Raw genomic sequence first — 72,089 nt, 5'->3', positions numbered from 1 at the left:
AGTTCTGCCCACCCTAACTGTAAGCCAGCTCAATGACAATGTTTTCTTACAGGTGCTTATGCTACAAATTACTGCACGTACACTATTAGAAACCATACCAGTTTGTGGCAGTCATCAATTGTATATTACAGCTTGTTCTGTGGTTGCATGTTTATGTTAGAATGAAAAATGCTAATATAATGAAACAAATTGTAGCTTGATGCCCACACTGAAACATTGATATTCAATAACAGGCCAGTGCATTTTTTACAGATCTTAAACCAAAGAAAGCATTGCCTTAGTTGCGCATAGAGTATGCTATGGGGAACATTAAAAAGAAGTCTTGCTTGCATCGAAAGTGTGCTTTAGCTAACCTATTATCCAACTGAAATGAAAACCAATCCCCAACAAGTCATATCAGTCAGTGAAATTCATAGCAATCCAGGCAACATCTGCAGTTCTCAGAAAGGCAGGTGTTCCCCTTAATATCCATAAAATAAAAGTCTAATTTGTTTTATAAATATAACTTCCTTTTTAAGTATTATGGGCTGAAAGATAAATTTTTTGGGTCTCCGCTAAAAGCGATGGCCCTCTCAATTCTTTTCCTCATATGACCTGCCATTTTTAGTATGCTACAATTGTGTTCCCCCTAGCAGGCACTCAAACTGTATGCATGCGCAGTGCGCTCTCCTCTCCTCTAGCACACAGTTTTAAAGCCTAGGAGGCTCCTAGAGGGAACACAATTGTAGCATCCAGCCTGTCCTGCAAATGTGGGGGGGTGAAGGGGCCAGTGTTTTTTTTTTAGCGGAGGGGTGCCCCACATCTGCATGTGTAATGAGAACAGGTGCAGCACTTAAAAAAGTACTTGAAAAAGCACTTGAAAAAGAGTTCTGGTATGTTATATTCAGGGGATATGGAATTGCCAATGAAGGGCAAGGAAACAGCTTTAATGTAATACATACCACCAAGGACTCATATAAATACCCACTTTACACTTCCCCACAGCTCCACTGAGTTGCGAGGTATTAAAGCCTGGGTTCTACAGAACCTAGGTTGGGAAGCCCTGATGTAGGCTGGCAACCATTAAACCAAGTTGTGGTCCATGCTCTCTGTTATGAAAACATACAATACGAGAAAAAAAAAAAATACAACCAAACTATCAATGACGGGCACTTTGCATTTCTGAAGGAATCTGTTGGAACTGTTAGAGGAAAATTAAAGGTTTTGTTTAATTCAATTAATCTATTAAAGGGCTGCTGAAATAAAAGTGAACATGTATATTTTTCATTATTTTCCCAGTAGAAAGTGTACCGTATATGGCTGCAGATTTTTTACTCCACCCCACCAGAGAAACCACCAGTAATAAAAAAATAAACAAACTACATACTTAAAAAACTTAGAATACCTTCGGCAACCAATATGCAGTGCTCCTAAAAAAAATAAAAGGTTCTTCTTCAATTTTTTTTTTTTTTTTTTAGGCATTTTAGTAGTTTAGATGATTGCACTTTTTCCATTGCCATAATGCTTTGTTCTGTTGTGCATATGGCAAGCAAATATGAAGTTGTAAACCAAGTTGATACTTCCTGCACTTTGAAGAAAGTAAACCCAATTTTACATTGCTTGAAGCCATGTATTGTAATTCACAGAACTGCAAAAATAAAACATTTCTATGCTTACTCAAATGCCACTTTCTCTCTGTGAATTACTAAACACTTTCCAAGCACAGCTTTGATCTTTACCATACATGATTTCATTGCCTAACATTAACTCTGCTATAGTTTATTGCATGGATTCACTTACAAATATCAATGGCATATTAAAACTGCAATAATTATTTTATTTGATTCTCTTATAAAATGCGACCAGTTAGGGTTATGGGTTTGAATACTGGTATTGTACTTATATTCTGTCTTTGTTTATTATGGTCAGGAATAAAAAAACATGTAATTTTTATAAATAGTTTTCTTCTTTTTATAAAATAAAAACAAAATACTGTATATTAATACTACTGTATGTAGAATTCCATGCAGCCAGCAGGTGAAACATTGGTCTTCTTTTCACATTATTTGCATGGGTGCTTTTTAGTAGTGCTTAACTGGTTCCCACCCGGCGTATGACATAACAATGCTTGTTGGAACCTCTCGTTAATCTGGGTGGACATGATATGACATCCTCCTGGATCAAGCCCCATGTGCAGCCGCAGGGCCATGCAGCGGCACAATCTGTCACCGGCTGCGTATACTGGACACAGCCGATGACTGATCACTGTACCGGCCTGCTGCTAGTACCATGTGACCGTTGTAACCAATCACAGCAGGTCATATGGCAGTTGTACACAATGGATGGCTTCCTTTCAAGATTGGATGGCTTCCTTTCAACATTGTACAACTCTGGAGAAGTGATCAGGATATAGCAGTGCATTACATTGCTATGTGCAAGCATTTTACTGAATGAAATTGATTCATTCAGTTTCTTTTGTTGTGATTAGCTCTGATTGGTCAGAGCTAATCACACGGTACAGACAGGCTGTGATTGACCCAGTCTGTACCGTGTGATCACACTGACCAATCAGAGTTAGCAACACAATTGTATACAATGGATGGCTTGAAAGGAACCATATAGATTTCAATTGTGATGATGCATATCAGCATAGGAAGATTACCGCAGCATGCAGGTTCTAATCTGTCACAAGTGTAACTAAGCTCCTCACAGCTTCAGTGTAATAATCAATGTACTCACAGACCTCACCGATCGCCATTCACAATCTCCTGCAGATGGATGGATGAGCAAGCCGCTCCGGATAGTCCCAGTACATACAGCTCTCCTGCAGGTGATATCCTCAGCTGGAGTGCTCGTGTCTGTGCTGATCAGCTGGTATACTCCTGTGCAATCAAAGGTGGCTGGTTTCTCCAATCCAAGTAGGTGGTCAGATGGAATTACTGGCCAGTGCATCAAAAAATCGGGTTAGAGTCCCTGGAATTCATGGTGGCTAGGCCAATAAAGAGGGGTGCATCAGCGTCTACATGGTGGCTAGGCCAATAAAGGGGGGGTGTTTCAGCATCTACATGTTTCGTTCCTATATATCGGAACTTCGTCAGGACACATGGGATATTCAGCTGTCACTCTCTTAAGTATAGGGCCACAACCCACCCCCAATCATTCAAAAATAAAGCCAGGTGCTATTAACCCTTCATATAAAAAACAGTTATAGTGGCAATAATAAAAAGTGTGTCACATAAACGTAGTGTTATCTCCCCCCCCCATATGAGTGGGGCTTGTTAACGGGTGTTTGTATTGGAGAGGGTGGGCTCAGCTCCCTGTAGGGGCTGTGTCCCCCACCCCTCTCTTGTTTACGAGGGGTGGTGAATTTCTATCCCATACAGGGTGAGGTATTAAGGATAACATAGGCGGAGAGGGTGCTGTTGGGAGGTTTTGGGGATTGTGGGGGTTCGTTTATGTGCGAGCAATGTTTTGTATCATTTTGTGATGCAATAAATTAATTAGTTAACTCAGTTGGGTAGAATCCTCTGCTTTTTTGTTTTGTATTTTTGCTTATTATCACCAAACATCCTTTCAATTGATGGAATAAGAAAAGTGTCCAAAATCTCAAAATAAACTTGTGCATTTATTAAAGATTTAATGACTGTCATCCCCCATACCTTTACCTGACATGCAACCCCATATCATCAATGATTGTGGAAATTTGCATGTTTTCTTCAGGCAGTCGTCTTTACACATTTCATTGGAACGGCTCCAAACAAAAGTTCCAGCATCATCACTGACATGCTGCATTTTCCACACTGCACATCTCGGCTGTGGTATGATGTGAACAGGAAGCATAGAAATTGTTTTCTATATACCCTTGCAGTGATCTGCATTGATCAGGTGCAGAAACACCCCGTCTGGTATGAACAAGCCCTTAAATATTTTGAGCAGACACTAACTAACATTGCATAAAAAAGTGGTGGGGTGTGGGAGGTTACAGTTTGGCATCTTTGCTCTGGGCACTGGATGACCTTGTCCTGTTCCTGCTGTCAACTTTTCTACAGTGGTTTCTTATTATCAATACTTGCAACAGATTTGTTTTGATTAATAAAGTTTGGTCAAGGAACTACCCAAACCTGCAAATTATGCAGTGAGGGAAGAATTAAAAAAAATAGTTCAATAAGCAAAGCAATAGTGTCCTGGTTGGCTTAGAGTGCTGATCCTCCCTATATATACCTATAGTTAAGTAATATATGTGTAAATGACTACAAACTGTAGTAAAAGATTTTTAATATGTGCCCAGTGTTTAGCTTTTTTTATAAAAGGGTAAAATTAAGGATTTCATATGCGGGTAGTTATCATTTTTATTTTTTTGATAGACTTTTGAAAAAAATGCTCCAAATGAAAAATATACAATTCCTGTAAAGTTGCCATTGCAAAGTTTAGGCAGTTTTTAGAAAAGGCCCTCATCCTGAGTTTCTCCAGAGGCACACAATATTGATTAATCCATGTCAGGTTGCATTAGTCAAGTAGATGGGACCAAAACATCACGGAATCTGAAACAGCATGGATCATACCACCCGGTGTGATATGTCACATTTAAGCACTTTACAACGTACAAACTATGAAAAATATCAAGTTGAGAAAGTTTTAGCACCAGACAAGGCACAAATTGATGGGAAAGTTTAGAAAACAGTTTATATATACATATGGCCTGTTTATGTTCTTAAATAGTTACTATTAATTCTGTAGATAGCCCAGAAATCTATTTTACTGACTTTCTGACATTTCTTAAAGTTCCCTTGTAATGTGAAAAACATGGAGGCTGGCCTTCTGAAAATGCAAGTTGTTTAATACCTTTAAATCATATATCTCACACTCCTTGTAAAAGTATGTGAGAAATAGTGTATGAAAAAAGTTGTTCCCTATAGCTATAATTGTTCCTTTTCAGTGACCCGATATTAATGCTTACAAACTAAAAATTACCATGGCGGCCAAACAGCTAGTATTTTGCAGGTGAATAAATCAGCAATGCCTGCATTTATGTTTCTCCCATGCAAGTATTTCTTCATTAAGCTACTGCTTAGGACTCAAATGCATTTCCATATTTAGTTAAAGTGGTTGTAAACCCCATTCATAAAATTTGACATATATCTGTAGTGTTTACTCATCTATCTCCAAAGTTCTAAGCGCTGTTTTTCTCTGATGCTCCGTTCCTCTGTTATTAGCATGAGTCACTTCTGACAAGCTCTCCGACATATGAGATAACAGTAGCTTAGAGTGAGATAAGGAGGGAGCTGGTCTGTTCAGACTACAGCTCTGCAAGTTCCTTTATTCCTCTGCCTATGTGGAGGGGGTGTGCCTTTCCTCGAATCAGCTCTCACACAGTGTAAGCCCAGACTCCCCACCCACTGTAGAAAGAGGAAGAAAGATTTCTTTTTTTTTATTCTCTAATTATGTATAAATATATAAAGTAAAATCATCATTACTACATAGCAGAACATTACTAATCCACCTACAAAAACAAACAAAATGTAGACAAATTGCAGATTTAAGTTATATTTAGCTAAACATTAAGAATAACGATAGGGGGAGGACACATATAGAAGAGATGGAAGGAGCTGCACACCCCGAAAATAGGTCATAAAAGGATATTTTCCCCATTGGGGCTTTAAAACAGCAATGTACAGGATCAAGGAAAAAGTTGTTAATAGATATATAGAAAGTAGTTTTTATGAAAAAAATGTCCAATATCATGGTTTGTTAATACGATATATATAATAAAAAATCTGGTACAATAACACAATTTATATTCCACAGTGCAGTAATCAAACATATTTGTACACATCATTACATTACATAGTGTTACATGGTTTGCAAGCCCCGACGCTTTTCGACCTATATGCGGTCTCTTCAGGGGGACAATTGGATCTAAAAAAACATTTTTTAGATCCAATTGTCCCCCTGAAGAGACGGCATATGTGTCGAAATGCGTCGGGGCTTGCAAACCATGTAACACTATGTAATGTAATGATGTGTACAAATATGTGTTTGATTACTGCACTGTGGAATATGAATTGTGTTATTGTACCAGATTTTTTATTATATATATCGTATTTTAATAAACCATGATATTGGACATTTTTTTCATGAGAACTACTTTCTATAAATCTATTAAGAACTTTTTCCTTGATCCTGTACATTGCTGTTTTAACCACTTGCCGACCGCCGCACGACGATGTACGTCGGCAGAATGGCACGGGCAGGCAAAAGGACTTACAGGTACGTCCTTGCCTGCCCGCGGGTGGGGGGTCCGACCGGACCCCCCCCCCGGTGCCAGCAGCGGTCGGATTCAGGTCAGGGTCGATCGAAGGTGAGGGGGAGGCCACTCATTCGTGGCTCCCCCCTCGCGATCGCTCCTGGCCAATGATGGGCTTCCTCGGCTTCTGTGAATGTAAACAGAAGCGGAGGAAGTGATGTCATCTCTCCTCGAGCCGGTCTTTTTGATCCAGGGCCCAGAAGAGAAGACATCCAAGTAAGTGCACCAACACTACACTAACAGTAGAACACGCAGGCACAATTGTCACCCCCCTGTCACCCCCCAGTCACCCCCTGATCACCCCCCTGTACCCCCACACATACTGACACCAATAGCAGGTTTTTTTTTTCTGATTATTGCATTGGTGTCAGTTTGTGTCAGTTATAAGTGTTAGGGCAGTTAGGTTAGCCCCCTTTAGGTCTAGGGTACCCCCCCTTAGGTCCAGGGTACCCCCCTAACCCCCCCTAATAAAGTTTTAACCCCGTGATCACCCCCCGTCGCCAGTGTCACTAAGCGATCGTTTTTCTGATCGCTGTATTAGTGACACAGGTGACGCTAGTTAGGGAGGTAAGTATATAGGTTCGCCGTCAGTGTTTTATAGCGACAGGGACCCCCATATACTACCTTCTAAAGGTTTTAACCCCTTGATTGCCCCCTAGTTAACCCTTTCATCAGTGATCACCATATAATTGTTACGGGTGACGCTGGTTAGTTGGTTTGTTTGTTGTAGTTTTTTATAGTTTATTATAGTTTATTATAGTTTTAGGGCACCCGCCGTTTATTACCTTATAAAGGTTTAACCCCCTAATTGCCCGGCGGTGATATAAGTTACGTTTTTAGGGTCAGATAAGGTCTGCCTCGCCCCAGGCAGCATCAGGTTAGCGCCAGTACCGCTAACACCCACGCACGCAGCATACACCTCCCTTAGTGCTATAGTATCTGAACGGATCGATATCTGATCCGATCAGATCTATACTCCCCAGCAGTTTAGGGTCCCCCAAAAAAACGCAGTGTTAGCGGGATCAGCCCAGATACCTGCTAGCACCTGCGTTTTGCTCCTCGGCCCAGCCCTGCCCAGCCCACCCAAGTGCAGTATCGATCGATAACTGTCACAAAACACTAAACACACATAACTGCAGCATTCGCAGAGTCAGGCCTGATCCCTGCGATCGCTAACAGTTTTTTGGTAGCGTTTTGAATCAGTCGCTGACAGTCAGGAGCTTTTTTGCCTGTGAGTCTCACTAGTGTACCCCTAAATTTAGAGCCCAAAATGGCAAATCGAAGGTACACTAGTGAAGAGGCCTACACGTTTCTGAGCATGACAGATAGTGAAGAGGAAGTCACTCATCTGTCAAGTTCAGGCTCAGAATACGATCCTGTAGAGGACAGCGGCTCCATGACAGATAGCTCTGACGACGGAGTTGTGGTCCCTGCTAGGGTCAGGCGTACCAGACCCCGAACTTCTTCTTCTGTCCTTGAAGTGCAAGAACCACAGGTCCCTCGTATGGAGCAGAGCAGTAATAGTGCCGTTATTCCTTCTGGTGAACTGGCAAGCACCAGCGGCCTAGTACACCCTGGTCGTACATCCAGCACTGCAGTATCACGTGGTGACGTGGCGAGTCCCATAAGTGCAGTTCAAGCTGGTGAGGTGGCAAGCACTAGTAGGGTCCCGCTGCCACCAAGAAGACAAACACAGGCCCGTCGTGCCCATAGTGCCCTTCCTGCTGCATTCGCCAATCCGAATTGGGTACCCACCACTTCTGCAGCACCCGTATTGCCCCCATTCACTGGCCAACCCGGAATTCAGGTGGAAACAGTTGATTTTACGCCACTGGATTTTTATTCATTGTTTTTCACCGAAGATCTCTATAGATCTATTGCGGACCAAAGCAATTTATACGCTGGTCAACACATCGCCACTATTCCCCAGTCCTCCCTTGCCAGAGATTGGAGACCAATTACGGTCTCCGAATTTAAGATCTTTCTGGGCCTTTCCCTCAACATGGGCATAACCAAAAAGAGTGAGTTGCGGTCATATTGGTCCACTGACCCAATTCACCATATGCCCGTGTTCTCTGCTTCCATGGCCAGGGCACGATACGAGCAGATTTTGCGGTTCATGCACTTCAACGACAATGAACTCTGTCGTCCTCGTGGAGACCCTGAATACGATCGGCTCTACAAAATTCGGCCCCTCGTAAACCACTTCAACCAATGTTTTGCAGACTTGTTTACTCTCCATCAAGTTGTCTGCGTTGATGAGTCCCTGATTAAATTTTCTGGCCTCTTGTCATTCAAACAGTACCTTCCCAGCAAGCGTGCCAGATACGGGGTCAAGATGTATAAGCTCTGTGACAGGGCCACAGGCTATACATGTAGATTTATGGTTTACGAGGGCAAAGATAGTCACGTAGAGCCGACAAACTGCCCTGACTACATAGGAAGCGCTGGCAAGATAGTGTGGGACTTGGTGTCACCCTTATTCGGAAAGGGGTACCACTTGTACGTGGACAATTATTACACAAGCGTGCCACTTTTTAGTCACCTTTTTGATCATCAAATTGGAGCATGTGGCACCGTGCGACCTAATCGCCGGGGCTTTCCTCAACGGCTTGTAGATTCCCGTCTTAGGCTGGGGGAGAGAGCCTGCTTGCAGTGTAATAACTTGCTCGCTATGAAGTGGAGGGACAATAAGAATGTTTTCGTTCTTACCTCCCTTCATGCAGACACGATGACCCAAATTACTACGGCGACTGGTGTTGTGGAGAAACCCCTCTGTGTCCACGAATATAACCAAAATATGGGAGGGGTGGACCTCAACGACCAGTTGTTGGCGCCGTACCTAATTGCCCGTAAGGCCAGACGCTGGTACAAAAAAGTGTCTGTATACTAGAGCTTCAGGACGGACTGGATCCTTCCTTAAATTCCAGGAAGAGATGCTCCACCTCACCTTCCCCAACCAAATGCAGTAGGCCGGCTGCATGAGAGGCATTTTCCTTATGTCCTCCAGAGCACCCCTACCCAACGAGCCCCCCAAAGAAAATGTCGTGTCTGCAGCAAGCGCGGATTTAGGCATGACACCTGGTATTATTGTCCCTCCTGTCCTGGCAATCCTGGTCTTTGCATTGGTGAATGTTTTGAACGCTACCATACACTAGTTGAGTTTTAGCGTAGGGTACAGCACTGCACAGACTAGGACTTTCACAGGGTCTCCCAAGATGCCATCGCATTTTGAGAGACCCAAACCTGGAACCGTTACAGTTTTAAAAGTTACAGTTATAAAAAAAAAATGTAAAAAAAAAAAAAAGTAAAAAAAAAAAAAAAAATACACAAAAAAATATAAAATAAAAAAAATAAAAATAGTTGTCGTTTTATTGTTCTCTCTCTCTCTATTTTCTCTCTATTGTTCTGCTCTTTTTTACTATATTCTATTCTGCAATGTTTTATTGTTATGTTTTATCATGTTTGCTTTTCAGGTATGTAATTTTTTTATAGTTTAATGTGTTTTAACCATTTTTTTGTTTTCAGGTACGCCATTCAGCTGCAGCGCGGATTTATTTATCTTGACAGCAACAGCGTTTGCTCCCACGATACATAAAGCCGTGACTCCAGCGCTGTCGGAGGTGATTTCACCACCACAGTTACATACTTCAGCATATATGCCGAAGCGTGGGGGCAGCAGTGGGTGGAGGAGCGATTTGCTCCTGCCTTTTGTGGGAGGATGCCCCCATGCTTCGGCATATATATATTTTAGGTAGGCACAGGTTGCGTTAAATGTTTTATTTTTTACTATGTTTTTTTTTTGTATTTGCTTTGCAGGTATGGTAAGTATTACTGTTATACTGTAATGTTACTTTGTTTTTTGTTAACCATCATTTGCTTAGCAGGTACGCCATTCAGTTGCAGCGCGGATTTATTTATCTTGACAGCAACAGCGTTTGCTCCCACGATACATAAAGCCGTGACTCCAGCGCTGTCGGAGGTGATTTCACCACCACAGTTACATACTTCAGCATATATGCCGAAGCGTGGGGGCAGCAGTGGGTGGAGGAGCGATTTGCTCCTGCCTTTTGTGGGAGGATGCCCCCATGCTTCGGCATATATATATTTTAGGTAGGCACAGGTTGCGTTAAATGTTTTATTTTTTACTATGTTTTTTTTTTGTATTTGCTTTGCAGGTATGGTAAGTATTACTGTTATACTGTAATGTTACTTTGTTTACCATCATTTGCTTAGTAGGTACGCCATTCAGTTGCAGCGCGGATTTATTTATCTTGACAGCAACAGCGTTTGCTCCCACGATACATAAAGCCGTGACTCCAGCGCTGTCGGAGGTGATTTCACCACCACAGTTACATACTTCAGCATATATGCCGAAGCGTGGGGGCAGCAGTGGGTGGAGGAGCGATTTGCTCCTGCCTTTTGTGGGAGGATTCCTCCATGCTTCGGCATATATAAAACGGTGCATGTATGCCCATCATTAGAAGTGGGTGGATGAAGGGAGGTATTCTAATGGTGGGCATACCCACCGATCAAGATCTTTTTTTCATGCAGCCCACAGGCTGCATGAAAAAAAAGTTTACAATGTATGCCCAACAAGGACCAGCAATGTACTGGTATGTTGCTGGACTTTGAGTGGTTATACCAGAATGATGCCTGCAGGTTTAGGTATCATCTTGGTATCATTCTTTTCAGCCAGCGGTCGGCTTTCATGTAAAAGCAATCCTAGCGGCTAATTAGCCTTTAGACTGCTTTTACAAGCAGTGGGAGGGAATGACCCCCCCCACCGTCTTCCATGTTTTTCTCTGGCTCTCCTGTCCCAACAGGGAACCTGAGAATGCAGCCGGTGATTCAGCCAGCTGACCATAGAGCTGATCAGAGACCAGAATGGCTCCAAACATCTCTATGGCCTAAGAAACCAGAAGCTACGAGCATTTCATGACTTAGATTTCGCCGGATGTAAACAGCGCCATTGGGAAATTGGGAAAGCATTTTATCACACCGATCTTGGTGTGGTCAGATGCTTTGAGGGCAAAAAAGAGTACCTGTCACTACCTATTGCTATCATAGGGGATATTTACATTCCCTGAGATAACAATAAAAATGATTAAAAAAAAAAAAAATGAAAGGAACAGTTTAAAAATAAGATAAAAAAGCAAAAAAATAATAAGGAAAATAAAAAAAAAAAAAAAAAAAAAAGCACCCCTGTCCCCCCCTGCTCTCGCACAAAGGCGAAAGCAAGCGTCAGTCTGGCGTCAAATGTAAACAGCAATTGCACCATGCATGTGAGGTATCACCGCGAACGTCAGATCGAGGGCAGTAATTTTAGCAGTAGACCTCCTCTGTAAATCTAAAGTGGTAACCTGTAAAGGCTTTTAAAGACTTTTAAAAATGTATTTAGTTTGTCGCCACTGCACGTTTGTGCGCAATTTTAAAGCATGTCATGTTTGGTATCCATGTACTTGGCCTAAGATCATCTTTTTTATTTCATCAAACATTTGGGCAATATAGTGTGTTTTAGTGCATTAAAATGTTAAAAAGTGTGTTTTTTCCCCAAAAAATGCGTTTGAAAAATCGCTGCGCAAATACTGTGTGAAAAAAAAAAATGAAACACCCACCATTTTAATCTGTAGGGCATTTGCTTTAAAAAAATATATAATGTTTGGGGGTTCAAAGTAATTTTCTTGCAAAAAAAAATAATCTTTTCATGTAAACAAAAAGTGTCAGAAAGGGCTTTGTCTTCAAGTGGTTAGAAGAGTGGGTGATGTGTGACATAAGCTTCTAAATGTTGTGCATAAAATGCCAGGACAGTTCAAAACCCCCCCAAATGACCCCATTTTGGAAAGTAGACACCCCAAGCTATTTGCTGAGAGGCATGTCGAGTCCATGGAATATTTTATATTGTGACACAAGTTGCGGGAAAAAGACAATTTTTTTTTTTTTTTTGCACAAAGTTGTCACTTAATGATATATTGCTCAAACATGCCATGGGAATATGTGAAATTACACCCCAAAATACATTCTGTTGCTTCTCCTGAATACGGGGATACCCCATGTGTGAGACTTTTTGGGAGCCTAGCCGCGTACGGGACCCCGAAAACCAAGCACCGCCTTCAGGCTTTAATTTTTGATTTCACTCTTCACTGCCTATCACAGTTTCGGAGGCCATGGAATGCCCAGATGGCACAAACCCCCCCAAATGACCCCATTTTGGAAAATAGACACCCAAAGCTATTTGCTGAGAGGTATAGTGAGTATTTTGCAGATCTCACTTTTTGTCACAAACTTTTGAAAATTGAAAAAAGAAAAAAAAAATATGTTTTTCTTGTCTTTCTTCATTTTCAAAAACAAATGAGAGCTGCAAAATACTCGCCATGCCTCTCAGCAAATAGCTTGGGGTGTCTACTTTCCAAAATGGGGTAATTTTGGGGGGTTTTGTGCTATTTTGGCATTTTATGGCCTTCGAAACTGTGATGGGTAGTGAGGAGTGAAATCAAAAATTAACGCCCTTAGAAATCCTGAAGGCGATGATTGGATTTCGGGGCCCCGTATGAAGCTAGGCTCCCAAAAAGTGCCACTCGTGTGGTATCCCCATACTCAGGAGCAGCAGCAGAATGTATTTTGGGGTGTAATTCCACATATGCCCATGGCCTGTGTGAGCAATATATCATTTAGTGACAACTTTGTGCAAAAAAAAAAAAAAAAAATTGTCACTTTCTCGCAACTTGTGTCAAAATATAAAATATTCCATGGACTCAACATGCCTCTCAGCAAATAGCTTGGGGTGTCTACTTTCCAAAATGGGGTCATTTGGGGGGGTTTTGTGCCATCTTGGCATTTTATGGCCTTCAAAACTGTGATAGGTAGTGAGGAGTGAAATAAAAAATTTATGCCCTTAGAAATCCTGAAGGCGGTGCTTGGTTTTCGGGGCCCCGTACGCGGCTAGGCTCCCAAAAAGTCCCACACATGTGGTATCCCCATACTCAGGAGAAGCAGCTAAATTTATTTTGGGGTGCAATTCCATATATGCCCATGGCCTGTGTGAGCAATATATCATTTAGTGACAACTTTGTGCAAAAAAAAAAAAATTGTCACTTTCCCGCAACTTGTGTCAAAAAATAAAATATTCCATGGACTCAACATGCCTCTCAGCAAATAGCTTGGGGTGTCTATTTTCCAAAATGGGGTCATTTGGGGGGGTTTTGTGCCATCTTGGCATTTTATGGCCTTCAAAACTGTGATAGGTAGTGAGGAGTGAAATCAAAAATTTATGCCCTTAGAAATCCTGAAGGCGGTGCTTGGTTTTCGGGGCCCCGTACGCGGCTAGGCTCCCAAAAAGTCCCACACATGTGGTATCCCTGTACTCAGGAGAAGCAGCAGAATGTATTTTGGGGTGTAATTCCACATATGCCCATGGCATGTTTGAGCAATATATCATTTAGTGACAACTTTGTGCAAAAAAAAAAAAAATTGTCACTTTCCCGCAACTTGTGTCAAAAAATAAAATATTCCATGGACTCAACATGCCTCTCAGCAAATAGCTTGGGGTGTCTACTTTCCAAAATGGGGTCATTTGGGGGGGTTTTGTGCCATCTTGGCATTTTATGGCCTTCAAAACTGTGATAGGTAGTGAGGAGTGAAATCAAAAATTTATGCCCTTAGAAATCCTGAAGGCGGTGCTTGGTTTTCGGGGCCCCGTACGCGGCTAGGCTCCCAAAAAGTCCCACACATGTGGTATCCCCATACTCAGGAGAAGCAGCTAAATGTATTTTGGGGTGCAATTCCATATATGCCCATGGCCTGTGTGAACAATATATCATTTAGTGACAACTTTGTGCAAAAAAAAAAAAATTTGTCACATTCCCGCAACTTATGTCAAAAAATAAACTATTCCATGGACTCAACATGCCTCTCAGCAAATAGCTTGGGGTGTCTACTTTCCAAAATGGGGTCATTTGGGGGGGGGGTTTGTGCCATCTTGGCATTTTATGGCCTTCAAAACTGTGATAGGTAGTGAGGAGTGAAATCAAAAATTTACGCCCTTTGAAATCCTGAAGGCGGTGCTTGGTTTTCGGGGCCCCGTACGCGGCTAGGCTCCCAAAAAGTCCCACACATGTGGTATCCCCATACTCAGGAGAAGCAGCTGAATGTATTTTGGGGTGCAATTCCACATATGCCCATGGCTTGTGTGAGCAATATATCATTTAGTGACAACTTTTTGTAATTTTTTTTTTTTTTTATTTATTTATTTTTTTTTTGTCATTATTCAATCACTTGGGACAAAAAAAATAAATATTCAATGAGTTCAACATGCCTCTCAGCAATTTCCTTGGGGTGTCTACTTTCCAAAATGGGGTCATTTGGGGGGGTTTTGTACTGCCCTGCCATTTTAGCACCTCATGAAATGACATAGGCAGTCATAAACTAAAAGCTGTGTAAATTCCAGAAAATGTACCCTAGTTTGTAGACGCTATAACTTTTGCGCAAACCAATAAATATACGCTTATTGACATTTTTTTTACCAAAGACATGTGGCCGAATACATTTTGGCCTAAATGTATGACTAAAATTGAGTTTATTGGATTTTTTTTATAACAAAAAGTAGAAAATATCATTTTTTTTCAAAATTTTCGGTCTTTTTCCGTTTATAGCGCAAAAAATAAAAACAGCAGAGGTGATCAAATACCATTAAAAGAAAGCTCTATTTGTGGGAAGAAAAGGACGCAAATTTCGTTTGGGTACAGCATTGCATGACCGCGCAATTAGCAGTTAAAGCGACGCAGTGCCAAATTGTAAAAAGTGCTCTGGTCAGGAAGGGGGTAAATCCTTCCGGGGCTGAAGTGGTTAAAGCCCCAATGGGGAAAATATCCTTTTATAACATTAAGAATAATATCTCATGCAACTCTATTATATAGCGTAATGTCTAACTATTATTCTCCTCAACTGCTGTATCCTAAAATTTCAAACCATGCCACAATAAGAGTACGCATTTCTTATTCTATTTTCTCTATCTCTCTCTTTAAAAATGAAAAAAAAAACCTACACCCAAAAAATAAAAAAAATAAATAGATAAATAAAACTACAAAAAAAAAAAAAAAAGAGGGAACTGATCCTTATACAAACAGTATGGATTCCAAGTTTTCCAATATTTTTTGTCCTGCTCTTTCATTGACATTGTGAGATTTTTCATTTCCTGTATTTCCTTAATTCTACCCATCCATTGAGATTTAGTCGGCACAACAGTACTCTTCCAAAGTGCAGTTATACATGCTTTTGCAGCCTTTAAAAGGTGTTCTAACAGTGAGTTTTCATAACGTTTAGTGGATAAGGGTGTATCATGGAGTAAAAATGCTACAGGCTTCCTCTCAAGAGACAAACCCGTTAGCTCTTTAACCGCCTGTTTAACCATGTCCCAAAAGTCACTCAACTTCGGACACTCCCAAAAAGTATGAAATAGAGTACCCCCCAACTCCCAACAGTGCCAACAGCATCTGGGGTCTGAGGAAAGCTATGATGCAGTACTGATGGAGTTTGGTGCCATCTTGTAAGGGGTTTATATCCTCCCTCTTGAAATCTGCTCGCCACCGAGGCTTTATGAGCAAATAATAAAATTCTATCTTTTTGAGTTTGCATTAAGTTAAGTTGTAGATCTCTTTCCCATCGTTGAAGAAAAGGAAGATCATGTGGAGCATTGGCCATTATCAACAAGGGGTACAGATATCATAGTGAATGTCTAATTGGCTTCCCTGCAAGGCAGGTCTGTTTGAATGTGGTCAGGTCTCTTATCTCAGAACACTCCTCAAATACAGTACGGAGATATGCACTCAGCTAAGCACAATGGAGGAAGTCCAAACTGTGGGAAAATTTACTACCAATTTCATAGTTTGTCCTGAGCCAATTATCTTGACAAAAATGCAACAGACGGGAGGAGCCCTGCTGAATAAGTATATCAAATTGGATATCATTCAGTCCAGGTTGAAAAGATGGATTACCCAAAATTGGAATTAGGATAGGAGAAGGCGAAAGGTCAGTATGTTTAAAAATTGATTTATATATAAAAGATCCTGTGAGCCTCCTCTGGTTATAAATTGCCTAAATGGCACTGTGAAACAGCTGCAAGCATTAAACACGTCTCATAAAAACATGCAGATAAAAGCAGAAATAAATATATATGCTGTGATTTTCAAATATACTCTTCGCATTATATATATGTGATAACCAAAGTGCAAATATGCGTGTGAATCACACACTGTAATACATCCAGTAACTAGTAACAATAGAAAGTGACAATAGTGCAACAAATAGTTATAAATACTTAAATATGAACATATAAATGAAATAGATAATCACACTAGTAAAAGTGCTATAACATGCACCCACGGTGATTGGTTGTATCAAAATTATTGTTCATAAAATCATATAGTGTTCATAAAATATATAGTGGACTCAACCCACTAAAACATATAGATGAATAAAAAGTGCTTCTATGTGCATATGTGTCATCCAATTATTTCAATTCAAAAGTGCTTCTAAAGTCCATGCGATTTGGAAACTGCTGTGTAGATAATCCAAAACAAACCACAGTGATCCATGCGATTTGGAAACTGCTGTGTAGATAATCCAAAGCAAGCCACAGTAATCACACTCAGGTGCTCCCCCCTAGGTATTAAATGCTCACCTCTGAGCGTCTGACTTTGCACTTAAGTTTAGTCAATACACGCCAGTGAACCACCTCTGGCGCTCTGCAATTTTAACCAGACTCCTGGACCCGTCAGCACTATACCTCGCTTGAGTGAAAAAGGACTGGGTAGTGTAATAAAGTTTTAACAGTTTATTAATCACATAAAACCCCCCTACGGCGGTACTCACATAGTATAGGCGCGTCAGTGCGCCAATCTGCATCAGGCAAACAGCATGTTAAGATACCGGATAGATATTGGGATGGTATGGGGTTCTTTCCTGACAGGTCACCTGCTGAACATCCGTCCTGTCCCCTCCTCAATGCGTATCGATACAGGGAACTTCCATATCTACTTTAGGGGGATGCCACCTTAAGGGTGGTTCCCACCAAGGGGTGTTGAATGGCCTCTATTGGAATGACATCCCCTAAAATCGATGGGAGTCCACCTAACGGTATGCCCACGGTCACCTGTTCTAAATGCACCCATTGTTTTTTTTTTCCTGTTGGGCGCACCAGTGGAGTATTCTAGATAAAAGTACTGCCTCATGGTATTTTATTGGGTCTGGAAAACCAATACCACCTTTTGGCTTTGGAAGTGTCGAAATAGATCTACCACCCTCGCTGGTTTACCTGACCATCTGAACTTCAAAAACGCAAGTCCTTTAAGAAGACCTGGGGTAGTTTAATTGGTAGTGACTGCAACAAATAGATCAATCAGGGGAATAACATTAATTTTAATAATGTTAGTCCGCCCAAACCAGGTAAACAATTCCTTATCCCATTTATGGAGATCTAATTTAAGTGTGCGGATTAGTGGGGAAAAATTAGGTTCAAAAACTTTACGCAAATAGAAATATTAGTACCTAGGTAATAGATATGTGAATCCATCCATTTAAAATTAAATTGATAGCCTATATGATGTTTTGCTATTGTGTCTATGCTCAATCCCATCGCCTCTGATTTTAAATAATTTACTTTAAAGTTCGAGAGGGCACTATATCTACGCAGTTCTACCAAAGCAAGGGTAAAGAAATCAGTGGGTAAGTCAAAAAGAAAATCAAGTCGTCTGCGTATGCGGCTAATTTATGTACCATCCCCTCGTCTGAATACTATTTATATCCTGATTGGTCCTAACCATGCATTAAAATGGTTCCAGGGTAAGTATAAAAATAAGAGGAGACAACGGGCAACCTTGTGGGGTGCCATTCCATATTGAAAACACTTCTGATATGGCATCATTGTTCAACAATCTAGCCGAGGGAACCAAATAGAGTGCCGAGATCCAACTATACATCCCATCATCGCCAAGACCTATATGTTCTAAAGTTACCATTATAAATGTCCAATCTACCCCATCAAATGCTTTTTCAGTGTCGGCAGATAAAAGCACTAGGGGTAGTGTTTGGCTAATGGAATGATAAATTGCATTGATCACTCGTTGTACATATTCCCTACCTTCCCTCCCTGGAACAAACCCTACCTGATCTGGATGGATTAAAGATGTTATATGCTCTGTTATTCTTGCTGCCAGGATCTTAGTAAAAATTTTCAGGTCGGTATTTTCTTTTCAAAATATTTATTGGATTTTTCAAAAAAGAAGTCATATATCGTACATTCGCTGAATCATAAATGCACATTGGTCATATCACATACAGTTAGACCCCTGTGGGGTAGGTATTACAAAAAGAAGAAGTATCACAATCGAAACACAGACAATAAAAGAAAAGAAATAATAAGTGTGAAGGGTTAGGTTCCGGCCTGTGGTTTTAACAGATAATCTAAAGGAACAATACCATTTACCTTAGGAAAGGAGCTAAAGAGAGGATAAATCTCTGGGCTAACCAAGGGGCGGCTGTAGGCGGCCACGGGGGTTCCGACGGCACCCCAAAAGGGAACTCACTGTGACCGGCGAAACCTCCATTAGCCCCCCCCCCGACGCCCTGTAAACATTGCTGAAAAATAAACAACCAGCTAGAGAACAACATTATAGTATTAGAGCCCCTTATAGCCGGAACCAACAGGGAATAAGAGTGATACTAAGACCATCTGACTGTCTTATTCCAACAGGGAATAAGAGTGATATTAAGACCATCGGACTGTCTGTGGTTCGGAACTTTACGACAGCTGAAAAGCGAGAAAGAAAAGAGTGTAGAAAAGAGAGGGGAGGGAGGGAGAAAGAAGAGAGGAAAGGGAGCCAGCCCGCGGGGAGGCGCCCCGCAACCCCGTAGCAATCAGCTGAGTTGTGGTTGCACACCCGGAATCAGGGAGATGCCAACGAAACTTGCCCAGGGTTCCCAAGTAGCCTCAAACCGGTCCACTGAGTTGTCTAGAATGCTAGCCAGCTTCTCTTGGGCCATGATCCAGGAAATTTTCCGGATCGTCGCCTTAAGGGATACTTTGGGTTTCTTCCAAGCCTTGGCTATGGTGAGCTTAGCGCCCAGGAAAATAAAATGTATGAGTTTGCTGGCAAGCTTCGGGACCCTGGGCAAATTGTCATTTAGGAGAGCCATCGAAGGTGTTTTCGGGATATGGACCTTGGTGATTTTCTTTATCAGGAGGAAGATCTTGTTCCAGAATGTCCTCAATCTTGGGCACTCCCAGAATATATGGACCAGTGTGCCCCTAAGTAAACATCCTCTAAAACAACCAGGGTCAGCCGAAGGGAACATCTTGGCTAATCTGTCAGGAGGTAGATACCACCTGGTAAAAACCTTAAGACTAGACTCTATCATGGAAATGTTCTTAATGCCCCTGTATGCCCTGAAAAAGTTGGTCCTCCATTTATCAAGATCCCACTGCATAGACAGGTCTGCTTCCCACGCGAGCATATATGGGGTCTTGGTTGACTGATTGGCGAGTGACTGATATATGACGGAGATGCCTCCCCTCTGCTCAGAAGACCCGCCGCACCAGAGTTCGTAAGGCGTGAATGAGTGGGGGGCCAATTTTGCCTCCCCGTTGTGGGCAAGGAAGTGGCGGATTTGGTGAAATCTGAATCTCTCCGAGGTAGGCATCTCCAATTTGCTCACACAAAAGGCCAGGGTAAGAGGGCCTAAACTCGTATAGAAGTGTCCGATCCGGTACAACCCCTTATCCAACCACCAACGGAATGCTTTGATGTCTAGACCTGGAACGAAGTCCGGGTTATTAAATATGTGAGCAAGTGGGTGGCAACTGGAGATCAAGCTCCGATTGTTTCTTAGAGAATCCCATAATTTAAAGGAATGAGAAAGAGTTGGTGAGAGAATCGGGGGGCGTTTTCTAGGAGGGACCCACATTAGGAAGTCTAGGGTGTATGATGGTACAGCCTGTCTCTCTATTTGGATCCAATCTGGTTTTTCTGTCTTCCCATACACTATTGAAAGCTGGGCAAGTCTAGCCGCTTGATAGTACCAGAAAAGTTGAGGGAGACCTAAGCCCCCCTGAGATCTAGACAAGTATAAGGTATTTTGTTGGAGTCTGTGCCCCTTGTCTCCCCAGATAAACTTGATGATTTTCCTTTGGAATGTAGTAAGATGGTCTTTTACAATGCTTATCGGGAGGGCCCTGAAAAGGTAGAGGAGTCTAGGTAGTAAGGTCATTTTAATTGCATGAACTCTACCTAGCCAAGAGATCCCTCCCTTAGCCCAATTGCCTAGGTCTGACTCCAGTTTGCGGTAAATGTGAGGGAAGTTGGCCGAATAGAGTAGCTCTGTTTTCGCGGTGAGCCTGATCCCTAAATAGTCAATAAAAGTGTCGCTCCATCTAAACTCAAAGGCATTCTGGAGGGAGGAGACCACATGTGGTTTGAGGGAAATGTTCAGTGCGGATGATTTGGAGTAGTTTACCTGTAGGCCCGATATCCGTGAGAACTCCTTTAGGAGTTTGCACAGATTTGGTAGGGAAGTGATTGGTGATGTAATGAATAAGAGCATATCATCGGCGAAGAGCCCGCATTTGTGGATTTGTTCGCCACATTTCACCCCAGAAATATTGGGATCCGATCTGACTGCGATTGCAAGGGTTTCAATCGCAATGGCGAAAATTAAGGGGGATAGAGGGCAGCCCTGTCTAGTCCCTCTTGCTATAGATAGAGGTTTGGAGTAATGGCCTTGTAAGCGGATTATTGCTCTTGGGGTGGAGTATAAGGCTTTTAGTGTCCCAAGAAACCTAGGGCCGAATCCCCATTTCTCCAGTAAGGAGAAAAGATAAGGCCACTCGATAGAATCAAAGGCCTTATGGAGGTCCAAGGAGAGGAGGAAGCCTTCCTGTTTCGGTCTCCCTTCCCAATTCGATTGGAGGATGGAAACAATGTCTATTGCTCTTCTAATTTGGTCTGGTCCCTGTCTCCCTGGTATGAAACCAACCTGGTCCTTGTGTATAAAGAGATTAATAAAAGATGAGAGGCGGTTGGCCAGGATTTTGGTGAGGATTTTGAGGTCATTATTAATCAGGGAGATCGGCCTGTAATTTTCAACTTCCTCGTGATTTTTGTTGGGTTTGGGGATGACCGAGATAAATGCAGTGTTCAGTTGTGTGTCGAGGGGATTACCTGTTTTAATGGAATTGAAAAATTTAGCCAGGTACGGAGCTAGGATTTCTCCATATTGTTTGTAGTAAGGTACTGAGAGGCCATCTGGCCCTGGGGCCGATCCGGGCTTTAAGCCTTTTATAACCGTCCTTACCTCCTCTACTGAAAAGGCTCCTTCCATTAGGTCTCTGCAATCTGTGGAGATCGAAGGGATCTGCAGATTGTCTAGAAAGGCCGTGGTTAAAGGGCCCTTCCCTGACTGTGGGGATTTGTAGAGATTTTCATAGAAATCATGGAAGGCTGACATTATTTTACTGGGGTTCGCCGTTGGAGGATGACCTGCGATTCTAAGTTTAGGGAAAGAAGAGGATCGGAATCTCGGGGTGAGTTTGGAGGCTAGCATTGAGCCGAATCTGTCCCTTTGGCAATAAAATTTGGCTCCACTCCACCTGATGTTTTTCTCTGCTTTGGCCGTTAAGGTGAGGTTCAGCTCAAGTCTAGTCGCATCTAACCTTTCTAAAAGGACCCTGTTCGGGTGTTTTTTGTGTTCAGCTTTTAATGTGAGGAATGTTTTTTCAAGTCGTTGAATATCTATTAAGCGCTCCTTTTTGTATTGAGTCGCGATCCTGATTAGGGTGCCTCTGATGGTTGCCTTGTGGGCAACCCACAGGGTCTCTGGGGAGATATTGTCTATGTCATTAAGGGTAAAGTATTCTTTAATGGAGTCTGCTATCTCCTTACAGTAGCGGGGGTCAGAGAGCAGGGATTCGTTTAGTCGCCAGTAGGAGCCACCTCGTCCCGAGATGACGTTTCTCAGGGTAAGGAGGACCAAAGAATGGTCCGACCAGGCTGTGTCCAATATTGTGGCTTTTTTGGAGAGGGGAATTAATGAGGAAGGAATCAGTATGTGGTCAATCCTGGCGTAAGATTGGTGGGGGGCGGAGAAGTGAGTGTAGTCCCTACTTCTGGGGTTTAGTTCCCTCCAGATGTCTATAAGACCATGAGTATGTAGCAGTTTAGCTATTTTAGTGCTTAATTTCGTGGGGCGCGTGAGCTGGTCCTTGGGGGGTCTAGTTTTGTCCAATCTCTGGTCAAACGCCACATTAGAGTCTCCTCCCATAATGACCTTCCCTTCCAGAAGGGGTTCTATTGTACCGAGGAGTCCCTGGAAGAAGGATGCTTGACCCTTATTCGGGGCGTAGTATGAGATGATTGTGTATAGAACTCCTTCCAGGGTCCCCTTCACCACTAGAAATCTTCCCTCCGGATCCTTATAATCTGAAATATAGGAGAATTTGCTATTCTTGGAAAATAGGATTGCCACCCCCTTAGTCTTGTTAGGGGCATTCGCTAGGAAGAAGGATGGATAGTACCAGTGGAGGAACTTTGGGGTGTACCGGATGGGAAAGTGAGTCTCTTGAAGAAGAACTACATCGAGTCTTAAGGATTTATAGTGATCCAAGGCCAGTCTCCTTTTTCCAGGTGAATTTAGTCCCTGGACATTGTGAGAGGCCACCTTGAGATCAGTTCCTAGAGTAAGTGCGTCAGACATCTGAGCAGAGGGGAGGGGGACTCAAGATCAAGCAGTCACTCACCAATGGAAGTCTTCCATGCATTTCGGGGCAAGATACGTATTGGGCGTCTTCTGTGTTTATCTCTGGGGGGCGCGAGGCTCCTACCCGCAGGACGGCTGGAAAAAAGAAGGGGGGTGAGAGGAAATAAAGAAAAGAAAAGGACAAACAGACACATAAGAGCAATAATAGTAACAACATGGGTCTCAAAATATGACCCTTGGGATCTTGTGGAAAATTTCCCACAACAAACCCAAAACAAATCTTCAGTCCAGCTGGGAGGCCGACTGAAGTCCCAAGTCCAAAGGACACTTAGGTTCTTTAGAAATGGGAGGAGGCACATGGTATCCACCCCGGACCCTATCTTTATCACTGTAAAACATGGAAACATACACACTAACGTTAAAGTGCAACTGAAATAAAATTCAAACAGCCCTTAACTCATGGCACTACTTGCCAGGTTAAGTGGTACTATACCTTAATATTTAAATGAAAAAGGAGAACACCCCACCCGCCTCAGCACTTCCACCCCCCTCCCGACCCCAAATATGAGATGTCAGGGATCCTGGATGACCCTGGTTCTACTTTGTAGAGGGAGAAAAAAAAAAAAAAAAATGTACTTTGGGTCATCATTAGCTAGACATATGAGTAATCTTGCCCTGAACTAGAGCGGGGCTAGGAACCAAAATCCCATTATTACTCAAACCAATCTACAGTCCGCTTATGCCTAAAGTCCCGGCAATCCGAACTTCTTCCGGGGAGCGTCTGAGTCCGCTGGACAGTTCCGCTGAAGGGAAGAATGTAGAAAATCTGGTGATGGCCGGGTACTTTCTATTCCCTGTGGGGGGGTTTTCGTTGTGGAAAAATAGTGCTATGAAGTGCATTGAGGGGTGTAGTTCTGAAGATGGGCTTATCAAGCCTTTGAGCCGTGGTGGGGTGTGGAGCTCCAGCTCCGGCAACTGTGTGGACCAGCACCCCGAACAAAAGTCCCTGCTGGGACATAGAAAGGAGAAGAGGCCAGCCTGGCCTTATGATGGTTTTCCCTCCTTGCTCCTCTTGGACGTATTCTTATTCCATAAGGGGGAGACAGGACTGCCTGGTGGGGGGCGTTTTGTCGAGCCTGAAGAGGATGCAGAAAAGTCCATTGGGGCTTCCTGTGAGATGAGTTTAAGGGAAAGAAGCAGTTTTTCACCTTCTGGGAAGCTGGAAAAGGAGTGGGTTTTACCCTGCAGCGTGAATTTGACTGCGAAAGGGAAGGTCCAGCGATATTTAACGTCCCTTTGTGATAGGTTCAAGAGAAGAGGTTTCAGGGTTCTGCGTCTCTGGATAGTGGAGGGTGCTAAATCCGCGAAAATCTGGATCTGATGGCCCCGGTGTTGCAGTTTGGGGTTCTGACGGGATTGTCGCATGACTTCCTCCTTGGTCGCAAAAAAGTGTGGTTTCACAATTATGTCTCTGGGTGAGCCGTCCTGTCTGGGGGGACCGAGGGATCTGTGAGCCCTGTCTAATTTGAGACGCTGGGAGGGGATATTAGGAATGATTTCAGAGATAATGTCCTGAACCGTGGAGGGAATATCCGTGAAGGTTTCAGGGAGGCCTCTAATTCTGAAATTATATCTCCTGGACCTGTTCTCGAGTTCGTCTATCCTGGAAAGGGCCACATCTAGTTGTTCCTGAACAGACTGAAGGTGGGCTGCATTTTGGTTCGTTTTGGAGACCGTGCACTCCACTTTTTCCTCTATTGCTTCTATTCTCGAGCCTATATTTGATAGGTCAGCTTTGATAGTGTTAGTGATCTGGTGTGCTGTGGTGGCCAGACCTTTCTCCAGCAATGAGGAGAATTTAAGAAACATTTCTTCTTGCATTTGGGTTAAGTCATTTAATGAAAAGCCTGAGGGCTGATGAGCTACCCCTGGGAGCTGGGCCTGTATGGGGAGGGCCTGGGGAGACATCTCCTGGAGCGCCATGTTTGTGGAGCCTGTGGAGGCCTTTGCAGCGGCCTGAGGTTTCTGGGAGCTCTGATAGGGAGTCTGAAGGGCAGGTGAGGGCCCCTGTGTAGCCTGGGCATAAGTGAGAGTCGGTGGGGTAAGTACTGGCCTGTGTTCCGGAGCCTTGGGGTGCTGAGCCGCGTGTGGCTGTGTGGATTCCGTGCTGGCGGCCATCTTGGGAATCCCGTCCGCTCCCGCCGTATCGAAAAGCGGGCCGAGATCTCTCCTCACCGGGGGGCCGGACATCTCCGCTGGCTCCTCGGAGGGTCCCTGACACGGGAGAGTTAGCTGGAAGCGTCGGGGAGGGCTGTATTCGCCGTAGTGCGGCTCTGCGGTCCAGGGTGGAGCGGAGCTCCTGGCTCAAGCAGCCATATTGGAACTCCCGCGCATGCGCGCCCTCCCTTCAGGTCGGTATTTAATAACGATATGGGCTGGTAGCTTGAACAGACTGCTGGATCCTTCTCCTCCTTTGGTGTAATTGTTATGTTCGCCTGTACAATGTCTCCAGGCAGTGTTTGACCTACTTTAAGAGAAATATATGCTTGTACAAATCGGCATGCCAATTTGTCTGCAAAAGACCTATAGTAGAGCAAAGTATATCAGTCTATTCCCAGGGCTTTCCCTGTCTTCATCACATCTAATGCTCTTGTGAATTCTTCCTCTGCAATTGGTGTATTTAATTTTCTCGATAGCTACTTTAGGTAGCATTGGCATCCCTGAGTATTTTATATATGCCACCGTATGTTTATCTTCCTGTCTGTAAGTAGTATTATGCTCTTCCAGATTATAAAGGGACTCATAATATTTTTTGAACTCATATGCGATTTCCTTGGCTGATTTCACCAGGGTATCCTCACCCATTTTCATTTGCGTGATGTGATTTCTAACCCTCTTGGTTCACATGGTGTTCGCTAACATCCTACTTCCCTTATTCATAAAACATGCTTCGACGGTGAGGAAGTTTTGCTTTTGCTTTCCCATTTAACAGGGAATTTAACAGGGAATTTAATTTACCTCTGAATTGTTGCAGTTGGTCAGCTACCTTTTGTACTTGGGATTTCTTATGTATTGTTTCTAACTCTTGAATTTCTGTTAACAAAGAGTCAATTTGTAAGGTAAGGAGTTTTCTGCGATGATATCCAAGCTTAATTAGGGTACCCCTAATGACGCATTAATGTGCCTCCCATAAAAAGATAGGGGAGACATGCGTAGTATTATTATTCACAAAGAACAAATCAATGTGTTGTGCTAGCTGACTTTTTTATGTCAGTTCTTGCAGAACTGTCTCATTTAATCTCCACCGCCATTCTGGTGACAAGTTTTCATCTAAATCCAGCGAACACGAGGTCGGAGCATGATCAGATAGAGTAAATGATCCAATGGAGGCAGTGGAGAGATAAAGGAGAGCATTCTGCGATACAAAAAGTCTATTCTAACATGATCTGCACTTTCCAAATAGTGTAGAAAGGGTAAGACAACAGCTATACAAGTAGAACTTATGTAGGGAGATTTGTTTCATCTCTGTGTATCATCTGAGGCTAGTCACTTCACTAGCTATATGTGAGGGTTTACATCCACTGTAAGAACTCTAAATTATTCACTTTCTTTACTTCCATAATGCAGATTCTTCATATCTGGTGTTTGGTCTTAGCATACACTCGATTATTTGTTCACTTTCTGGAGAAACACATGATTGAAGACTAGAGGTGTTTGGGCATTGTCCACCAAGGCTTACAGATTAGATAGCACCTGTGGCAGGGATGCATAACTCAGGGAGGTAAAATGCAGGCCAACTATTAGAAACAAAAAGAAAAACAAGACTAGATGAAAAATCTAAGAACATTATAAGAAGAACAAGAGTGATAATGCAGGGAAAAAATGAGTAAATGGGAAGAAGGTGACAACATGTCCAGCATGTCAGAACAGATAGCAATAACATTTAAAGCTGTAACCAAGAGAATTCTTTTTCCAAGAAAAGAATAGAAGAGAAAATACCCAAAGATCACATTACACCATATTCACTAAGCTAGGAGAAAATTAATCTGAATAGTAAAAATTCCCTTGCAAAGTGAATAACCTTTTTGCCTGTAGTAAATCAGCCCAAATGAATCATAGAAATGCTGGTTTGTATCTGGACAGAAATTGGAGGTTGGTTGCTTTCTGCAGGGTTTATATACAATCCATGGTCTGAGTGTTTAAAAATTCCTAACACTTAAAAATGCATATCATTTTAACTTCTCATAGCATTATCCAAATAATGTGGTACAGACATAAACACATGCTAGAACCTAAAATTATGCTCACCTGTTAGGAGCAATTTGGTCATGAAAAAAGTTGTTCTGGAAGCCCAGTATAATTTCTAGCCATGTACTTAGACTACCTTATTTTTATTGCTGTTTTGAACAGTTGGTGCGGATATTACTAGACATAGTTCAGCAATCAGCATATTGCTAAATGATACGCAGTCTAACAAGTAATAAAAAACAACTTATGCTGTGTTCATGGTGATACATATATAAAGTACATTTTTTTTAGAATTAATCTCTAATGTGTTTAACTCAATATATGAAATGAGATTAAATGTTACAAAGTTTGAACTTTCAAACTTTCAATATGTGTTGACTTATGTGAGTGGTTATACTTAACTCAGCAGGCATACTCTACATTTGTAAAGTATTGCTAAATGTGACCTTTATAATCTTAAGGATATCCTGGTATTGCTGCTGTTCAAAAACAAAAAGTTGATTACTATTAATCTAAATATTGAGGAAAATGGCAATAGAGATTTTTCTTTAATATATATTAATTGACAATAAATAGTTGTATGTCATGTTATGTCAAGACAAACTATTACCATCCACAACATTACATATATGGAAAGGTAGTTCTCAACATCAAACTGCATTTCTTAACCTGAGTCATTTTAACCTAAGCGTTACAGCAAATATATGAAAACATAGAAACATAGAAGGGTGATGTCAGAAAAAAGACCAAGTGGTTCATCAAGGCTGATTTATATACAGTATATATATATATATATATATATATATATATATATATACACACACACACATCCTCCTTTCCCTCACCACACACCTTATCAGCATTTATTTTTAATTTTAAATTACCCCTATAAATTGCTTAAATCCAGAATTCTTCTGGGTGGCCCTGCAACATCTCTAGGTTTTAATAAGTCAGAGAGCAGTAGAGAAGTGCAGCAGGACAAAAGTGTACAGTTTGAACAGCAGTAGCTGGATACAGTAAGTTTAAATTATTTCTAATTTCTTTCAAGTTTGAATGGAGGAGAAGATTTGGATGCCGCACACCGGATGTAGTCAAAAAACTTCACTTTATTGAAAAAATGGGATCATCAAAATAACAAGACTGTCATGCAGAAAGTACAGGTAAGCTGACGCGTTTCGCACTCAGGACTGAGTGCTTACTCATAGCTATGAGTACTCAGTGCTATGAGTAAGCACTCAGTCCTGAGTGCGAAACGCGTCAGCTTACCTGTACTTTCTGCATGACAGTCTTGTTATTTTGATGATCCCATTTTTTCAATAAAGTGAAGTTTTTTGACTACATCCGGTGTGCGGCATCCAAATCTTCTCCTCCATTCAAGCCTGCCTTGTCTAGCATTCAGCCAGCACCTGGAGCTCTTCTGCTCTGAAACTTCCACTTACACCTGGGTCAGTGTCAGCCTGAGCGGTGGAAACACTTTCTTTGCTTGTCTGCATCCAAGGATACATAATTTCTTTCAAGTACCGGTACTTCTAATTGCATTTCTTAAATTGTTTCCTTTTTAAACTTGGTATTTTGGCTGTGTTGCTATTGTTGATAGTACTAGCGTAAATGTTATTGTGCTGCTTTGTTTTTCATGGTACTTGGGACAAACATTGATCTATACACTAGAAAAAAAAGTTTACAAAAAAAAAAAAGAAGAAACAAAAAAAACTAAGAAAAACCAACAAAACAAAAAATATACATGTAAAAAAAAACCAGCAAAACAAAAACAGGCAGACTCGATGGACTACTTGTTTTTTTTTTTTTTTTTTTTGCTGCCACTTTACTTTACAATGATGAAAATAATTTCATCATAGTTTTCATCAGCTGCACGTTTTCAGTGACAAAAACTAAACAAAAATAAAGTTTGAATTAAGTCAATTGACAAAATCTATGAATAAAATCAATTCCAATGTTCGTCAATCGTCACTGAATGAAAACAGAACAAATATGTGAGGGAGGGATGTTTACTCACCCGAACTTCTGCTTTCCTTGGATCTCTACCTGTCTGTTAAAGCCCCAGCCTCCTAAATCTATTGGCAAGCTGTATAGGTTGAGAGACGTAGGCTCCCATCAATCTTTTGCCCTCTCCTATGCAGTTCCACACATTACACTCATTCACACCATCTATCTATGGCGCCCTCTGCACTATTGCACTACCACATAAGAATAAGTATGGGGCATCTACTAAACAAAAAATAAATAAATAAGAAAAAGTATTTTCTTATTTTTTTTCTTAATATTTAATGTTGCTAATATATTCAGGTAATATGTGTAATCATGGCATTATAGCCAATAGAGTTTATAGTTTTTTTGGGTTTTTTGTAATTTAAAGTTGTACTTCTGCTTGTCAAAAAACAATATTATTATTTGTTTATGAAACTTGGTTTTATTTATAAAGACGATGTATATTACAATGGCTAAATCTGTGTTTGTAGAGCATGTTCAAACCTTATTACCATAAATAATAACATGTTTTTAAATTTTCAATCCAGGAGTATATAATGAGTGTAGCAATTCTAGAGAAATGCTTAAAAAATGCATTACAACTCAACCAAATGGCTGCAGCGTGGTCGTCCAGTTCCCGTATTGCTCTTTGAACGCTGTGTCCTTAGGACACAATTGATCACAGATCGGGGTAAAGAGCCAATCACAGCAGTTCTTTACCACTTGATGAACTGTGTCCAGTGCTGCCTATCAGTGCCAATCAGTGCTGCCTATCAGTGCCCTTTAGTGCTGCCTTTAGTGCACTTCAGTGCTGATTATCAGTGCCCTTTAATGCTGCTTTTGCAAAAAGAGGGGGTTTTTGTGGGACTTTATTGAGGCAGAGACCTGGTAGGGTCTCATGCCTCCATCCCTATCTATATGAGAAACAAAAGAAGAGGAAGGTGGGACTTTAAATGAAGCTCTCAGTCATGTAAAGAGTCAAAAAAGTGGGTGTATATATGTCTCAGAATAAAAATAGTAATACATGGTAATGATTATCGCAATAATTAATCTATATACATACATAAATACATAATGACACATGTCAATGTAGAAAGATTAAGGGGACAACACCTCTTGATTTCCCATCAATTGTAGAAATGAATACCATAATTTACAAAAAATTCATATATAATTACAAAAGATACATTATTCTGATAAAAGATGATGATAAACACATGATCGATATAAACATGGTAAGTACAAAAGCTTGACATGTTTCATGGAATTTTATCCACTCTTCAGGAGCAAACTTGTGTACATGTAATAAAATGTAAACATTCTTAAATAACTATCTTTTGGAAGAGAAAGCCAAAAGGGGGGAAATACCCATTAGATATAGAGTACTCACAAAATCGCTGTGTACAGTATAGAGAGTGCGGCACTGAGAACTGAAAGCCCCCCTGAAAGGGCATCATGTCCGGGAGCTGTGGCTGTGTGCATCGCATGCATATACTGTGTAAAGCAACATCCTGGGATCCAGATATCCCTGTAAGGGCAATTTCCCGCGTGTGACTGGAGGTGTTTCCCATAAATGTCTTGAGGGACTTCTATAAAATATGTGAATATGTATATTAGCATGTATAACAAAGGTCATTTACTCAATTTGAGAGCAGGATACATGAAAATATAAGTGAAGCCCAAACAAGAAGGACTGGGGAGTAGGGAAATGTAGTAACAACTGGCCAAAAAAACGTCAAAAACAAACATCAGAATGGGAACCCAAATGGAACCAAAGTAAATGTGCAAAATGGGGCTAAGGGTGAATGATGAGATACCTGGTGCTGGAACCAGGGGAACTATGATTGAAAGTGGTGAGGCTTGTCTGGATGGATGGATCAGCCACCCCAGGTGGAACCTATAAGGACGCACACGCTACACCCCCAATGCCACGCTAAGCATGCAAAGGGAGGGGGAGGCGCCCAAATCCGAGCGACCAAGTCACTTGGCGTTTGGCGCCAAATCTCCTCACACGTGCTGTGGGTGGAAAACACTGTCATTGATGCACAGCACGGAGGTGCCCATCAATGCTGCCTATCAGTGCCCATCAGTACCTCATCAGTGCCCACCAGTGCCCATCAGTGCTACCTATCAGTGCCCACCAGTGCTGCATATCAGTGCAGCCTCATCAGTACCTCCTCATCAGTGCCCACCAGTGCCGTCTCATCAGTGCCCATCAGTGCATCCTATCAGTGCCCATCAGTGCCGCCTAATCAGTGCAACCTATCAGTGCCCATTAGTGTTGTCTATTAGTGCCCATCAGTGCAGCCTCATCAGCGCACTTTAGTGAAGGACAAAAATTACCTGTTTGCAAAATTTTATAACAGAAATTACGAAAACTTTTTTTTTTGGTCTTTTTTGTTTGTTTAGCAAAAAATAAAAAATAAACCCAGTGGTGATTAAATACCCCCAAAAGAAAGCTCTATTTGTGTGGAAAAAAAATGATAAAAAATTTCATATGGGTACAGTGCTGAATGACTGTGCATGACTAAAATACAACTAAAATGGCAATTTGGTCAAAAGCCTGTTACTAAAACGAAATGGAAATTTGATGTAAAAATTAACAGTGGTGTAAGAAAAAGATTATCATTATAAATGAATGTTAGTCAACATCAGTAATTATGAGAACAGATTTAGAAATCTCAATTTTCAGCAATATAAGTGGTTGTATCTCTAAGGAGGTAATTGTTGCATTAAAAGCATAAATATAATAAAGCTACATGATAGTAATGGTGAACAAAAATAACATTTACTAGTCAACTTCTCTCTCATAGCAAAGCTATTGCCAAACTATGTTATGATACATTTAAGGTTATCAGTCATGGTTAAATTCAATTTTCCAATGCGTTGTTCTTGTATGATATGCTATCATTCTGTCCATTACACATTGCATTCTCACACAATGTGCAATGACAGACATTTTACTGCATTGTAGAATGCCTGTTATCGCAAGGACACACAAGAAACTATATTTTTCTACTGTATGTGTCCCATTCACACTGCAACACAGCCTAAGGCTGCATTGCAGCATGTTGCAATAAAATTTTATTGCAGTGGCTCGTACAGAACCGCATGGCACTGTATGGCAGCGCAGCGTACCACGCTGCTGTACAGCTCCATGAATGAAGTGTATGTTTTGTACACTTCAAATAAAGTTTGTACAAAACAAAGGAAAAAGGGGACCTCGTGATGCGCTGAATCGCGCACCACACTGCCCCCTACCACAGCCGGGAATGGACAGCTGCCAGAGCGGTAAATCGACAGCTGTGCGTTCCAATGTGAACTCAGCTTAAAGTGTTACTAAACCCACAACAGTAAAATCAGTGTGTATATGCAGTAAAGCATGCTTGTTATACTAACTGTGGAATCTAAGGGGTTAATCCTCTGTTTGATCCTGTATGCACAGATCCTCCCCTTCTTGCATTGCCCCCAAAACATGTCCGGAAGATAGAGTTAGTGGAATCACTTGGCACATGCTCAGTTTGGTGTGTATTGCTAGAGAGTGTTCTATTTTTTTGGGGAGAATGCATGTGATCAGTACAGGGCCAATCAGGACTGTCCATAAAGAGGGCCAGGGGTCCTGCATCCTGATAGGACAGCCCATGCAGTATGAAAATCTAGTCTATGGAGTCATGCTGCATATGCTCAGTTTGGTGCGTATTGCTAGAGTTTTTTTTTTTTTTCTTGGGAGGATGCATGTGATCAGCACAGGGCCAATCAGCACTGTCCAGACAGAGGGTCCAGGGTCTTGCAGTCTCATAGGTCAGTCAGAAAACTCATCCTACAAACTTTAACCAGTGCTTGACTGGACCCTGATGGAAGTGACAAGACTGCTCTAACTGCTGATGAGAAAGGGTATTTAGTCATTTATATTTATTAAAATAATTGCATTTCCATGTTTTTTGTACTGTGGGAGGCCAGATATAGTGAATGCAGGGTCCTAGGTTTAGTGACACTTTAAGCTTCTGGACAATCAATGTTTTCAATCATTTTAAAAACTAAAGCTCTGCTTTAAGTTAAACTTTTTTTGACAGCTGACTTTTTCTGGATGATTCCAGAGTTAACCAGCCAATTAAATTACTTATTATATATATACTTATAATTACGCATTATTATGTATATTAATATCACCCTACTAATAAAGATATTTCTAGATTTGCGTTCTCATATCCACTTTCATTAGAGATCTTTACAAGATTAGGCTTCATTGAAGCTTTTATGCTGGACCATGCAAAGCACATAATTGTTGCAGGTGAAACAGGGTTTTAAGTCAAAAATAGAATGCTTTCATTCCAATCTTTTGTCCCCCGTAAAGTGACTAAACAGCTGGAAGAACATTAAGGGGACAACGGGGAACATAACTAATCAAGAGCAATGGCCAGTGGTGAAGCTGCGATCCAATTTTGCCTCTTGCTCTGAAACCAAGAAACCTTTCATCTAATTCATACTAATGTATTAAAAAATATAAAAGTGTCCAGCTTTCTTAGCAATGCATACACTATCAATAACTGATAATGTACTGCGAGTCAGTAGGAATAAAAAGTATTTGAGAAATGCATATGGTTACACTTCCCCTGTAAGTAATTAGGAGCAGTGGTAGTGAATAACACTCATGTGTCATGATGTCACCAAGACATTGAGCTTATTAAAATGTGTTATAATACAGGAATACATTATATAAGTAAAATGTGAATGTCACATAATAAACCCGAAAATGCTAGTTAATTCAAAATAAATTCACAGAGATATTCTTACCCTTTTGGTAATCAAACGTTGAAAATCTAATGATAATGAAACATTAAGTCAGATTAACTCCATTATAAATTTCCCCCTATAGTGTACAGTTACAGCCAATTCAACATCCTGCTCCAAAGCAGTGATTCAATGATGTGTGTGCCCTTGTTAGAAATATTGCCAGTGAAGTGTAATGCAGTGGAACCTTGGTTTACGAGTAAAGCGGTTAACGAGCGTTTTGGAAGACGAGCAACTTTTTTTTTTTAAATCCTGACTCAGTTTGCGAGTGTTGTCCTGCAAAACAAGCAGGATTCACGCCAATGGGGTGTGCAGTACCGCATTTGGCCAGAGGTGCGGGGGACCAGTAACACTCGGAATGGTTTGGAGCCGTTCGGAAATACTCAGAATCACTCTGAAATACTCGGAGACACTCGGAAATACTCTGTTCCCTAGTGTTTTCTTTTTTTTTTTTTTTTTTTCCTTGTCAAAAGAAGTTTATTGAGTATACAATGTTATAAAGATACATAAAGTAAGTTTACAAGGATCTATAAAGTAAGCTCATTGTTTTACAGTAGGGTTTATATAGGTAAATATCATGAAATTTCAAATATTAAATATTGGGTTCACGTAAACCTAAATTAAAGATATATATCATTTCCTTAGTTACTTTTGTAGGTATTTAAATGATTTATACCTACTATACATATTGTTTACAAGTAGAGTGTATATAGGTCAAATAAATTCTGATAATGAGCTTTAATCGTAAGGTGGAGAAAAGGAAAGAGAAAGAAGAAAAAGGGTTGAAAGGTAGAGGTATGGTCCACAAGGTTGTCCCGCTCGTCAGTTTATTATTCTTTTTAGTTCTCTTTGAAGCCTTAGAATGGGTGTCTCTGTAAGTCATTTAATCTGTTACCATGGCAACAGGACGGAGTCGTTTTATCCAAGGATGCCAAAGTTTTTCAAATTTTGGAATTTGATTTTGATCGATGGCTACCATCTTAGCATGGGACATTGTATTATTCATTCTGTGAATTGTTTCTGCTAGTACCAATGTAGGAGATTTCCATGCCTTGGCCACTGTTTGTTTTGCAGCCGTTATTAGTTGGATCATAAGTTTGAATTGAGAGAGTGTTAACCATTCCGGTTTTAGATTAAGTAAAGTTAAATATGGATCTGGTTGTATTATTTTTTTAAATATTTTAGATGCAATCACGAAGACTTCCTTCCAGAAGGTTTGGATTACTGGGCACGTCCACCATATGTGTAAATATGTGCCTATTTCTGGGCATCCTCGAAAACAAAGAGCTGAGGTATTAGGTGAATATTTTGCCACTCTAGCGGGTACAAGGTACCAGCGAGTTAGGACTTTATAATTTGTCTCCAGTGCTAAGATGTTGGGTGAAGATGACTTAGATGTGAGCCATATGTTAGACCAGTCCGTGTCTTCTAAAGTTCGTCCCAGGTCCTCCTCCCACCTCTGAACGTAAGAGGGTCTATTAAGATTTGCTACTCCATATAATTGATTATAAAGTGATGAAATTGTACCTTTAGCAAATGGATCTTTTGTACAGATTGATTCAAAAATGGATAATTGGGATAATGGTGTATCCCCCTTAAGGAATGGTGTATAGAAATTTTTGATTTGGAGATATCTAAATATCTCAGAGTTTGGTAGATCATATTTTTCTCTAAGCGATGGGAATGAAAGGAATGATTTAGATGCTATGAAGTCATTTAGTGTCTGAATGCCTGATGTTGTCCAAGATTTAAAAGAATTTGGGTAGATCCATGCCGGATAAAAGGCCGGATTTCTGATAAAAGAAAGGAGAGGATTGTGTGGAGATTGTAACTGATATTTGGTTTTTAGTTTATCCCAGAGAGATAAGAAGTGTTTAGTTATGGGATTATGAATTTTAAAGCGGTCTTTAGGATCAAGCCATAATACATTTGATATTAATAGAGGGTCATTTTCTGAAGCCTCTATAAATACCCATAATGGGATTACCTGTTTTGCATGGTATTTGGACAGACTGGCCAAATGTGCTGCTCTGTAGTAGTTAGTAAAATTAGGGTATCCCAGGCCTCCTTTATTTTTGGGAAGATGTAGTGTGTGTATAGGTATACGTGGTTTAGAAGAGCCCCATATAAACGAAGTTGCTCTTTTTTGTACTATTCTCAAAAAATAGGAAGGAATTGGAATAGGGAGGACTCTGAATAGATAAAGCAATTTGGGTAGAATAGTCATTTTGATTGCATTAATCTTCCCTATCCAGGATAAAGGAAGTTGCGACCATTGTTTTATTAGGTTTGTGATCTGTCTTAATACAGGAGGATAATTGGTTGAGAATAAGTCAGAATGAGATGCTGTTAAATGAATTCCAAGATATGGGATTGATTTTTCTGCCCATGTGAATGGGAGTGCAGCCCTAGCCGGGATCAATTCCATGTTTGTGAGTGAAATATTAAGCACTAGGCATTTCTTAGGATTAATCATAAGGCCGGATAGGGCTGCAAATCCATCAAGAGCTGGTATTAAGTTAGGACCAGAGACCTGTGGTGATGATAGAAAAAGTAATATATCGTCTGCAAATATACATAATTTGTGTGTAATACCTCCTACTTCAATGCCAGTTATAGTTTGGTTTGTTCTGATGTATTGGGCCATGGGTTCGAGTATAAGGGCAAATAATAAGGGAGATAATGGGCAACCCTGTCGGGTACCTCTTTCGATATTAAAGGCATCAGATTTGTATCCAGCATATTTTATATAGGCTTTGGGTTTATTATATAATGCTTTGATCCATGTTAAAAAGTGGGGTCCAAAACCCCATTTTTGTAATGAATATTGCATATATTGCCAGGATACTGTGTCAAATGCCCTCTTAATATCGAGAGATAGAAAACATAAAGGGATTTTCCGTTTTTTAGCAATATGTGCCAATAACACTGCCCTGCGTATATTATCGCCTGCCTGTCTATTTGGCATGAAGCCTACTTGATCTCTATGTATTAATTTTCCTATAATGCTATTGAGGCGTTTTTCTATTATTTTTGCTAATAATTTAATATCGAGGTTTAATAGAGAGATAGGCCGATAATTCACACAGGAAGTATCATCAGAAAGGAATGTCCATCTAGAAGTTTGTTAAAAGTTTCAGTGAGAATGGGAGAGAGTATTTCTGAGAATGTTTTATAGTATAAAGCCGAGTAGCCGTCTGGGCCTGGTCTTTTGTTAAGTTTTAGGTCTTTTATGGCGTTAGCAACTTCATCTATAGTTATAGGCTCATCCAAACTGCTTTTTTGATTCTGAGATAACTCAGGTAAGGTTATTTTTGAGAAGAAGGATTCAGCCTCTGTAGGATTAAATTCATTGTTTGTCTTGTATAAAGTTGCGAGATGTGAGTGAAATTTATGGACTATTTTAACTGGATTACAAGTGTAAACATTTTTTGATAATTTCAAACGTATTGGTTTGAAAGATTTGTTAGTTGAATTTAATGCCCGAGCCAAATATGTACCTGGTTTGTTTGTATTCATGTAGAAATTGTGTTTGGAGCGTTTGAGGGATTTATCAACTGACTCAGTGAGAAATAGATCGTATTCCAATCTAGATTTTTCCAGATGAGATTTTGTACTCTGAGATGGATTATCTTGAAATGATATGTAGGCTGCATTAAAATTGAGTTCTAGTTTTTTTGCTAGATTTTTGCGTTCCCGTTTAGATAGTGCCATTTGTCTTTGTATTGTACCACGCAAGACAGGCTTATGAGCTTCCCACAGTGTTATTGGGGAGATGTCTGTTGTATTATTAATTGATATGTATTCCTTTAAAGCTTGTTCAATGGCCATCTGATGTAGTGGGTGTTTGAGCATTATGTCTGGTAAGTACCACGTTGGGTCATGTGCTTTTGGTATGGCTGAGGCTATAGTAGTGTATACTGCATTATGGTCAGACCACGGAATCGGAATTATATCTGATGCAATAATTTCTGGTATCATTCCTATTGTTAGAAAAATATGATCTATTCTGGTGAAGGTTTGATGAGGGTGCGAGAAATAAGTGAATTTCTTTTTCATTGGGTTACTTTCTCTCCATGAATCTACCAGATTGTATTTGGAAAGAAGTTGAGAAAAAGGTAATCTAGAGGTTATTTTGGATGGTGTAAAAGGTGATTTATTTAGAAATGGGAGGAGGACCTGGTTCGAATCCCCACACATTATCACTGTTCCTATTTTGTGTGTATTAATCACTTGTAATATATGTGAGAGGAATGGTGTAGGTTGTTTGTAGGGATGAGCTTCGAGTTCGAGTCGAACTCATGTTCGACTCGAACATTGGCTGTTCGCAAGTTCACCGAACAGCGAACAATTTGGGGTGTTCGCGGCAAATTCGCGGAACACCCTTTAAAAGTCTATGGGAGAAATCAAAAGTGCTAATTTTAAAGGCTAATATGCAAGTTATTGTCATAAAAAGTGTTTGGGGACCTGGGTCCTGCCCCAGGGGACATGGATCAATGCAAAAAAAAGTTTTAAAAACGGCCGTTTTTTCAGGAGCAGTGATTTTAATAATGCTTAAAGTCAATCAATAAAAGTGTAATATCCCTTTAAATTTCGTACCTGGGGGGTGTCTATAGTGTGCCTGTAAAGGGGCGCATGTTTCCTGTGTTTAGAACAGTCTGACAGCAAAATGACATTTTGAAGGAAAAAACTCATTTAAAACTACCCGCGGCTATTGCATTGCCGACAATACACATAGAAGTTCATTGATAAAAACGGCATGGGAATTCCCCAAAGGGGAACCCCGAACCAAAATTAAAAAAAAAAAATGACGTGGGGGTCCCCCTAAATTCCATACCAGGCCCTTCAGGTCTGGTATGGATATTAAGGGGAACCCCGGCCAAAATTAAAAAAAAAAAATGACGTGGGGTTCCCCCTAAATTCCATACCAGACCCTTCAGGTCTGGTATGGATTTTAAGGGGAACCCCGCGCCAAAAAAAAAAAAAAACACGGCGTGGGGTCCCCCCAAAAATCCATACCAGACCCTTATCCGAGCACGCAACCTGGCAGGCCGCAGGAAAAGAGGGGGGGACGAGAGTGCGGCCCCCCCTCCCTCCTGAACCGTACCAGGCCACATGCCCTCAACATTGGGAGGGTGCTTTGGGGTAGCCCCCCAAAACACCTTGTCCCCATGTTGATGAGGACAAGGGCCTCATCCCCACAACCCTGGACGGTGGTTGTCTGCGGGCGGGGGGCTTATCGGAATCTGGAAGCCCCCTTTAACAAGGTGACCCCCAGATCCCGGCCCCCCCCCTGTGTGAAATGGTAAGGGGGTACATAAGTACCCCTACCATTTCACGAAAAAAGTGTCAAAAATGTTAAAAATGACAAGAGACAGTTTTTGACAATTCCTTTATTTAAATGCTTCTTCTATCTTCCTTCATCTTCTGGTTCTTCTGGTTCTTCTGGCTCTTCTGGCTCTTCTGGTTCTTCCTCCGGCGTTCTCGTCCAGCATCTCCTCCGCGGCGTCTTCTATCTTCTTCTCCTCGGGCCGCTCCGCACCCATGGCATGGGGGGGAGGCTCCCGCTCTTCTCTTCTTCTCTTCTTCTCTTCTTCATTTTCTTCTCCGGGCCGCTCCGCAATCCATGCTGGCATGGAGGGAGGCTCCCGCTGTGTGACGGCGCTCCTCGTCTGACAGTTCTTAAATAACAGGGGGCGGGGCCACCCGGTGACCCCGCCCCCCTCTGACGCACGGTGACTTGACGGGACTTCCCTGTGACGTAACGGGGAATGCCACAGGGAAGTCCCATCAAGTCACCGTGCGTCAGAGGGGGGCGGGGTCACCGGGTGCCCCCCCCCGTTATTTAAGAACTGTCAGACGAGGAGCGCCGTCACACAGCGGGAGCCTCCCTCCATGCCAGCATGGATTGCGGAGCGGCCCGGAGAAGAAAATGAAGAAGAGAAGAAGAGAAGAAGAGAAGAAGAGAAGAAGAGAAGAGCGGGAGCCTCCCCCCCATGCCATGGGTGCGGAGCGGCCCGAGGAGAAGAAGACAGAAGACACCGCGGAGGAGATGCTGGACGAGAACGCCGGAGGAAGAACCAGAAGAACCAGAAGAGCCAGAAGAACCAGAAGATGAAGGAAGATAGAAGAAAGAAGAAGCATTTAAATAAAGGAATTGTCAAAAACTGTCTCTTGTCATTTTTAACATTTTTGACACTTTTTTCGTGAAATGGTAGGGGTACTTATGTACCCCCTTACCATTTCACACAGGGGGGGGCCGGGATCTGGGGGTCACCTTGTTAAAGGGGGCTTCCAGATTCCGATAAGCCCCCCACCCGCAGACCCCCACAACCACTGGCCAGGGTTGTGGGGATGAGGCCCTTGTCCTCATCAACATGGGGACAAGGTGTTTTGGGGGGCTACCCCAAAGCACCCTCCCAATGTTGAGGGCATGTGGCCTGGTACGGTTCAGGAGGGAGGGGGGGCCGCACTCTCGTCCCCCCCTCTTTTCCTGCGGCCTGCCAGGTTGCGTGCTCGGATAAGGGTCTGGTATGGATTTTTGGGGGGACCCCACGCCGTTTTTTTTTTTTTTTTGGCGCGGGGTTCCCCTTAAAATCCATACCAGACCTGAAGGGTCTGGTATGGAATTTAGGGGGAACCCCACGTCATTTTTTTTTTTTATTTTGGCCGGGGTTCCCCTTAATATCCATACCAGACCTGAAGGGCCTGGTATGGAATTTAGGAGGACTCCCACGTCATTTTTTTTTTTAAATTTTGGTTCGGGGTTCCCCTTTGGGGAATTCCCATGCCGTTTTTATCAATGAACTTCTATGTGTATTGTCGGCAATGCAATAGCCGCGGGTAGTTTTAAATGAGTTTTTTCCTTCAAAATGTCATTTTGCTGTCAGACTGTTCTAAACACAGGAAACATGCGCCCCTTTACAGGCATACTATAGACACCCCCCAGGTACGAAATTTAAAGGGATATTACACTTTTATTGTTTGACTTTAAGCATTATTAAAATCACTGCTCCTGAAAAAACGGCCGTTTTTAAAACTTTTTTTTGCATTGATCCATGTCCCCTGGGGCAGGACCCAGGTCCCCAAACATTTTTTATGACAATAACTTGCATATAAGCCTTTAAAATTAGCACTTTTGATTATTCATGTTCGTGTCCCATAGACTTTAACGGTGTTCGCATGTTCGAACGAACTTTTTTCCTGTTCGCATGTTCTGGTGCGAACCGAACAGGGGGGTGTTCGGCTCATCCCTAGTTGTTTGTTAGGAGCGTAGTAGGAAATCACCGTGATTGCTGTATCCATTATATAACCCATGAGTATCAGGTATCTACCTTCTGGGTCTTTAATTTCTGTTGATAAGGTGAATGGTGTGGATCGGTGAAATGCAATTAGAGTTCCCCTTTGCTTGGTACAGGCAGAAGCCGTGTAAATTTGTTGATAAAAAGGAGAAATATATTTTGGAGTAGAATCTTTGGTGAAGTGTGTTTCTTGGAGGCATACTATGTGAGCCTTCTTGTTATGGAAAGTATGGAAGGCTTTGGTCCTTTTTTGAGGGACATTTATTCCCTGAACATTCAGGGAAAGTATATTCAGTGGTGCCATGGCAATAGATCAAATAGTTTTGACTTACTTTTTGTTATGCAGAGCTGACTGCGCAGATCAACCTGTGTGGACTGAAGAGATGAATAGATAGAAAAGAAACCAGTGAATTCTGGAGTAAAGAGTAAACAAAAAACATATGAGATTAGATGATACATTGTATAAATTATTTTTTGCAAGTAATCACAATTTACCCGTGAAAGAGAATAAATATCTCTCTCAGGGGAATAAGTGCCTTCGTCACACTCCCACATAATATGGTTGGGAGAATGAGGAGGGCTAATGGGGGTACACGGATCTTCCGCTTACAGGAGAGAAGTGCTATGTCAAAAGACATCAAAATGATGTTTCATTAATTGGAGTGCAGAATATAGTTTTTGTTGAAATTATTTATTCCAGGGTGGTTGTATATGGTTAGTCTTGCCCTAGGCTAAATAATTCAGTTAGAAAGGTACTGTTAATAACTTTGGTATTGATGAAGATAGTTTGAATTATTTTGGGATTTTAACCCTTTTAGAGTAAACAATTACATATTTTATTCATATGTAACTGTTTAGATATGTTAACTCATAAAATTGAGGTTGTATTGCTTCAGATTAGAATAAACAAAAACATAATTCTAGGAACTAGTTAGGTAATAATATATTTGTTTTAAGAAAAGAAAGAAAAAGCTTCCATTACTTCTGGATTATTGAACATATTTGTCCTAAAAAGTAATAAATCTATTGTTATTACCTGATAATATATAACTGAACAAGAATTTCCTTATTTCACTTATATATTCTAAGGCTATATGAATCAGAAGTAATAAGAAATATAACTGGAATGTAACATGATCCCACACAGTGTGTGACTATCAGAATGCAGTTACATTCAGTTATAAATATAGGTTTTTTATAGAGAACCATCTCTTAGTATAATAAATGAAGAGATATCAGGAATTAGGATGTCAGTCCATTGAATCTTCTTGGTCCATGGATGATGTGGCATAACGGCCTCTTTTGTGAGAATGATGATTCCCATTTTGTTCTGAAATTTTCTGGGTGCTGCCTGAAGGTGAAGATGATGCCATTCTTCTGCGTGTGGGAGTGTTGCTGCTTGTGGGTTCTGACAGATTTAATTTTAAAAGGGTTTGTTGTAGTTCATCTGCTGATCTGCTTCTGTAAATTGTACCTTGGTAGTTAAATCTGACTGAAAAGGGGAAGCCCCATTGATACATAATGTTGTGGCGTTGCAGTTCCATTAGTTGGGGTTTCATGGATCATCTTTTAGTAATAGTAAGTTGGGATAGGTCAGCAAAAATTTGATAATTGTGTCCTTGAAAATTAAGTTCCTTTTTTTCTCTTGCAGCAATTAGTATTTGTTCTTTCGTTCTGTAATAATGAAATTTTGTGATTATATCACGTGGGGGTCCATCTTTCTTTTTGGCTGTGAGGGCTCTGTGTACTCTGTCCAGTTCTAAACGTTCAATAGGGATATCTGGCTTTAGTTCTTGTAATAGAGCAAAAGAAGTTCCCCTAGCGGACTTTAAAGGCACATTTTTTAAGAAAATATTTTAAAAAAAGGTATGTAAAGTAGATAACAGTTTATTAGTTACAAAAAATAATCAAGTGAATCACATAGTTATAAAGTTAAAAACAAGGAATGCATTTCCATAAATATAGAAGTTGATACCAATACATGTGCACCCGACGCGTTTCGGAGTTACTTATGCCTCCTTCTTCAGGGGTGATTGTAGGGTTTGCAACAAGAATTTTCTATATGGGAAATAATATGTATAACATAGACATGATGAGTGCACAATAAAGGAACGTAAATACAAAATCTATAGTTGTATGAGTCTGTATACATACACATTCATTTCTCTGTTTACACTTACATTGGTATCTACGGATATAGGTTGTGCATTCCAGGACGAATTAAAAGAAACATAGATATGTTGACGTACTGCCCATCGGACACGCTCCCTGGTCGTGGTGTGTAGAACTTTAGTGAAGTATAACAGGAGTATTCACATAGCCACTGTCAAGGTGGAAGTAGAGACGTATAAATATATAGGGTGGTTTTATTCTTCCTTCCAGTAGGAAGAAAGGCCCAAGATTAGCGGGCATATGACAGTTTAGATCTGAGGTCACACTGGGGCCAAATGTGTATCCTGTAAATCATGAAGATATATATATATGTAAGGATGTGCATACATATGGATAATTAAAGTAGTACATGGAGAATCCAAAAGCTGTATCCTACCTGGTCCGCCTACAATAATGGGGGGCAGTAACTGGTGGTAAATATGGATCAGATGTAGTTCAGAAAGCTGGAGAATCAACATAGAAATGGGAAGTATATTAAAACCCTGGTTGGTGAGAGGGAGGGGGGGAGGGGGGAGGGGGGGGAAGAGAAAAGGGGGGGGGCAGGGGAGGGGGGGAAGGGAAGGGGGGGGGGGGGAAGAGAAAAGGGGGGGGGGGAAGAGGAGGGGGAGGGGGAGGAAGAGAAAGGAAAGGAAAAGGAAGGAAGGCAAGGAACAGAAAGTAGAAGAGGGGGAGGGGGTGGGGGGGGGGGGGGCAGTTCGGAAAGGAGGGGGAGGGGAAAGAAGAAAGAGGGGGGAGGAAAGCAAGAGGAGGGAGGGGAAAGGGAAAAAGAGAGAGAGAAAATATAGTGGGTGAGAAAGCAGAAAAGAAAGATGTATGACATCTAGATAGCATAAATGACTAGTGATTTCAATGAGGAAGGATGGATCACCAAGCATATCATAGGAGAAGGGAAAGCCCCAGAACATAGTAGATAGCGGGTGAAGCAAATATAGTATGATAGGCAACAGACAGGGTTTACAACCAGTGACTTCAACATAGGGATCCATGTCAATAGGTAGGGGATAAGTTACTAACCAAGTGTCACAGCACCTCGCACCAAGAGCGTCCTGTCTGCAGCAGATGACGCCTGGTGTGGGCTGGAGCCGAATATATAAAGCCCTCCCCACCTATCAGCTGTTGATGGAGGAGATACAACAGCTGATTGTGGTGAGGGAGGGACGGATACACTAGGACTGGCCCCCCGGGTGGAGCGCGCGCCGCCAGGCATCCACAGCGCATGCGGACGCAGACGTCGTGAGGCGTGGCCGCGCCCACTGCACCCGCCGGCACGTCTGGCTTCCCCAACGGACTGCGCATGTCCGTTGGGGTCGCAAGATGGAGGACAGATGATTCTGTACCTCACACAGCGCCACCATGAGTCCAAACTTCGCTCAGGCGGCTCTTTTCGTGCCGGGCGGATCACAGATCATAATGTGAAGCTAATAAGTAATAAGTCAAAGCATAAATTAATGCAACTGAACAGGGGAAAAATAGTATCACATCTTTTGCTATCACAGGGAAGCAGGGCCGATAGGCAGTGCGATACGGGTTAGGAGTGAAACCCGATGGAGGAAAACATTTCAAACATGACAAAGTAGTAATTATGTACAGATATTAAAAGTACAATTCGAGGGCAAGTTATACAGATAGAGTGATATCAGGTTATATGCATATAGTCCAGAAATCAATAACCTAGAGTATCATACAATATACATAATAGAAAACAACATTACAATACATGACCTAGAGTGGCATACTGTATAATATAGAGACTGTATGTCCCATAGTATAATTAGGATTGCCCCTATATGCGGGTCAAGGGGGGGGCCCCAATATGTAATAGTCGGGCTCGATTACTGTAACGAATGTTGGGTATGGGGTCTTTTTTCTTTTTTTCTATTAGTGGGTATGGAAAGCAGATATATGGGGGGGTATCTCAAAACATATGGGGGGGCCCCATAGCCAATAATAGGGTCCCCTATGTTTGAGGGCAGTGATAGATGGAATAGATGTAGTCGGCTGGTCTCTAAAGTCACCCCAAGCATATAGTTGTCTGTGGGGTGGTCCTCCCTATTGTTCTCTGCCGCCGGAGGAAAAGCCTTCGAGGAAGGGTTTAAACCAAATGGTTTCGTTTAGGCCTGGGGGTTCAGTAGCCCTTAGGTTATATATCCATCGAGACTCTAATTGCAGCAATGTCTTCTTCCAGTCCCCTCCCCTTGACTCTGGATGTACCCGATCCAAGATGAGAAATTTGATTTTTGGGCATATGCCATTATGTACTGTTAGGGTGTGTCTCCCCAGTGGGAGGTCCGGATCCCCAGTTTCCATGCTTACTAGATGTCTATATGCCCTCTTCCAAAATTCTGTCTTGGTTTTTCCTACATAAAAGCAGGTACATTCACACAGGAGTAAGTAGACAACCCCAAAAGTCCTGCAATTGGCAAAATGTTTGGGGTGGAAAAATTGACCATTTGGAAGGGTCGGGTTTCTAGTTGTAAGCATGTATTTACAGTATCTACATTTGCCACACATAAATGTCCCCTTATATTTACAGTGTATCTTATTATTCTCTGCCTTGAATTCACTGGCTGTGATTTTGTCTCCCAGGGAGGTGGTTCTTTTAAATGTAAAGAGGGGTCTCTGTGGGACCAGTGGTCCTAAGGTTGGATCGCATTGTAGCATGTGCCAATACTTTGTCACAATGTTCCTCACCTGTCTGTGTTGATTATTGAATTTGGTAATGATTCTAAGAGTACCAATATCATTCTTGTCAGACTTGTTGGCTTTTTGAGAATATAGTAATTCCTCTCTTGGCTGCAGGAGGGCTTTTTTGAAAGAGCGTTTCAAAGACGCATGGGAATACCCCCTTAGTAATAGCCTATCGCGTAGCCTATTCGCCTCCAGTTTGAAGGTGTCACTATCTGAGCAGTTTCGTTTTGCTCTCAGGTACTGGCTGTATGGAATAGAGTTGAGGAGGGGTTTAGGGTGGAAACTGCTTGCATGTAATATGGCATTGCTTGCGGTTGATTTCCTATACAGTTTGCTAATGACACTACCTTCCTCACCTCTGCAGACCTCTACATCAAGAAACGTGATACACTGTTTATCAAATGACATAGTGAAGTTTAGGTTGAAATCATTGCGGTTCATCCTCAATAGACACTCCCTGAGGAGGTCGATCGACCCGTCCCAGACGATGAAGAGGTCGTCGATGTACCGGTACCAACATAATATGTGGTCCGTGTACATCGACAAGCCCTCATCACCTAGGAACATGGCCTCCCACTCCCCCAGGTACAGGTTGGCATACGATGGGGCACAACATGTCCCCATCGCAACCCCCTGCACCTGGAGGTAGTGGGAGCCGTTGAAGGTGAATACATTATGGCTGAGGATATGTTCCAAAAGTGAAGTAATGAATTCACTATATGTGGGGTCCAGATCTTGTGTTGTGCGTAGAACATGTTTTATGGCTGCTACGCCCTTCTCATGGGGGATAGAGCTATAGAGAGATTCAACGTCAATTGTGACAAACATGGCATGTTCGGGGATTTTTAGTTGGTCAATAATTTGTAGAAAGTGTACTGTGTCCTTTACAAAAGAGGGGAGAGCATGAACAAATGGTTTAAGTACTTCATCTATCAGCCTGCTCGCATTTTCACTAATGGCCCCTATGCCGGAGATGATCGGTCTGCCGGGGGGATTTTTAATGTCTTTATGGACTTTGGGCAGTGCATAGAATACTGGTGTACGTGGGAAGTCATTTCTGATAAACTGCCATAAGGATTTGTTGATAGTAGAATTAGAGTATGCCATATCTATCAGTGTGTAGAAATCTTTATTATATTTCTTAACCAGACTCGCTGGTATGGGACGGTACCACTCTCGATTATCCAGTATTCTATTGCACATTTTGATGTAATCCTTATTGTCAAATACTACAATGTTCCCACCCTTATCTGCATTTTTAATCGTAATATTGTCATTTTTTGACAATGATTTGAGCGCTGCCTTCTCATTTTTAGTGAGATTTTCAGGGAATTTGTTGTAAATTCTCATTTTGTCTAGTTCTTTGCCAACTAGCCTTAAAAAGGCTGCTGCGTTTGGATGAGTACTTGGCGCGGGGCAGAAGTCAGACTTCTTTTTGAGTGTGGGGATATTTCCCCTCGGGGGTTCATTTGATTTTTCGATGGACTCTAGAATTTGAGATAAATTAATTTCATCTATAAGATCAGTTGGATTATTATCATCCAGAAGGGATACTAAGTGCTCTAGTGCTTGGTGTTCCTGTGGCGTCAAGTTGGTGGGTCCTTCCTGTTTGTGATAAAGTTTTTTTAATATAAGTTTGCGTATAAACAGTTGGAGGTCCTTATAGATCTCGAACTTGTCCAGATTTTGGTTAGGACAAAAATTTAGGCCTTTTTGCAGGACATTAGTTTCATCATGGGAAAGTATGTGCGATGAGAGATTAATAACATTGAGACTGTTGAGTCTCGATTCTTGATCAATATCAGGGATAGTTAAAGTGCTATTTGAGTGTACGTATTGGGGTTGGATTGCGTGGGTTGTACGCCCATCAGGATTTTCTCTAAAAAAGATGGATCATTTGAGATTGTGTCCAATGTTGTGACTGTCGAGGGGTTTGATTGGGAATTCATATCCCTTATTGGAGTGTGTGTATTGCTCTGTGCGTATGTTTTAGAGGTTGGTTCCTGTGTTGCTGTGGGGGGATGCGTTTTTTTTAGGGATATCAAGAGTTAGTTTCTTCGCTTGTTCCCCTCATTGGGGTCACCCCGAAATGTGCGTTTGGTGCTGTGTCCCGTGTTGGGTTTCTGGAGTGTTTGGGTGTGAGTTTGGGGTGGATTAGGGGTGGTTTGTGAAGGATTGGTTTGGTATCCCTGGTATTGATAGTTTCTATTCTGATTAGTCCTATTTTGAGTCCATCTATAGGCCCTTCCATCTTTAAACGCATTCCTATCACGGATGAGTTTCTGTCTTTTTTTAATGAGTACATCTTTATTGAATGTTTCTAGGTGCGTTTTCAGTCTATCTTCTTTGTTAGTAAGTGGTCTCTGCATTTTTAATTGCTGTAACTTGTTGCAGAGGATTACAATGTCTGAGTCTAGGATATTAGATCTCTTTTTATATTCCTCGATAAGAATTTCCATTAGCCTTTGCGAGCATGCCCGCAATGCATGTTCCCATTTGCTTTTGAACTCCGAGTCCAGACCTTCTAATGTCGGGAAGATCTGGACTCGCAGTCCTGCAGGGTTGATGTCCTCTTTAATGTAGTCCTGAAATGATTTGACATGCCAGTAGAAAAGAGATTTTTTCTCCAGAGTTTTGGATAGTCTGGAGAAGAGGGAAGATATTTCGGAGTCAACAGATTCCTTATCTCCAAAATCTTTTAAGTAGCCCTCCATCAATGTTTCCCATCCGTCACCCGTAAAGCTAGTCATTTTTGTCTCTTCGTAAATAACCCAATATTTAAGAAAAAGTGTTTGATATTATTTTTATTACTAAGTTAAAAAAGATAAAGAGTGGGAGCAAAAAGAGTAGATTATTGGCGGTCCAGAATACTCAGCCAGAGTTCTGGACGGCCATATGAAGATAATTGTCGATCTGATGCGGGGAGCGGTATCTACTACCAGTAAACTAGGAACAAAATATTTGATCGATCAATTATCTACTTGTTGTGCCACATCCTAAATTCGAGTTTAGAGCAAAAGAAGTTCCCCTAGCGGACTTTAAAGGCACATTTTTTAAGAAAATATTTTAAAAAAAGGTATGTAAAGTAGATAACAGTTTATTAGTTACAAAAAATAATCAAGTGAATCATGGAGGGATTGATGGAGGGCTACTTAAAAGATTTTGGAGATAAGGAATCTGTTGACTCCGAAATATCTTCCCTCTTCTCCAGACTATCCAAAACTCTGGAGAAAAAATCTCTTTTCTACTGGCATGTCAAATCATTTCAGGACTACATTAAAGAGGACATCAACCCTGCAGGACTGCGAGTCCAGATCTTCCCGACATTAGAAGGTCTGGACTCGGAGTTCAAAAGCAAATGGGAACATGCATTGCGGGCATGCTCGCAAAGGCTAATGGAAATTCTTATCGAGGAATATAAAAAGAGATCTAATATCCTAGACTCAGACATTGTAATCCTCTGCAACAAGTTACAGCAATTAAAAATGCAGAGACCACTTACTAACAAAGAAGATAGACTGAAAACGCACCTAGAAACATTCAATAAAGATGTACTCATTAAAAAAAGACAGAAACTCATCCGTGATAGGAATGCGTTTAAAGATGGAAGGGCCTATAGATGGACTCAAAATAGGACTAATCAGAATAGAAACTATCAATACCAGGGATACCAAACCAATCCTTCACAAACCACCCCTAATCCACCCCAAACTCACACCCAAACACTCCAGAAACCCAACACGGGACACAGCACCAAACGCACATTTCGGGGTGACCCCAATGAGGGGCAACAAGCGAAGAAACTAACTCTTGATATCCCTAAAAAAACGCATCCCCCCACAGCAACACAGGAACCAACCTCTAAAACATACGCACAGAGCAATACACACACTCCAATAAGGGATATGAATTCCCAATCAAACCCCTCGACAGTCACAACATTGGACACAATCTCAAATGATCCATCTTTTTTAGAGAAAATCCTGATGGGCGTACAACCCACGCAATCCAACCCCAATACGTACACTCAAATAGCACTTTAACTATCCCTGATATTGATCAAGAATCGAGACTCAACAGTCTCAATGTTATTAATCTCTCATCGCACATACTTTCCCATGATGAAACTAATGTCCTGCAAAAAGGCCTAAATTTTTGTCCTAACCAAAATCTGGACAAGTTCGAGATCTATAAGGACCTCCAACTGTTTATACGCAAACTTATATTAAAAAAACTTTATCACAAACAGGAAGGACCCACCAACTTGACGCCACAGGAACACCAAGCACTAGAGCACTTAGTATCCCTTCTGGATGATAATAATCCAACTGATCTTATAGATGAAATTAATTTATCTCAAATTCTAGAGTCCATCGAAAAATCAAATGAACCCCCGAGGGGAAATATCCCCACACTCAAAAAGAAGTCTGACTTCTGCCCCGCGCCAAGTACTCATCCAAACGCAGCAGCCTTTTTAAGGCTAGTTGGCAAAGAACTAGACAAAATGAGAATTTACAACAAATTCCCTGAAAATCTCACTAAAAATGAGAAGGCAGCGCTCAAATCATTGTCAAAAAATGACAATATTACGATTAAAAATGCAGATAAGGGTGGGAACATTGTAGTATTTGACAATAAGGATTACATCAAAATGTGCAATAGAATACTGGATAATCGAGAGTGGTACCGTCCCATACCAGCGAGTCTGGTTAAGAAATATAATAAAGATTTCTACACACTGATAGATATGGCATACTCTAATTCTACTATCAACAAATCCTTATGGCAGTTTATCAGAAATGACTTCCCACGTACACCAGTATTCTATGCACTGCCCAAAGTCCATAAAGACATTAAAAATCCCCCCGGCAGACCGATCATCTCCGGCATAGGGGCCATTAGTGAAAATGCGAGCAGGCTGATAGATGAAGTACTTAAACCATTTGTTCATGCTCTCCCCTCTTTTGTAAAGGACACAGTACACTTTCTACAAATTATTGACCAACTAAAAATCCCCGAACATGCCATGTTTGTCACAATTGACGTTGAATCTCTCTATAGCTCTATCCCCCATGAGAAGGGCGTAGCAGCCATAAAACATGTTCTACGCACAACACAAGATCTGGACCCCACATATAGTGAATTCATTACTTCACTTTTGGAACATATCCTCAGCCATAATGTATTCACCTTCAACGGCTCCCACTACCTCCAGGTGCAGGGGGTTGCGATGGGGACATGTTGTGCCCCATCGTATGCCAACCTGTACCTGGGGGAGTGGGAGGCCATGTTCCTAGGTGATGAGGGCTTGTCGATGTACACGGACCACATATTATGTTGGTACCGGTACATCGACGACCTCTTCATCGTCTGGGACGGGTCGATCGACCTCCTCAGGGAGTGTCTATTGAGGATGAACCGCAATGATTTCAACCTAAACTTCACTATGTCATTTGATAAACAGTGTATCACGTTTCTTGATGTAGAGGTCTGCAGAGGTGAGGAAGGTAGTGTCATTAGCAAACTGTATAGGAAATCAACCGCAAGCAATGCCATATTACATGCAAGCAGTTTCCACCCTAAACCCCTCCTCAACTCTATTCCATACAGCCAGTACCTGAGAGCAAAACGAAACTGCTCAGATAGTGACACCTTCAAACTGGAGGCGAATAGGCTACGCGATAGGCTATTACTAAGGGGGTATTCCCATGCGTCTTTGAAACGCTCTTTCAAAAAAGCCCTCCTGCAGCCAAGAGAGGAATTACTATATTCTCAAAAAGCCAACAAGTCTGACAAGAATGATATTGGTACTCTTAGAATCATTACCAAATTCAATAATCAACACAGACAGGTGAGGAACATTGTGACAAAGTATTGGCACATGCTACAATGCGATCCAACCTTAGGACCACTGGTCCCACAGAGACCCCTCTTTACATTTAAAAGAACCACCTCCCTGGGAGACAAAATCACAGCCAGTGAATTCAAGGCAGAGAATAATAAGATACACTGTAAATATAAGGGGACATTTATGTGTGGCAAATGTAGATACTGTAAATACATGCTTACAACTAGAAACCCGACCCTTCCAAATGGTCAATTTTTCCACCCCAAACATTTTGCCAATTGCAGGACTTTTGGGGTTGTCTACTTACTCCTGTGTGAATGTACCTGCTTTTATGTAGGAAAAACCAAGACAGAATTTTGGAAGAGGGCATATAGACATCTAGTAAGCATGGAAACTGGGGATCCGGACCTCCCACTGGGGAGACACACCCTAACAGTACATAATGGCATATGCCCAAAAATCAAATTTCTCATCTTGGATCGGGTACATCCAGAGTCAAGGGGAGGGGACTGGAACAAGACATTGCTGCAATTAGAGTCTCGATGGATATATAACCTAAGGGCTACTGAACCCCCAGGCCTAAACGAAACCATTTGGTTTAAACCCTTCCTCGAAGGCTTTTCCTCCGGCGGCAGAGAACAATAGGGAGGACCACCCCACAGACAACTATATGCTTGGGGTGACTTTAGAGACCAGCCGACTACATCTATTCCATCTATCACTGCCCTCAAACATAGGGGACCCTATTATTGGCTATGGGGCCCCCCCATATGTTTTGAGATACCCCCCCATATATCTGCTTTCCATACCCACTAATAGAAAAAAAGAAAAAAGACCCCATACCCAACATTCGTTACAGTAATCGAGCCCGACTATTACATATTGGGGCCCCCCCCTTGACCCGCATATAGGGGCAATCCTAATTATACTATGGGACATACAGTCTCTATATTATACAGTATGCCACTCTAGGTCATGTATTGTAATGTTGTTTTCTATTATGTATATTGTATGATACTCTAGGTTATTGATTTCTGGACTATATGCATATAACCTGATATCACTCTATCTGTATAACTTGCCCTCGAATTGTACTTTTAATATCTGTACATAATTACTACTTTGTCATGTTTGAAATGTTTTCCTCCATCGGGTTTCACTCCTAACCCGTATCGCACTGCCTATCGGCCCTGCTTCCCTGTGATAGCAAAAGATGTGATACTATTTTTCCCCTGTTCAGTTGCATTAATTTATGCTTTGACTTATTACTTATTAGCTTCACATTATGATCTGTGATCCGCCCGGCACGAAAAGAGCCGCCTGAGCGAAGTTTGGACTCATGGTGGCGCTGTGTGAGGTACAGAATCATCTGTCCTCCATCTTGCGACCCCAACGGACATGCGCAGTCCGTTGGGGAAGCCAGACGTGCCGGCGGGTGCAGTGGGCGCGGCCACGCCTCACGACGTCTGCGTCCGCATGCGCTGTGGATGCCTGGCGGCGCGCGCTCCACCCGGGGGGCCAGTCCTAGTGTATCCGTCCCTCCCTCACCACAATCAGCTGTTGTATCTCCTCCATCAACAGCTGATAGGTGGGGAGGGCTTTATATATTCGGCTCCAGCCCACACCAGGCGTCATCTGCTGCAGACAGGACGCTCTTGGTGCGAGGTGCTGTGACACTTGGTTAGTAACTTATCCCCTACCTATTGACATGGATCCCTATGTTGAAGTCACTGGTTGTAAACCCTGTCTGTTGCCTATCATACTATATTTGCTTCACCCGCTATCTACTATGTTCTGGGGCTTTCCCTTCTCCTATGATATGCTTGGTGATCCATCCTTCCTCATTGAAATCACTAGTCATTTATGCTATCTAGATGTCATACATCTTTCTTTTCTGCTTTCTCACCCACTATATTTTCTCTCTCTCTTTTTCCCTTTCCCCTCCCTCCTCTTGCTTTCCTCCCCCCTCTTTCTTCTTTCCCCTCCCCCTCCTTTCCGAACTGCCCCACCCCCCCCCCCACCCCCTCCCCCTCTTCTACTTTCTGTTCCTTGCCTTCCTTCCTTTTCCTTTCCTTTCTCTTCCTCCCCCTCCCCCTCCTCTTCCCCCCCCCCCTTTTCTCTTCCCCCCCCCCCCCTTCCCTTCCCCCCCTCCCCTGCCCCCCCCCTTTTCTCTTCCCCCCCTCCCCCCTCCCCCCCTCCCTCTCACCAACCAGGGTTTTAATATACTTCCCATTTCTATGTTGATTCTCCAGCTTTCTGAACTACATCTGATCCATATTTACCACCAGTTACTGCCCCCCATTATTGTAGGCGGACCAGGTAGGATACAGCTTTTGGATTCTCCATGTACTACTTTAATTATCCATATGTATGCACATCCTTACATATATATATATCTTCATGATTTACAGGATACACATTTGGCCCCAGTGTGACCTCAGATCTAAACTGTCATATGCCCGCTAATCTTGGGCCTTTCTTCCTACTGGAAGGAAGAATAAAACCACCCTATATATTTATACGTCTCTACTTCCACCTTGACAGTGGCTATGTGAATACTCCTGTTATACTTCACTAAAGTTCTACACACCACGACCAGGGAGCGTGTCCGATGGGCAGTACGTCAACATATCTATGTTTCTTTTAATTCGTCCTGGAATGCACAACCTATATCCGTAGATACCAATGTAAGTGTAAACAGAGAAATGAATGTGTATGTATACAGACTCATACAACTATAGATTTTGTATTTACGTTCCTTTATTGTGCACTCATCATGTCTATGTTATACATATTATTTCCCATATAGAAAATTCTTGTTGCAAACCCTACAATCACCCCTGAAGAAGGAGGCATAAGTAACTCCGAAACGCGTCGGGTGCACATGTATTGGTATCAACTTCTATATTTATGGAAATGCATTCCTTGTTTTTAACTTTATAACTATGTGATTCACTTGATTATTTTTTGTAACTAATAAACTGTTATCTACTTTACATACCTTTTTTTAAAATATTTTCTTAAAAAATGTGCCTTTAAAGTCCGCTAGGGGAACTTCTTTTGCTCTAAACTCGAATTTAGGATGTGGCACAACAAGTAGATAATTGATCGATCAAATATTTTGTTCTTAGTTCTTGTAATAGAGCAGTAATAGTAGATTGCAGGTCTGTCACAGTTTCAGGTATTCCCCTTATGCGCAAGTTTGAACGTCTGGCTCTATTTTCGTAATCTTCAAGCTTAGTTTGAAGTATTAAATTCTCTTTTTTTAATTGTTCCAATTCTGTTATATTTTCTTGGGTTGTAATTTCAATTTCATCCATTTTTATTTCTAAGGCTGCGGTGCGGTTTCCCAGCTCTCTTATTTCTTTGGTTAGGCTTTTTGTTATTTGGTCTGAGGTTTGTTTTAAAGCCTTATGAAGCATCTTTTCAAATTGTAATAATATTACTGGGGATACTGAGGAGGCTTGTGGAGAAGTTTGTGAGAGGATTTGTTCTGTATCTGACTCAAATGGAGAGTCTTGCTGTGACATTTTCTGTCTGTGAGAGCGCCCTGATGCTGTATCTTGTGAGGTGACTGGAGCTGCTTCAGCTGCAGTGAGTGCCAGTGAGCTCTTTGTGAGGTGATTTTTATTTCTGCCACGGTTTCCTCCCAGTACCATATTTCCTGCCTAAACTTTCACAGTTTGTTCCCTGGGGCAAAAAGGTTCAAATGGATACCTTTTGAGCCTGCAGGCTCCGCTTTGTCCTTCTCTTCTCTCCTCAGCGGTGCGGAGCTCTAACAATGCATGTCTGCTCCGCTAGGCTCCGCCTCCTGCCCTCTTCGTTCCCTAGTGTTTTCAAGCCTTTACGAGGATTCCCGAGTTCAGCCGAGCTGTTCCCGAGTATTTCCGAGGCTTGCTCTAGAAGTCAATGCGGAACAAATTATCTTTGTTTCCACTGACTTCTATGGGGAAACTCGCTTTGATATACTGTACGAGTGCTTTGGATTACAAGCATTCTCCTGGAACGGATTATGCTCGTAATCCAAGGTTCCACTGTACTCTGATAATCCTGAATGGTTTCAAATTGGGGATCCCTTTAAATCACATAAGTTTCTAATCTACAATGCAAACTCTTTGCCTCCTTCTTCTAAAAATCCAGTATGGTTCAATGTTTGTACTTCCACCCCCAACTGGAAATTACAGTCCACATTTACTGTCACAGAAAATTAAAGATGTACATTTTATAAGTATGGACACCATAAACGCTGTCTATTCCAGACCAATGTTTGAGCTGATGTTACGTTATCTGTTCAAGGGAGCTATTCACGCAAGAAATCCTATAAATTGATAAGATGCAATAGTTTTGTAAGGCTATATAGTATTATATATTTATATATATATATATATATATATATATATATATATATATATATATATATATATATATATGTATATGTATATATATACTATCATAGTGACTCTTAACCATTGTGCAAGTTTGATCAATAGATAAACAACACGTTTGGAGTGGAGGCATAATGCTGCTATAATCATTTCTACTAGTTTACTAAGACACAACTTTTTATGCCCCGTACACACAGTCGGATTTTCCAATGGACAATGTCCGATCGGAGCGTGTTGTCGGAAATTCCGACCGTGTGTGGGCTCCATCGGACATTTTCCATCGGATTTTCCGACATACAAAGTTGGACAGCAGGAGATAAAATTTTCCGACAACAAAATCCGATCGCGTCAATTCCGACCGTGTGTGGCCTGTTCTGACGCACAAAGTGCCACGCATGCTCAGAAGAAATTCCGACACGGGACAGCTCGTTCTGGTAAATTTAGCATTCGCAATGGATACAGCACTTTCATCACGCTGCAATGTTCAAAATGGTTTAATACAGCGCACTCTCTTCTTCTTTATAATGTGACAAGAATTAAGTCGTTTTGATGCTCATATTCACACACACTTCTCACAAACTTCTTTCGTTACTATTTATCGGAATTCCCTCAATATATTTTGATTTCTCACATCTGACAACATAATTTTTTTTTTTTTTTGTTACTTTAATGTAGAATCTTTTTTTGTGTTTCTCTTTTTTAATTTTTTTTTTTTTGGTGATTTTGATTTGTACTCCCGAAAATGTTTGTGTGTTTTTTGTGACAAGTTCCCACAACACCATTGATATGTTGTTCTATTTAATCTGTAGGAGGAGATTGTTTGGTGTTGTTGTCCCTTGTTAATTTAACATTGTACTTTAGAAATGTACCTGAATCGTCACCAACAAACTGTCCTTTTTGGATGAAAACACACACAGGAGAGTAGAATTTACCTAAAAAATTTTATTAAGGGCTTACAACTATAAACAAAGAGGGAGGCAACGCTGGAGAAACTGCAGAAGTGGGTGAAGCCTTGGACCCCCAGGGCAGACATCAATTATTTAAAAGCAAAATTGGTGGCCTGAGGAGTCCTTATCTAAGGGAGGGCAGTCTGGTCCAGAAGTCCCAGAGATCCGGAAAGCAGCAGATGACATCTGTGTCCCCAGGCTGTGGTCATACGAGAGACTGCAGCTTTTGTCAGACCAGACTGAACCCAGGGTCAACACTCTTTGGTCTTCCTTCCACGCTTCCTTCCAGCCTTTGGCTGTGGTGGTGGAGTTGTGGCAGCAGGAGGAGGAGGATCGTCCATCTCAATGACATCCGTCTTGTGTGTCAGTTCCCCACTCTCCCCCTTACGTAGGACTTTATAAATCAGGTCCTCAGAGATCTTGCGTTGGCCCTCCTGCATGCCCAGCAATTTGGTGGCAGCCATACAGGCAAAGGCCTCTTCAGGACTGGGGAAGGCTCTGAGGGACGCAGAAGCCTCCTGGATCAGCCTGTATGCTGAATCCTGCACAGGACTGGGAGTGGCCTTCCTGGCCCTTTTGTATGGAAGGCGGAGGGGAGGAACCTGAGACTCAGTCAGGCTGCGACTTGTCCCAGGCTTCTCTTGGCTGACACTTAGCCCTGCCTCCTCCTGGCTGCCACTAATCCCCGCCTCCTCCTGGCTGACACTAATAATCCCCGCCTCCTCCTGACTGCCACATTCCACAGCCTCCTCCTGGCTGAGGTCTTCCTGTGTATGAAAAAGGGACATAGTTTTAGTTTTTTTTACATCAATCACACACAATTTTCACCTCCAGACTGCTGCAAATTCAATGTTAACAAATATAACAGACTATCCTTCTGAGCCCAGCATTTTGCATTCTTGTCCCAATTTTTGGTGCCCATTACTGTCTATTGATATGTAAAACACTTTTTTTAATCAGCAATTAATGATCAATAATAACATCTAGTAAACATCATTTATTTATTGCCCAGAAATCTGTAGAAGAATGCTATACCTGACTCCAGCTGGGCTCCTCCACTTCTTCCTGACTGGTTGGACATCGGAAGCCTCAGCTGGGATGGAAGGAAGAGTGGAAGGAAGAGTTGAGAGAGATTCCCTGACTTCAGTGTGGTCTGACAGAAATCGCAGTCTCTCGTAGTACCACAGCCTGGGGACATAAACGTCATCTGCTGCAGCTCCGGATCTCTGGGAATCCGTGACCCGTGAATCTTGTTACAATATAGGCTTCCATTTCGAAGCAGTATAGGCCCAAGTTTAGATCCTACCTTCGTTAGCACGATCGGCGTCTCCGATGCTCCTTCCTCCGCTCACAGATCGTACGTAAGACGCGCGCGTTACGATTTATACACACTGCGCATGCGTATAACTCCGCCCGCCCCTGACGTTCTTTCTATTCTATTCCCCGCCCCTTTTCGTTCGGCGCAGTGGAGGAAGAGCACATGGTGGAGAGACAGCAGGATCCTGATAATTGGAGCAACGAGGAGGAGGAGGAGGAGGAAAGGCCGGAGCCTGAAACATCCCAATCCAGAAGGAGATTAAAGGACTCAAATATGTCCTTTGGGGAGATGTTGGAAATGGTGGACATCCTGAAGAAGGCCGACTATGATGGAAAGTATGGGCCTTACCCCAACCCCAATGTCCGAAAGGCCAAGATCATGGCGAAAGTGGTCAGGAGTCTGCACCGGAAATTCAGGGTACGACGATCGAAAGATCAGCTCAGAAAGCGGTGGTCGGACCTGAAATTACGAGAAAATGAGCAGTACAGAAAGATCCGGAGAGTGCTGCAAAAAAGTAAGTAGTTGTCCTGTGTTCCTATTGTTCTTGTGTTTATTACGTTCGTGCTGCTCCATGTGCTTTTAGGAACTGTTGTACAGTTTAAAATGGCAACTTTCATGTTCATGGGCACATTATTCGTTCGGATCACACATTTTTATTTCGGACTATAAAATACCATTGTTTAGGCCATATGCATTTGGCCACCATTTTGAGGCCCTATACTTGTCTTCAAAGAATTGGGTTGTGTAGCTGGCTTGGTTACTAGAATGAAATGCAAACTAGATTCTGTGTAAGGAGAGGACACTCAGCAGCTGTTTTCACATCTGGACACTGGAGCACTAGTGTGGGACCCCAGAACACCCTTTTTATTAGGGGGGCCACACAGGTGCTCCAGTGTATACTATAGGGGGGTTTCCATCTGTGAAGCTTGTACCAAACAGGTAAAGTATTGCAGCTTGACAAAGGACACTAAAAAAGCTACATCTTGGAACTCTGCTAAAATAGATCATTGTACCCCACTTCCAAGCAATGTTTCATCTTTCTAGTTCTGCCATCAAATATCTGTGTACTAATTATACCATTTTTGTTTTACATAGGGGATAAAAGACTCGGAGGACACCCCTCATCTGAGGAGACCAGAGACCCCCCCCCCTCTGGAAGAAGGTGAAATCCACCCAACACAAGATGAGCAGGAGGAAGAAGACGTGGTGGAACTAGTCACCACAACAGGTGAGTGTCTGCGACCACAGGCTCCGATAAGAGATGGATGGCGGCATTTTTTTTCGACCTAATTTATTTTGGGTTTCCTCTCTTTTTAGGTGATCGTGAGGTTGTGGATGAAGATCCTTTCACATCAGAAAGTGCCCAGATCGTGATCGGGGAGATCATGGGGTGTAATTTACAATTGGAAATCATCAAGCAAAACAATAATGATGTTATTCCAAAATATAAAAACATCATTGATGTTTTGGGGTGAGTTTAAAGCCCCTCCAAATCACTTTCTTCTTTTGTCTGCTACAATGTGCGAAATGTTTTTGTGATTTTTCCCAAAGTCAAATTTGGAGGATGCACACAATGTGTCAACGTGTGCTATCTGCCATCACGGGAGATCAATGGACGCGTTTTGGGGGTGCAACCCCTTCCTCAATTATAAAGTCGCGTTGAGGAAAGGCTTTCTCCCCCAAAACACGTCCCTTGATCCCCCGTGATGGCAGATAGCACATGTTGACATTGTGAAATTTGTGTGCATCTTCCAAATTTGGCTTTTCCAGGGGTGATTTCCCCCCATCTGAACGCAATATCAAACACAGTTCCTAAATACTCATGTCTGATATTGCCTTCAAGTTCTACCAAATGTGAACTTTGTAAGATCAAGATTTATGTCTTTCTTGTGGGTTTTACACAGGCCTGTTTTCTATAAAATGCACATTTTGATTTTGGATAATGACACCACAAAAATTATTATACAACAAACATGTTGGTTTGTCAGAAAAACCTTTGGTAAATGCACATGTGATTGTGCAGGTATTAAAAAGATTGCTCATCAAGAATGTGTGGATTATTGTCTCAACACTACAACACTTTTGGGGTGATGTAATTGATGTTTTATGAGAAAATGGGGGTAATTTCCTAAGGGCAAATCCACTTTGCACTACAAGTGCAGTTTCAGTGCAGTTGCAAGTGCACTTGTAGTGAAAAGTGTCTTTGCATTTAGTAAATAACAGCCAACAGTGCTTTGTATAAGGTTACACAATCACGACATTTTCTGCACTCCACACATTTCTGTCAGGGTCAGCTAAAACAAACACAAGCAATAAATGTCCACAAAGAAGAGCCTGGGGGGAGATGCCTGTCGAGAACTTGAGGTCCTGCAGGCTTCTCCCTGTGGCCAAATGCCGCAGGGTAGCGACCAACCTCTGCTCCAGAGTGATGGCTTGCCTCATGCAGGTATCCTGCCTGCTGATATAGGGGGTCAGCGAAGCCAACAAACGGTGAAACACGGGGTCCGTCATCCTGAGAAAGTTCCTGAAATCATCAGGATTATTCTCACGGATCTCATGGAGCAAAGGCATATGAGAGAACTGGTCACGCTGAAGCAACCAATTCTTGGTCCATGAACTCCTCCCCACCCTGTTCATGGACTGGACTTGTGTCAAGGTCAGGACCCCAACACCAAGCCCCCGCACAGCACGAACTGTACGAGGAGTACGTATACGAAACGTGGCTAGAAAACGGTCGGCTGCTCAGAACGAAGTAACAGAACGCACTGAAGAACAGCAAGGCCTGTGAAGAGCGACCTGAAAAACAGCAACGAGCAGGCAAGATCACACAGAAAACTCTGATACGAACTGACTGCACGCACTGAAGAGCAGATACAAACCCCACAAGCACAAACTGAACGTCAGAAAACGATTTGAAAGCCACGAGTCTGAAAAAGCGCGAATCGTCTCTCACCAAACTTTTACTAACACGAGATTAGCAAAAGGAGCCCAAAGGGTGCCGCGCTTGGTTCTGAACCGGCCTTTTCTAGTCTCGTCATACGTGGTGTACGTGACCGCGTGGTTGTCGATCGGAAATTCCGACAACTTTGTGCGACCGTGTGTAGGCAAAACAAGTTTGAGCCAACATCCGTCGGAAAAAATCCTAGGATTTTGTTGTCGGAATGTCCGAACAAAGTCCGACCGTGTGTACGGGGCATTACAGTCTATGTGTGTTCAATAACAAAATATGTATAGTGATTGTGAATAGTTAATGTAAGAACATTGATTTTTTTTGTTCATTATTCAGACTTAGAAAAGGATAGGACCACATTGCAAAAGTCTTTTGCACAGAATTTCAGTAATTTAACTGCATCAACAAAGTTACATTTATCCTTTAGCAATTATATGTATTTGTTCTGATTGTATACATCTTGTTTATGTCAGAGTCCAAGCAATTGCAAGAAGGCAATCATGAAATGATGAGCACATAGGACAAGATTTTTCAGCAACGGCAATTACAGATACTGTATAATAGATACCTGTATCATTGTTAAACTATCTTCATAGTTCATTGTGTAATTTAGCGTTTTGTACATAGTGGACATGAAGTAATATATAAGAACAAACTTATATATATTATTGAATATATATAAATATTAAAAAGACCAAAAATCTAGAGAAAAAAACACGCTTTTCTTTGTTTCTTTTTTTTGTAAATAGATAAAATTTCTTCATAAATTTAGGTCAAAATGTATTGTGCTACATTTCCTTGGAGAAAATATCCCAAATCAGTGTTTATCATTTAATCTGTAGAAAAGTTATAGAGTCCACAACTATGGCATACATATCTGAAAATTGATCAATCCTAATGTACTGACATCCTATCTCATTTCTTGAGGCCCAAAAAAGCCAGAACAGTACAAAATATCCCCCAATTGACCCATTTTTTGGAAAGTAGACAGTCCAAGGTATTTAATAAGAGGCATGGCGAGTTTTTTGACGTTGTGATTTTTTGTCACGATTTTTTGAAAATTTTAGAAATTGAAAAAAAGGGATTATTTTTACAATTTTTTTGTTACATACTGTCACCAGTGCAGTACAGTGTTATCATATAACTGGTGTGGTGGTGCCCAGAGACACAGACTGGCGATATTACATAAAAAAAAAATGGTAACACTGTACTACTCTGGGGTAGTGATCAGAATTTTTATTTTTTACCCATTATGATTGCTTATACCAGTGAATTTCATTGGTATAAGCAACCATTTTTACTGATTAAAACTGATTCACTCAGTGTCTTTTGTTGTGATTAGCTGTGATTGGCTACATTGGCTGTAATTAGTTCTGTCGGTGCCACATGACTTCTGTAACCAATCACAGCTAACAACGTAATTATATACAATGGATGGCATAAAAGGAAGTCGTCCATTGTTTACAATTGTCTTGTGTCATTGATTGGTCACAGCGATCAGATGGTACTGGCAGCGGGTATAGTGATCAGTCATCAGCTGTGTACGGCGGACACAGCTGGTGACAGATCGTGCTGCTGCACGGGCCCATAAGAGGTGGGTTCTGGGAGGACGTCATATGATGTCCACCCAGTACAATGAAACTGGCTATATATATATATTAGTTACCATTCTATGCTATCTCACTCTTTAACTTGATGCGCCATGATAATGGTGGAGTTTTAGAGGAAAGCACTGTCACATAGGTCCAAAGGATGGCTAAATTACCTGAAGAAGTCATGTGACGAAATGTGTTGGGTGGGGCTTATTGATGTTATTGAGCACAGACCAGGAAGCAACTTGGATTCCCCGTTTTTCATGCTGATTTATGCTGTATACCAAACAAAGATATTTAACTGGCATTGCAGAGGATGGTGCACTGTTGTGTGTGAGTGTTTTTTTAATGGTTTTTAATAAATTTTGATTTAAAAATGGAAAGTCTCTACTTGTCTTCAATGATCGTGAGGAAGTGTAAACTATCTGGGACACCTGGACCCCAGGAAGGGGGACTAAACAATAAAAAGGTTTATATGACCTTTTTAACCACTTCCCGCCCGGCCTATAACAGAATGGCAGCCGGGAAGTGGTTCTGTTATTCTGACTGGGCATCATATGACGTCCAGCAGGATAACATGCTAATAAACATGCTGATAATCAGCACACTGAGTATCAGCACAGCCCCCATCAAATGCACCCATAAGCTGCCAATCAGTCCCCAGCAGTGCCCCAATAATAAAGTCTGCCAGTGCCCACCACAGTGCCAATCAGTGCCCATCACAGTGCCAATCAGTGTCCATCACAGTGCCAATCAGTGCCCAGCATTAATACCTGTCAGTACCTGCCCAATCAGTGTTGCCCATCAGTGCCATCTATTAGTGTCCATCAATGCCACCTGTCAGTGCAAATCAGTGCTGCCTATCAGTGCCAATCAGTGCCTCTGGTCAGTGCCCATCAATGCTGTATATCAGTGCCCATCAGTGCCACCTGTCAGTGCTCATCAGTGCCACCTGTCAGTTCCCATCAATGCCACCTGTCAGTGCCCATCAGTGCCGCCTGTCAGTGCCCATCAGTGCTGCCTGTCAGTGCCCATCGGTGCTGCACATCAGTGTTGAATATCAGTGTCGCATATCAGTGCCCATCAATTCTACATATCAGTGCCTCCTCATCAGTGCTCATCAGTGCCACCTTATCAGTGCCAACTCATCAGTGGCCATCGGTGCTGCCTCATCAGTGCCCATCAGTGCCGACTCATCAATGCCCGTCAGTGAAAGAGAGCACAAAATTTTATAACAGAAACAAAGAAAAAGTTTTTTTTTTAGTTTGTTTAGAAAAAAATAAAAACCACAGGGTGATCAAATACCACCAAAAGAAAGCTCTATTTGTGGGAAGAAAATAATAAAAATTTAGTTTGGGTACAGTATTGTGTGGCCGCGTAATTGTCATTCAAAGTGCGACAGCACTGAAAGCTCAAAATTGGCCTTGGGCACGAAGGGGCGAAAGTGCTTGGTATTGAAGTGGTTAACCACTTGCTTACTGGGCACCTAAACCCTCCTCCTGCCCAGACCGATTTTCAGCTTTTAGCGCTGTCACTCTTTGAATGACAGATAAATTCAGGAAATGGGGTAAGTGGCGCTCCCTAATAAGGGGGTAGGTTGTTCTATTTAGGCACCCATAATAACAGGAGACTACCCTAAACAGAAATAACAGAAACCACAAAACAAATTATAAAATATATAGCGAGCAAGTGATAATCCACTAGTATTAGCGTCCCCCTCTAAAAATGCAGATGTGTAATAAATAATATATATGAGTGATGCTGTATTATCTAGTCACATCAATATGTATGCCTACAAATAGCCATGAATGTATATTTGAAAATGCTGGATCATAAGTGTGTCATCTCAAAATTAATGATCCCGTGAAAAAAATAAAAATAAAAAATAATAACACCAATCATATAACAAAAAAACAAAAAAAAATAAAATAAATGAAAGTGCATGGATAATGTTCACCTATATATATTCTTATTGCCAAGTCCAGCAATGAAAAAATATGCCAAGTTCAACAAAAACCGTGAAAAACAGTATACCAAGTCCAAAATAAGCAAAAAAAAAAACAAACAAAAATGGTGAGCCAGAAAAATATAATAATATTAGTCATGATCCAAATAGCACAACATGTGCAAACAGTCTGGTGACTCTTGTGCTCAAAGCTGAGCTGGTGACTCTTGTACTACCCCTATAGGTCCCCACTCACCGACTAATTAATGAATGGTCCCCCTAGGTGGTTTACTCTTTGAATGACAATTGCGCGGTCATACAACACTGTACCAAAATTAAATTTTTATAATTTCTTTACCACAAATAGAGCTTTCTTTTGGTGGTATTTTATCAACTCTGGGTTTTTTATTTTTTGTTAAAAAAATGAAAAAAGACAGAATAAAAAAAAAAAATACAAAACCATTTTATATTTTGCTAATAAATTTTGCAAACAGGTATTTTTTCTCCTTCATTTATGTATGCTGATGAGGCTACACTGATGGGCACTGATAGGCTGCATTGATGGGCACTGATAAGGTGACACTGATGGGCACTGATAAAGTGGCACTGATGGGCACTAATAGGCGGCACTGGTGGGCACTGATAGGCGGCATTGGTGGGCATTGAGAGGTGGCACTGATGGGTGGCCCTGATGGGCAGCACTGATGGTCGGCACTGAAGGGCATTGATAGGTGGCACTGAAGGGCACTAATAGGTGGCACTGATAGGTGGCACTGATGGGTGGCAGTGATAGGCACTTATGGGTGGCAGTCATGGGCTCTGATCGGCACTGGTAGGTGACACTGATAGGCAGCACTGCTAGGTGGCATTGATGAGGCACTGCTTGGCACCACTGGTGGGCATTGATAGGTGGCACTTGTGGGAAATGATAGGTGGCACTGGTTGCTGGCACTTAAGTAACGTGGGCACTGTTGGCATTGGTTGGTGGGCACTGTGGGCTCCGATTTTTGGCACTGATTTGTGGCATTTGCAGGCGGTACTGGTGGACACATAACATGCTGCTCCTCTTCGGGACTGATGTCCCTGCAAACTGAAGCCGGTGATCAGCTTTTTTTATTTTCACGCTGACAGCGTGAGAAGAAAAAAAAAAGATTACCGATCCTCTGTTTGCATCACGTGATCAGCTGTCATTGGCTGACAGCTGATCACATGGTAAGGGGCCGGGATCAACCCCGTTACTCGGATCTCTGATCACCCAAGTCTCTTTGACTCAGGTGATCACAGAGCGTGCCGCATGCCCCCTTCAGGGGGCGTGGCGAAGCTGCAAAGGGGAGGACATCAATAGACGTACTCCCGGCAAAGCAGATCCACGCTGTAGCTGTCATTTGGCTATAGCGCAGATCCGAAGGAGTTAATTTGCAGGTCATTCTTTTAGTTTAGGTTCACACAGTTGTGGGTTTGCTGACCATGTTTGCACATGCAGGCAGCTCTTTCATTTAAATGGGCTGCTGTGCCTGCGCTTCCCACAGAAAAAAGGTGTCCCTGCGGTTCCCACACCCGCAAAAGCTCTGTGGGTTTAGATGTGTGAAGGTGCCATTAAGAATGAATGGCAGCCCCATGCATCTCTTCAGTGCATTTTGGCTGCAGGTGGTTGCGGGTGCGAGAACAACTGCGATTTCTGCACCCGCAACCACCTGCAACAGTGTGAACACAGCCTTAAAGGGGTTGTAAACTCTCATTTTTTAAATAAAAATAACAAACATGCCTATGCTTACCTGCTCTGTGCAATCATTTAGCACAGAGCAGCCCTGATCCTCTTCTTCTGGAGCTGCACCACCGGCCCTCCAGGCCCCACCTCTTCATCGTGTGCCCCCAAGGTAAGCTGCTTTCCATGGGGGCACACATGTGGGCTCGCTTCTGAATACCACTGCTGCATCCATTGACACAGGCAGTGGGATTCGGCCATGACCCCCGCTCCCAAGTCACTTGATTTGATTAACAGCAGTGGGAGCCAATGGCTCCTGCTACTATCAATCTGTCCAATGAGGAGAGAGACAGTGGCTGGAGCTGCTGCGCTTGTGCACCTCGCTAAATCTGATCAAGCTCAGGTAAGAAAAAAGGGGGGTCTGGGGGGAGCTGGAGCACAGAAGGTTTTTCCCCTTTCCCCTGAGAGCACATCTTGAGTGAAGCACTGTGTTGGAGGAGTAGTGCAAATCACTGTAGTTATTTGCACAGACTGACAAAAAAGTGTTTTTTTATTATCTAGCACTTGGGGCTGATATCATTCTATATTTTTGAATCTGTTTGTGTGGCACTGCACAAGTGAATAGGTTTTTATCAGTTCACAAGTATATATGTTTTAGTTCTTTCTTGTTTTATGTATGTTTTATATATGATCATGGTAGGAGTCGCACTGTCTATCTATCTATCTATCTATCTATCTATCTATCTATCTATCTATCTATCTATCTATCTATCTATCTATCTATCTATCTATCTATCTATCTATCTATCTTTCTATTACCAAAGAGAATAGCTTTGACTTGTATTGGTTATCAATCATAATGGTCCAGAAATGTAGTTTTTAAGTCTTTCAGGAACTCTTGCTGCACAGCTATTCAAAGTCACCCCTTTCCCCCTTGAAATTTCATGGCCCAAAGAAAGATGTCATTGCATGAAGTACCATGACTTTATCACCTGTTGGTTTGATATTGTCATTGCTATGACGGTCTCTGCAAATTTCTTCCACTTTAGCCTGTTGAATATTAAATTAGTTGTGAGTTAAAAATATACATTTTTAACTTTAGGCATGGCTTAATATACAGAGGCTCTATAGTTAGTAGCACTGCAGGTATGATTTGTTCTCAGACTATTTTTTATGAACAATTGTGTAGGAAAAATAGCTTGGTATATCTCTAACACTACTTAAACAACATGACTTTGATTTGGTCATCCTGCATGAATTTGTATAATTACTATCACATAGCAGAACATAAATCTTCTCTCCAATAATTTACTTATTTTGAATTAGTTGGGATGTATCTAGACCTATGTGTCAACTACGACAACCTGTAATTTTGTTCACTAATATGACACATTTACAACATATAACTTACAAATTTTTTCAATTACAGTTACAAATATTCACTATTATAAGAAAATCAGGCAGATGTCTCAAAATTTTCCGATGCAACTGCTGTATGTGTTGTTAATGCCTATAATCAGTTCCTGAAGGAAAGGATGACAGGTGGACAATATAATCAGTTCCTGAAAGAAAGGATGACAGGTGAACAATTTGAATTGTTTCCCTGGGGCCCCCAATGCATAATGCATAAAAAAGAATATTGATTTAAAAAAGTGATTCTACAGAGCTTAATTATATTCATGTGTAAGACAACAGCTGTAGAAGAAAGAAAACCCCTTCCAATCACAAAACAAAATATAGGAACTTTTATAGATATTTATTCCCCACTGATAATATTGTATACTGCATATTAAAATAACCATTGGATATAGAGCCAAAGGGCATCTATCATTAAAGGAAATCGTAATGTGAAACTTCCATTCCGGACAAAGTAAAATGTTTACTTAGCCCTTACCCTACTGCTGTCTCCACCACCCCCTTCCTTGCATTTTCCCACCTTTTCTTTACCACCCCACCACTCCCTGAAGCCACCAGGAGTTAAGATATTTATGGGTATGGGTTAGCATACAACTACCCCCACACACACAATATTGTACAGGAGTGGCAGTGCCTCATAAATGACATAGTTTGTGTTGGTATATATAAAACAAGTGACAAGCTCAAGTAAATTATTTTTCAGTTACTTTGTTATTCTGCAAGAAAAATAGAACATTTATGTTAAAATGGCTTGGGAAACATTTTTTGAACCAAACTGACCAATTAGGAGTGTAAAAGGAATTCAATGAATAAGAGGGCAGATAAAGTTTGTATGCAGGCCTTACCTGCTGAAAAAGAGATAACCGAAAATAATTTACCTGTGGGGCTGTTGCTTCAGAAATTGGGCTTCTATGCTGTGGTAGTCTGGATGTAGATTATCTGTGGTGGGTGCTGTGATTGGTAACTTGTTGGGGTTGATTTACTGAAGGCAAATAGCTTGTGCACAGGGTTCAAATGCAGTTGCACTCTGCAAGGGAATTCTCCATAGAACTTCATTTTTTTCTATTTTCTTTGCACACAATTGGATATTATTTGCCTCCAAATTCACTTGGCTCTTGGAAAATTTCACTTGCAGAATTCAACTTCACTTGCAAAGTTAACAGTGTACATGCCTGTAGTAAATCAACCCCATAGAGTACCTTCTATACATCTGTCAGGAAAGGCCTACAAGAAGAAATGGCTCCTGTAGGCTAACTCCTGTTCCCCGAACTTGTCTTGGGAAAAGTGAAATAGCGAGTGTTAAACGTACGTTTGCGCATGCGCAAAAGATGCACCAGAATGCAAACAGATCGAGGCCTTCCTCTGCATAACAGGCTCTTCCTACCAGGTACGTGAGAACATCATTCAACACCTTCCCTTCCCATATAAAGAATGGCTGCAGTGCTCAAAATGTAAGCTGCATTATTAATATTGTAAATACATTAATGTTCAGAACAAAATTATAACTACTGTAGGTACTAGTCTTAGAATTTTCAATTAAGGTGTGCACATTGCAGAAAGCAGTGAGTTTGCGTAGATTTTAGCAAATCAAAGCAACTAATCAGAACCAATCGCTTAACTTGCCTTTAGTAAATAACATTCTGGTTGATATGGGGATGTCCATAATGGGGATGATACTGACACTGCCCCAAATGATCCACAATGGCTCAAAAGTGATATGCTCCAGAAATATTTAGACAGAAATATTTAGACAGAATAAAGGTAGATAAAGCACCAGGACCAGATGGCATCTACCCATGGATCCTAAAAGAATTGAGCTCTGTCATTTCAAAGCCATTGTTTCTAATATTTAGGGACTCGTTAATGCCTGGAAAAGTACCACTGGATTGACATAGGGTCAATGTGGTGCCTATATTTAAACCGGGATCAAAGTCTTTACCAAGTAACTATAGACCTGTTAGTTTAACTTCTATAGTGGAACACACTGGCAAGTTTAATAAAAGACCACATAGATGACCACATCAGTGCTGATGAAGGAGGCATGGCCTTGCCCCTGAAACATGTTCTGATTGGCCAACACAGTGATAGGCGGTACCTAGGTTGACAGCTCCAGAACACCTCCATGTGGAGAGAGACCCTGCTGGCATCTTTCGGAGTTTCCTCGAGGCTTCAGCTCCCGCTGACACACGGCGCCCGTGGCTGACATCCTAGGATTTCTTGGTGTTTTCTTCTATCGCTGCACCTGACATGCTGTCACCTATCCAGCACTTAGAGTGCATTTTACTTTATTTAAAATGTTGCTACTTTGTAATAGAACGATGCTGCACTAGGAGTGGCTTGGTGCTTCTCTTTCCTTTTTTCCCTGCCCTCTTGTTTTTACAATATCTGGTTCCCCAGCCCGCACCTATACATCTCTTCCCTCCCTTCTCGAATTTTAATTATATAGGACCATCTTTTTCGCCCAAACAAAGGTCATTTATTTGATCCTGCTTTTATTTATTTTTTTAGACTTTCTTTGTTTTCTCAATACACTGCAAGTTGCCACTCAATCACTTTGGTTGATCGATTATCAGATACTATCTTTTTAGATTTAGAACCCATTTAGAACCTATTTTTTATGACACAACAGTGTACCTGACCGCTCCAATTCCTTCCTATACTGGTTCATTATTGTTTTCCTTCCGGACACAGTCAGGTAGCTTATGTGAATTTCAAACATCAGTGAGAACATTCACTTATTTGTATAGCGTGAATACCTTTTCTCTCTAATACTTCATTCACAGACACCATCCCCAACATGGAGTGGCTACAACAACTTGAATCGGCCAAATATGACATATTAGATCAACTGTACGCATTAATTCCAACGTTGTTTTTTAAAAATCATTTCACGTTCCAATGTTGTTTTCTCTGACTTGCAAAAACTATGTCAACACACACATGACAGCCATTCCAACCACTTCAACCTCACTCCCTCAGAAAAAACAGCCTTTAAACAACTCACTGACAATCAAGATATAGTAAAAAAAAAAACTCAAAACTCATTGTTATTCAAAATTGCAGTGATTATTTGGCTGAAGCCCGCCGTCTTCTGTCTGATGACAACACATATCAAAAATTATGCTGTGACCCTTTGTCCAACTTCATTGCAGAAGTGAAAATGCTTACAGATAAGGCCAAAAACAATGACATTATTTCCAAGCATGAATATGCTTTTTCAATAAATCATACTTTTCCGCTCCATATTTTTACCACATCCCCAAAATACACAAGAGCACCCATAACCCTCCAGGTCGACCTATAGTTGCAGCCATAGACAGCATCACTAGTCCCTTTTCTCAGTATATAGATCGATTTTTGCAACCTCTTGCAACCAGCCTTCTCTCCTATATCCGTGATGGCACTCATCTTTTGGAATTATTAAAACATTATACATGGGAGCCCACCTACATGTGGACTTCCCTTGACATAAACTCACTTTATACCTCAATCCCACATGAAATAGGCCTCAGAGCCATTGCCAGTTTTCTTTCTTCTGATCCTTTAAATCCAGGCCAGGCAGAGTTCATTTTGGAGGCCACGGAATTCTGCCCGACCCATAATTATTTCGAGTTTGATGGAGAATTCTATCTCCAAATTAAGGGTACAGCAATGGGGGCTAATTTTGCCCCCAGTTACGCCAATTTTACCATGAAGTTCTGGGAGGCCAATTACATCTGGCACAACAATCCCTTTATCTCCCATATAGTTTTTTATGGGAGGTATATT

The sequence above is a fragment of the Aquarana catesbeiana genome, linkage group LG02, assembly GCF_042186555.1.
Source record: "Aquarana catesbeiana isolate 2022-GZ linkage group LG02, ASM4218655v1, whole genome shotgun sequence".
Lineage (NCBI taxonomy): Eukaryota > Metazoa > Chordata > Amphibia > Anura > Ranidae > Aquarana > Aquarana catesbeiana.
Note: the sequence above shows the minus strand (reverse complement) of the source record.